A 72,089-nucleotide genomic window follows, 5' to 3' on the forward strand; every position below is an offset into this window, starting at 1 on the left:
CGTTCAGCGTGTCCGCGAGTGTTTATAGGTGTGTCTGCAGCGTGTATATGTGTGTGCGAGTGTTTATAGGTGTGTGTGCGCGAGTGTTTATAGCTGTGTCTGCGTTCAGCGTGTGTGCGCGAGTGTTTATAGGTGTGTCTGCGTTCAGCGTGTGTGCGCGAGTGTTTATAGGTGTGTCTGCAGCGTGTATATGTGTGTGCGAGTGTTTATAGGTGTGTCTGCAGCGTGTATATGTGTGCGCGAGTGTTTATAGGTGTGTCTGTAGCGTGTATATGTGTTTATAGGTGTGTCTGCAGCGTGTATATGTGTGTGCGAATGTTTATAGGTGTGTCTGCCTGCAGCGTGTGTGCGCGAGTGTTTATAGGTGTGTCTGCGTTCAGCGTGTGTGCGCGAGTGTTTATAGGTGTGTCTGCGTTCAGCGTGTGTGCGCGAGTGTTTATAGGTGTGTCTGCAGCGTGTATATGTGTGCGCGAGTGTTTATAGGTGTCTGCGTGCAGCGTGTGTGCGCGAGTGTTTATAGGTGTGTCTGCGTTCAGCGTGTGTGTGCGAGTGTTTATAGGTGTGTCTGCGTTCAGCGTGTGTGTGCGAGTGTTTATAGGTGTGTCTGCGTTCAGCGTGTGTGTGCGAGTGTTTTTAGGTGTGTCTGCAGCGTGTATATGTGTGTGCGAGTGTTTATAGGTGTGTCTGCAGCGTGTATATGTGTGTGCGAGTGTTTATAGGTGTGTCTGCAGCGTGTGTATGTGTGTGTGAGTGTTTATAGGTGTGTCTGCAGCGTGTATATGTGTGCGCGAGTGTTTATAGGTGTGTCCGCAGCGTGTATGTGTGTGCGAGTGTTTATAGGTGTGTCTGCGTGCAGCGTGTATGTGCGAGTGTTTATAGGTGTGTCTGCAGCATGTGTATGTGTGTGCGAGTGTTTATAGGTGTGTCTGTAGCGTGTATGTGTGCGCGAGTGTTTATAGGTGTGTCTGCAGCGTGTATATGTGTGTGCGAGTGTTTATAGGTGTGTCTGCGTGCAGCGTGTATGTGTGTGCGAGTGTTTATAGGTGTGTCTGCAGCGTGTATATGTGTGTGTGAGTGTTTATAGGTGTGTCTGCGTGCAGCGTGTGTGCGCGAGTGTTTATAGGTGTGTCTGCGTTCAGCGTGTGTGCACGAGTGTTTATAGGTGTGTCTGCGTTCAGCGTGTGTGCGCGAGTGTTTATAGGTGTGTCTGCAGCGTGTACGTGTGCGCGAGTGTTTATAGGTGTGTCTGCAGCGTGTACGTGTGCGCGAGTGTTTATAGGTGTGTCTGCGTTCAGCGTGTGTGCGCGAGTGTTTATAGGTGTGTCTGCGTTCAGCGTGTGTGTGCGCGAGTGTTTATAGATGTGTCTGCGTTCAGCGTGTGTGCGCGAGTGTTTATAGGTGTGTCTGCACTCAGCGTGTGTGCGCAAGTGTTTATAGGTGTGTCTGCAGCGTGTATATGTGTGTGCGAGTATTTATAGGTGTGTCTGCGTGCAGCGTGTGTGCGCGAGTGTTTATAGGTGTGTCTGCTTCAGCGTGTGTGCGCGAGTGTTTATAGGTGTGTCTGCGTTCAGCGTGTGTGCGAGTGTTTATAGGTGTGTCTGCAGCGTGTATATGTGTGTGCGAGTGTTTATAGGTGTGTCTGCAGCGTGTATATGTGTGCGCGAGTGTTTATAGGTGTGTCTGCAGCGTGTATATGTGTGTGCGAGTGTTTATAGGTGTGTCTGCGTGCAGCGTGTATGTGCGAGTGTTTATAGGTGTGTCTGCGTTCAGCGTGTGTGTGCGAGTGTTTTTAGGTGTGTCTGCAGCGTGTATATGTGTGTGCGAGTGTTTATAGGTGTGTCTGCAGCGTGTATATGTGTGTGCGAGTGTTTATAGGTGTGTCTGCAGGCAGCGTGTGTGTGCGAGTGTTTATAGGTGTGTCTGCAGCGTGTATATGTGTGCGCGGGTGTTTATAGGTGTGTCTGCGTGCAGCTTGTATGTGCGAGTGTTTATAGGCGTGTCTGCGTTCAGCGTGTGTGTGCGAGTGTTTTTAGGTGTGTCTGCAGCGTGTATATGTGTGTGCGAGTTTTTATAGGTGTGTCTGCAGCGTGTATATGTGTGTGCGAGTGTTTATAGGTGTGTCTGCGTGCAGCGTGTGTGTGCGAGTGTTTATAGGTGTGTCTGCAGCGTGTATATGTGTGCGCGAGTGTTTATAGGTGTGTCTGCAGCGTGTATATGTGTGCGCGAGTGTTTATAGGTGTGTCTGCAGCGTGTATATGTGTGTGCGAGTGTTTATAGGTGTGTCTGCGTGCAGCGTGTGTGCGCGAGTGTTTATAGGTGTGTCTGCGTTCAGCGTGTGTGCGCGAGTGTTTATAGGTGTGTCTGCAGCGTGTATATGTGTGCGCGAGTGTTTATAGGTGTGTCTGCAGCGTGTATATGTGTGTGCGAGTGTTTATAGGTGTGTCTGCAGCGTGTATATGTGTGTGCGAGTGTTTATATGTGTGTCTGCAGCGTGTATATGTGTGTGCGAGTGTTTATAGGTGTGTCTGCAGCGTGTATATGTGTGTGCGAGTGTTTATAGGTGTGTCTGCGTTCAGCGTGTGTGCGAGTGTTTATAGGTGTGTCTGCAGCGTGTATATGTGTGTGCGAGTGTTTATAGGTGTGTCTGCGTGCAGCGTGTGTGCGCGAGTGTTTATAGGTGTATCTGGGTTCAGCGTGTGTGCGCGAGTGTTTATAGGTGTGTCTGCGTTCAGCGTGTGTGCGCGAGTGTTTACAGGTGTGTCTGCGTTCAGCGTGTGTGCGCGAGTGTTTATAGGTGTGTCTGCAGCGTGTATATGTGTGCGCGAGTGTTTATAGGTGTGTCTGCGTGCAGCGTGTGTGTGCGAGTGTTTATAAGTGTGTCTGCGTTCAGCGTGTGTGCGCGAGTGTTTATAGGTGTGTCTGCAGCGTGTATATGTGTGCGCGAGTGTTTATAGGTGTGTCTGCAGCGTGTATATGTGTGCGCGTGTGTTTATAGGTGTGTCTGCAGCGTGTGTATATGTGTGTGCGAGTGTTTATAGGTGTGTCTGCGTGTGCGCGAGTGTTTATAGGTGTGTCTGCGTTCAGCGTGTGTGCGCGAGTGTTTATAGGTGTGTCTGCGTTCAGCGTGTGTGCGCGAGTGTTTATAGGTGTGTCTGCAGAGTGTTTATGTGTGTGCGAGTGTTTATAGGTGTGTGTGCGCGAGTGTTTATAGCTGTGTCTGCGTTCAGCGTGTGTGCGCGAGTGTTTATAGGTGTGTCTGCACTCAGCGTGTGTGCGCGAGTGTTTATAGGTGTGTCTGCAGCGTGTATATGTGTGCGCGAGTGTTTATAGGTGTGTCTGCAGTGTGTCTGTAGCGTGTATATGTGTGTGCGAATGTTTATAGGTGTGTCTGCAGCGTGTATATGTGTGTGCGAATGTTTATAGGTGTGTCTGCGTGCAGCGTGTGTGCGCGAGTGTTTATAGGTGTGTCTGCGTTCAGCGTGTGTGCGCGAGTGTTTATAGGTGTGTCTGCGTTCAGCGTGTGTGCGCGAGTGTTTATAGGTGTGTCTGCGTTCAGCATGTGTGCGCGAGTGTTTATAGGTGTGTCTGCAGCGTGTATATGTGTGCGCGAGTGTTTATAGGTGTGTCTGCAGCGTGTATATGTGTGCGCGAGTGTTTATAGGTGTGTCTGCAGTGTGTCTGTAGCGTGTATATGTGTGTGCGAATGTTTATAGGTGTGTCTGCAGCGTGTATATGTGTGTGCGAATGTTTATAGGTGTGTCTGCGTGCAGCGTGTGTGCGCGAGTGTTTATAGGTGTGTCTGCGTTCAGCGTGTGTGCGCGAGTGTTTATAGGTGTGTCTGCGTTCAGCGTGTGTGTGCGAGTGTTTATAGGTGTGTCTGCAGCGTGTATATGTGTGCGCGAGTGTTTATAGGTGTGTCTGCGTTCAGCGTGTGTGCGCGAGTGTTTATAGGTGTGTCTGCAGTGTGTCTGTAGCGTGTATATGTGTGTGCGAATGTTTATAGGTGTGTCTGCAGCGTGTATATGTGTGTGCGAATGTTTATAGGTGTGTCTGCGTGCAGCGTGTGTGCGCGAGTGTTTATAGGTGTGTCTGCGTTCAGCGTGTGTGCGCGAGTGTTTATAGGTGTGTCTGCGTTCAGCGTGTGTGTGCGAGTGTTTATAGGTGTGACTGCAGCGTGTATATGTGTGTGCAAGTGTTTATAGGTGTGTCTGCAGCGTGTATATGTGTGTGCGAGTGTTTATAGGTGTGACTGCAGCGTGTATATGTGTGTGCGAGTGTTTATAGGTGTGTCTGCGTTCAGCGTGTGTGTGCGAGTGTTTATAGGTGTGTCTGCGTTCAGCGTGTGTGTGCGAGTGTTTTTAGGTGTGTCTGCAGCGTGTATATGTGTGTGCGAGTGTTTATAGGTGTGTCTGCAGCGTGTATATGTGTGCGCGAGTGTTTATAGGTGTGTCTGCAGCGTGTATATGTGTGTGCGAGTGTTTATAGGTGTGTCTGCGTGCAGCGTGTATGTGCGAGTGTTTATAGGTGTGTCTGCGTTCAGCGTGTGTGTGCGAGTGTTTTTAGGTGTGTCTGCAGCGTGTATATGTGTGTGCGAGTTTTTATAGGTGTGTCTGCAGCGTGTGTATGTGTGTGCGAGTGTCTGTAGCGTGTATATGTGTGCGCGAGTGTTTATAGGTGTGTCTGCAGCGTGTATATGTGTGTGCGAGTGTTTATAGGTGTGTCTGCGTGCAGCGTGTATGTGTGTGCGAGTGTTTATAGGTGTGTCTGCAGCGTGTATGTGTGCGCGAGTGTTTATAGGTGTGTCTGCGTCCAGCGTGTGTGCGCGAGTGTTTATAGGTGTGTCTGCGTTCAGCGTGTGTGAGCCAGTGTTTATAGGTGTGTCTGCAGCGTGTATGTGTGCACGAGTGTTTATAGGTGTGTCTGCGTTCAGCGTGTGTGCGCGAGTGTTTATAGGTGTGTCTGCGTTCAGCGTGTGTGCGCGAGTGTTTATAGGTGTGTTTGCAGCGTGTATATGTGTGCGCGAGTGTTTATAGGTGTGTCTGCGTTCAGCGTGTGTGTGCGCGAGTGTTTATAGGTGTGTCTGCGTTCAGCGTGTGTGCGCGAGTGTTTATAGGTGTGTCTGCATTCAGCGTGTGTGCGCAAGTGTTTATAGGTGTGTCTGCAGCGTGTATATGTGTGTGCGAGTGTTTATAGGTGTGTCTGCGTGCAGCGTGTGTGCGCGAGTGTTTATAGGTGTGTCTGCGTTCAGCGTGTGTGCGCGAGTGTTTATAGGTGTGTCTGCGTTCAGCGTGTGTGTGCGAGTGTTTATAGGTGTGTCTGCAGCGTGTATATGTGTGTGCGAGTGTTTATAGGTGTGTCTGCAGCGTGTATATGTGTGCGCGAGTGTTTATAGGTGTGTCTGCAGCGTGTATATGTGTGTGCGAGTGTTTATAGGTGTGTCTGCGTGCAGCGTGTATGTGCGAGTGTTTATAGGTGTGTCTGCGTTCAGCGTGTGTGTGCGAGTGTTTATAGGTGTGTCTGCAGCGTGTATATGTGTGCGCGAGTGTTTATAGGTGTGTCTGCGTGCAGCTTGTATGTGCGAGTGTTTATAGGTGTGTCTGCAGTGTGTATATGTGTGTGCGAGTTTTTATAGGTGTGTCTGCAGCGTGTATATGTGTGCGCGAGTGTTTATAGGTGTGTCTGCAGGTGTATATGTGTGCGCGAGTGTTTATAGGTGTGTCTGCAGCGTGTATATGTGTGTGCGAGTGTTTATAGGTGTGTCTGCGTTCAGCGTGTGTGTGCGAGTGTTTATAAGTGTGTCTGCGTTCAGCGTGTGTGCGCGAGTGTTTATAGGTGTGTCTGCAGCGTGTATGTGTGCGCGAGTGTTTATAGGTGTGTCTGCAGGTGTATATGTGTGTGCGAGTGTTTATAGGTGTGTCTGCAGCGTGTATATCCCAGCCAACATTCTATCACGGGTCCCGTGTGGGCCCCATATGGGCTGTAAATATGGGCCCTACATGGGTTTGTCCATGGGTTCCATGTGGGCCCCATCTGAAGTAGCCCATATGAATCTCATATGGGGCCTGACTGGGACTAACGTGGGGCCCAACTGGGCAACACATATAAGACCCATATTGGTCCCACTTATGACCCAGCTAACAATCCAAGGTGGGGCCAATATGGGGCCTAGATGGGTTTGTCCGCAGGTTCCACTTGGGCCCTTTATGAATTAGCCCACATAAATCTCATATAGAACCTGAATGGGGCCCAACTGGGCAACATAAGTTTTGAAACCCATATGGCATACACCCAGTATATGTGCCTGTTCTTATGAGGTTTTTTGACGCATCAAGCCTGAACAGTATTTATAATTATCAATTCTAATTTACCTGTGATATAAGAAAAATAAAAAATAAATGAATAATTGATAAAAGCAAAATCTGTATTTTAGTTAGGTAAATGTCATTTTTTTTGCTTGAATATTCCACTGTTATTAATCTACAAAATCTCAACACATGAAAGGTGTAATTAAAAAAATAAATAAATCAGAAATTAAAATGTAAAAATACAGTATATCAAATACTTTATTATAATTCAGACATTTTCAATAAAACTTGAAGTTTTTGTTGTGTTAAGTGTTAAAAGTGTTAAACACCAACATTACCAGTTTAATTTAAAACAGGGTGATACTATCCCAACAGTTGATTTCACATAACCAAACTTATTTAACAATTCAAAAAAAATAAAAAAAATCAGTCAAGAAAACAAAACTAGTGTTACTCCAAACCCATAAGAAATTATTTCATTTTTTAATTCAAGTGGTCTGAAAAGTCATGAATAGACTTTCAATGGAGAGACAGAAATGTCTTAATTTCATAAAAAAAATAAAAAATAAAAATTGCGTTTGGTCTCATACTGTATCGTGTATCTTATCAGTGTCTGCACTTGCTTGGCCATTTTTTGTGATTAATAGGAAAGTGGGTTCAAGCGCCAGCAGAAGGCAGTGTAATGAAATAGTCTTTAAGAGATGCAGTCTATCAGCGGAAGTTCAAATCAGCTCGTAAGTGTATTTAATTGTCTCAGTGTTTAGCCGTTGCTAGGAAACGCTTATTTTTTTTAATTTGTTGAGAGTTGCTGAAATCGCGTACTGTAGCGGTGACTCTCTGAGCGGCAGGTCCTGTAGCGGCAGGTCCTGTAGCGGTGACTCTCTGAGCGGCAGGTCCTGTAGCGGTGACTCTCTGAGCGGCAGGTCCTGTAGCGGTGACTCTCTGAGCGGCAGGTCCTGTAGCGGCAGGTCCTGTAGCGGTGACTCTCTGAGCGGCAGGTCCTGTAGCGGTGACTCTCTGAGCGGCAGGTCCTGTAGCGGTGACTCTCTGAGCGGCAGGTCCTGTAGCGGTGACTCTCTGAGCGGCAGGTCCTGCAGCGGTGACTCTCTGAGCGGCAGGTCCTGCAGCGGTGACTCTCTGAGCGGCAGGTCCTGCAGCGGTGACTCTCTGAGCGGCAGGTCCTGCAGCGGTGACTCTCTGAGCGGCAGGTCCTGTAGCGGTGACTCTCTGAGCGGCAGGTCCTGCAGCGGTGACTCTCTGAGCGGCAGGTCCTGCAGCGGTGACTCTCTGAGCGGCAGGTCCTGCAGCGGTGACTCTCTGAGCGGCAGGTCCTGCAGCGGTGACTCTCTGAGCGGCAGGTCCTGCAGCGGTGACTCTCTGAGCGGCAGGTCCTGTAGCGGTGACTCTCTGAGCTGCAGGTCCTGTAGCGGTGACTCTCTGAGCGGCAGGTCCTGCAGCGGTGACTCTCTGAGCGGCAGGTCCTGTAGCGGTGACTCTCTGAGCGGCAGGTCCTGTAGCGGTGACTCTCTGAGCGGCAGGTCCTGCAGCGGTGACTCTCTGATCGGCAGGTCCTGTAGCGGTGACTCTCTGAGCGGCAGGTCCTGTAGCGGTGACTCTCTGAGCGGCAGGTCCTGCAGCGGTGACTCTCTGAGCGGCAGGTCCTGCAGCGGTGACTCTCTGAGCTGCAGGTCCTGTAGCGGTGACTCTCTGAGCGGCAGGTCCTGCAGCGGTGACTCTCTGAGCGGCAGGTCCTGTAGCGGTGACTCTCTGAGCGGCAGGTCCTGCAGCGGTGACTCTCTGATCGGCAGGTCCTGTAGCGGTGACTCTCTGAGCGGCAGGTCCTGTAGCGGTGACTCTCTGAGCGGCAGGTCCTGCAGCGGTGACTCTCTGAGCGGCAGGTCCTGCAGCGGTGACTCTCTGAGCTGCAGGTCCTGTAGCGGTGACTCTCTGAGCGGCAGGTCCTGCAGCGGTGACTCTCTGAGCGGCAGGTCCTGTAGCGGTGACTCTCTGAGCGGCAGGTCCTGTAGCGGTGACTCTCTGAGCGGCAGGTCCTGTAATAATCGATGTATAAAATCATGTATAAATGTGGCTGACATCAATGTATAAATTCATTTATAATCCTTTATAAATTGCTTAAGAGCACTATCAAACTTCTAACTGCAGTACATACACGAAAACGTATACGTTACTTTTAAAATACTTAAAAAGATTTGTATGTGTGTGTATTACAGTTTAAAGCGTCTGTTAGAGATTGTCATCTTTTGATATAGTTTATTTTGCTGTATTTTCATATACATGCGTAGCACAGTACTACTCAAAGAAACATGCATGAATGAGAAAGTGAAGTGTTGATGTTAATTAGGCTAGTCATTTAGCCCCAATATGCTGAAAAATAGCTGTGGGCTCATTGAGGTGTTCACGCATGCGCGAGGCGCGCGCACAGAAAGTCCTAAAGAGAACGGTGGTCTCAAAACTGTTTGAAATCCACCCTACCTGGCGTTCGAAAGCAGCATTTGTCCGCTTTTAGGAGCAAGTTATGTCAGATACTTTAAAAACTCAGTATTTTGCCATTCAAACACGGTTATTATAATAAATTGTGTGGAAATTCCGTTTTCCCTCAGATGAAAAAATGGCGGCTAGACGGCCACAAAATGCATCAGTAAAGCATAAAATAAACAACAATTGAGATTCCTACTTCATTAACATCAGGCAAAAAACAAAACTACACCTTACCGTCAACGAAAAATACATGTTTTAAGATTATGCAGACATTTTAGCGAGTACGCGGCCAGAAAAACAAAAATACAACATCATTATTTTAAAGGCTACATTACTTTAAATGTAATTTATACTGTCAAAACAATGTTTCCAATACTTGCAAACGTGGATAATAAAATCATTTCTTGAAAATATGCATTTTACCTGCTTATTTTCGCTCCGATTGGTCCTCTGTGAACTGATAAAAGTGACTCTGGTCGTGCTGTCGCTCCACTGTGCTTAGAAGAGACTGTATCCTTGCGCCAGAGCGGGAATTTTTTTCTAATATTTAAAATCTTTACAGTTATAAATTTAAATGTACGCTTATTTTCAGTAAAGATCAATGACATATATTATGATATGATACTATGTGAAAAAAAAAATCCAAACTAAAAACTGAATGTAACAGGACTACTTTGTCAAGCGGAAGGGGTTGTCAGAAGATCATTTGAGAGTGTAGGTCCTGTTTGAGACCGATATAAGTCCAGAGTTTGGAATTTGTAAAAACAAATAATAAAAAAAATTCTAGAGTTTGTGTTTGTAATTGTCCCTGCTAAAATGTGCGCAGTAAAAGAAAAGTGCATTTTGATAAATGCACAGGGTACATTGTAATATTGATAATTCACACATTTTCATTTGAAAAAATGAGCTATTTTGATCAGATCCATAAAATATTAAACAGTTATATTTCTTGTTTAAAAAGTGACCATTAACCAAAAGTTTAGAGGTGTAAAGATGTTTTTAAGTGTGAAATCATTTTGCCCACATAGATCCCACGATGGTCCCATATGTTCAAATCTATATGGGTCCCACATTGTGAAAAACATATGGGACCCACATAAATTGCCCATTTTCAGCCCATGCCCACATAGATCCCATGAAGGTCCCATATGTCCAAACCTATATGGGTCCCACATTGTGAAAAACATATGGGACCCACATAAATTGCCCATTTTCAGCCCATGCCCACATGGAACCCATGCTGCCCGGGTATAACCTACATGGGGCCCACATATCAATGTTGGCTGGGATGTGTGCGCGAGTGTTTATAGGTGTGTCTGCAGCGTGTATATGTGTGTGCGAGTGTTTATAGGTGTGTCTGCAGCGTGTATGTGTGTGCGAGTGTTTATAGGTGTGTCTGCAGCGTGTATATGTGTGTGCGAGTGTTTATAGGTGTGTCTGCAGCGTGTATGTGTGTGCGAGTGTTTATAGGTGTGTCTGCAGCGTGTATGTGTGTGCGAGTGTTTATTCACCTTATTTTTCATGTAAACGCGGACGCCGCCATTTTCGAACTATAATGTGTCAGATTTCCGGTAAAGCACTTCCGCTAATATTAGTTGTATTGTGATTACGTAGTTTTGCGTCGACTGTGTAGATTTTACAGGCTAGTTAACTTTTAATATGGACTACAGAAAGACTGGAGTACTTTGCGCAGTTAGGGGGTGTCATAATAGCTGGTTCAAACGTAAAAAAATACCTGCAAGACATTTGTTTTGATCATAATCCACGCACAAGAGCTGAATGTGGATGTGGGGCACCCTATGATTTGCACGCACCTCCGAAGGGTGAAGAAGCTATTTTCGAGATCTTATATTACTTTTTTCTCCCTGTATATGCGCACACACAAACACAAATCATAATGTCAAGATGCAATTTATTTTGATTCCCCCCCCAACATACACTGAAAATGATACAGTTTAGCAGTGCTAGGTAAATAAACACCAATTCGTCACTTTTTCAAAACTCATGGAACAAAAGGAAACACATATTTAAGTTATTTTATAACTTATTTTGGATGCTATTACTCCGACCTAATGCTGCACAGCACAGTAATCAGTTTACGGATAAGGACAGAAAAATTTCATTACTAATTTAAAACTATCAACAAGTGCTTTCACAGATGAAAGAGATAAAACGTGATCATTTACTCACATCATTCCAATACTTTGAATACTTTCCTCAGTGGAACAAAAAAGGAGACATTATTCAGAATGTTAGCCACAGTCACCATTCACTTTCATTGCATATTTCACTGCATATTTTCTCCATGAAATGAATGGTGAATGAAGCTAACATTCTGAATGCACATTTGCGCCACTTTGACTTGCATTCACGTCTGCTTTTAAAAACACGAAATCGCTGTCTATTTCATGTAACTACCAGAACTCGACCGACTTTCCGCTGTGCAGGTAACGTAGCTACTGATATGCCTCCGTGCTTTTATAATTCCGCATCGAAGACCCGTCTACTCCGAGCGACAACACAAAAAAACTTAAAATGTCCTCATAAGTTATGGCAGGCCACTTTTTCATTTCATCCTCCCACTGTGTTATACACCGCGGGTGTGGTAAATATTTACCATCACGGCGTTTAACAGTGTTCTCTGTGTGTTCTCCCCACATCGCTCCTTACCTACAAGGTAGCGAAACGGAAGTCTAACACATTATAAGGAAGTACGTCATCGTATTTACTTCCGCGTTGCAAAATAAGGTGAATATGTGTGTCTGCGTGCAGCGTGTATGTGCGAGTGTTTATAGGTGTGTCTGCGTGCAGCGTGTATATGTATGTGCGAGTGTTTATAGGTGTGTCTGCGTGCAGCGTGTATATGTGTGTGCGAGTGTTTATAGGTGTGTGCGAGTGTATGTGTGCGAGTGTTTATAGGTGTGTCTGCAGCGTGTATATGTGTGTGCGAGTATATATCAAATGAAAATTCATAACGGAGAGAAACCGTACACATGTGATCAATGTGGGAAGAGTTTTAGACAAGCTGGAGCTCTTAAATTACACCAGAAAACACACAGCAGTGTGAAGGATCATATGTGCTTTGATTGTGGGAAGTCTTATGTTACCGTATTGAAACTGCACCAGAGAATTCACACTGGAGAAAAACCTTACAAGTGTTCACACTGTGAAAAGAGATTTAGTCAATCAGGACAACTAAAAACACATGAGAGGATCCACACTGGAGGAAAACCGCACGCATGTGATCGATGTGGGAGGAGTTTTAAACAAGCAACCACACTTAAATTACATCTGCATTCTCATTCAGAAAAAAAGGATTTAACTGTGATCAGTGTGGTAAAAAATTTGCTAGAGCACCATACTTGAAGAAGCACCTGAAAATTCATTCAGAACAGAAGCCTCACCTGTGTACTTTGTGTGGAAAGAGCTTTTTATGGCTAAATGATTTAAAATTACACCAGAAAAGACACAGCGGTGTGAAGAGTCATGTGTGCTTTAAGTGTGAGAAGACCTTTAGTACAGATTATCAACTGAAACAGCACCAGATAATTCACACTGGAGAAAAACTTTAAACTGGTGAACAAACTGTGCTAGTGTTTACACTGTGACACGATTAAATTAGCCGATTAAATTATGCCTAATAAATTATCTTTTACCCCAAACACGACTGAGAATGAATGCGATGTCTGGGTCTGTATTATTGTCTGTCTACATAATTAACTGTCCCTCAAAAACGGGAATTGAACTTCCAGGGTCCCAGAATCCTTTGAAAGTTGCTGATACATTACAGGCCAAGTTGGGTGGTAATTGAACATGCAAAACAGAATGAATGTAAAATGACATCTTAAAGATGTTTATCAGATGTTCCAGATCAAGCGGACTTTAAAAGACAGATGTACTTGTGCTATCTGAGATAATAAACTGATTTTAATGGTACTGTATTTGAAGAAGGAATGTGTAGTCTGTTAAATGCAATCTTCAAACAATGTTTATTAGAGTTTATTAATTTGTTCAGTGTGTTTTGTGTTTTTAAAATCCTCGTTTAGCAAACTCACGTGCCTTTTGGCTAAGACTCACTCCAACGACAGCATTGAAACAATCACAAGATGAAACCAAGGTTATAAGAAGTAAAGCTGAAATTAAGAGATTAATAACAATAACATGGAAATAGAAAAAGGAAAATAATGTGAGATAATGGAATAAAAGAAAGCCATTTATACAAAGTCCAGGGGGTGAGAGGTTTATAGATATGGCAATAGAGACAGAAAATTACATTTGCACAAAACTGAGAATCAAGAAACTGGTAATTGTGACAAATGTGGACACCCAGAAACAGTAAAGCATTCTAAAATGTATTGCTTATGAAAGAGGAAGACTTCAGCCATGTCAACAATTAAGTCATCTGGGGGGAATTATTAGACAATTCTAAGTGATATTAGCAAAACGGATAAAGGCAATCAAGAGTATATAAGGAAATGTTTACATATTTTAAAAAGATAACATACACAGAGCTGGACAAAGTACACAACTCCATTACTTGAGTGAAAGTCAAATATTACTCCATTACAAGAAAAAGTTGTAAAGACTGATTTTTACTTAAGTAAAAGTACAGAAGTACTAAGTACCAAAAGTGAATATCCTTTTTTATGTCAATGCAATGTTTTTTTTATTGTTGTACGTAATACTTGCAATACCTCTGAAGCACCTTACAATACATTACACCTACTGAATACACCGACTAACTTGTAGTATCATTGGAATAAAGAGCTTTTAGAATGGAGAGAAAAACAAAACAAAACAAAAAATGATTTAGCACCCCTTCCCACCCCCACAAAAGCAGACATCAAAACAATTTTTTTTTTTTTGATGTCACACACAGAACGGTCTGCAGTGCTGCTTCAGGTCCAACACCTGTATTGTGTTTTATTAAGAGATGCTCAACAGTTCTTCTGTGGCTTTACAGGTAATATTTTCACTTACACACACGATTTAGCAAAATCAGACAATATTGTGTCTTATACATACCACAATATTAACTTATTATTATTATTATATTATTACATATATTGTTGTAAATAAATATATAATTTGCAACTTCTCAGTGTTAAAAAAATGCTGGGAAATCACTTCATGTAGCCCTACAAGAGTGATTACTGATAAACTGTCTGAAAAAAGGAAAGTGACGTTTTAGAGAAGAAAAAAAAAAAAATCACCCACTGACTTTCAAAGCTGCTAGATAACGACTTTCTACTTCGAGGACCTTGATAGAAATGTATAGTGGAGATGACCTTTACAGCTCTGAACGTCAGCGGAGGCCAGGACACCTATGAGCCTCAGAGACAGATTCCCAGTGAAGACCTTCGGGACAAGACCACGGGAACCAGATCCTCATTTTTTCTGTTTGTTTGTTTCTACAGATAGACACAGAGACTTCAAAAGTTAGGTTCACCCAAAAATGAAAATTCTGTCATTTACGCACCCTCATGTTGTTCCAAACCTGTAAGACTTTGGTTCATCTTTGAGATATAAATTAAGGTATTTTAATGAAACCTGAGAGATTTCTGTCCATCCATTGAAAGTTCAGGTAACCAAAACTTAAAATGTCCTAGAAGGTCGTAAAGGTGTTTTAATATTCCATAGAAATGTTTCTTCTTGTGACTTATAACTGAGACTCATCACAGCACTTACATATTTTGGCTCTTTTGTTGGTTTTAATTGCTTCTATTGCCCTCATTTGTAAGTCGCTTTGAATAAAGGCATCAGCTAAATGCCTAAATGTAATGTTAAATTGTAACAAAGCCAAAAAAATGTATTATATTGACCTACATTAAGTAAAGTTTTGTCTTGATTCATGACAAAAAAAAAATCAATTGATTAAGGTATTATTAAAAATACAGTTTGTACTGTATCAGAAATTTGACTTGAGTAAATTGAATAAAATTGCTTGTAACAAAATTACAGCATTTTATTTAGTTTAGTCCAAAGTAAAAAAATATATATACTCGGATGTTATAGAAAATGTAGGTTTTTCCAAAATAAAAATGTAAGTTGTACCAAAGTAAAAAAAAAAAAAGATTCCAGGGCCCTCATTTATCAACAGTGCGTAGAAAAGGTTCTATATTTTGTCCAACGAATGAAATTTAGAATGTGCCTAAGTACAAGAAAATCCGCATTTATCAAACGTGCGCACGCAGTTCTTACGCACATGAGTAAGCAATCATTGTTGATAAATACCACATGTGCGTAAGTACCATGCTCGTTCACATTCATGGTCATTAGCATTCGGAAACGCCTCCAATTAACCATATATGGTGACAACACTTCCCTTTAAAAATTACGTGATTGTGTTTTTTCCTCACTGCAATAATGGCAAAGAGAGCAAAGAAGAGGAACTTCACAAACACAGAATTAGAGATACTTGTAAATGAAGTTGAATCCAAACAACAGATATTGTTTAGTTCATTCACTGCAGGAGGAATTACAAATAAAAGAAAAAAGGCTGCATGGGAGAATGTCACCAATGCAGTTAATTCCGTTGGGTCTGAGGAGAGAACTGTCCCAGAAATAAAAAAAAAATGGTTTGACATTAAAGTATTGGCTAAAAAACGTGTCACAGCACACAGACGAGAAATGTCCGCAACTGGAGGAGGACAGACAACAACGGAACTTTCCCCATTGGACAACCGCATAGCCTGCATCATCGGAGACACGGCTCTGTCCGGGATTACTAAGGACGGTGACACTGATGCTCTTGCGACAGAACAAACAGGGCCATCTAACACCCAAAGTGAAGGTAAAATAAACCAACTGGAATAGGATATTGTGTTTGCATACATTTTATTTCAATTTGTAAACTGTTAATGAAATCGTTCATAGGATAAACTCAATTAAATTAATGTGAACATGTGTTTCCTTAATAGCGACACCCGTTGTGCCTGAGGAGCTTGAGGAGCTGGGCCCATCCATTGCCCCTTCCATGCGCCGTGCGCCAAGAGTGCTGAGTGAGGCGGTGCTACAAAATCCATTAATGACCTAAAGGATCAACTGAGCAACATAACGAATGTATTGATTCAAATCAACGAGTCTCTGAAACAGATTGCCTCTTGCGCAAATACAATTGCTAATAAACCATAAACCGCTGACTAATGTGATTTCAGTTATTTGTTTCCACGAAGCTGCAAAACACAAAATGAAATCGCTGTAATGTTTCTGCACTCGACCAATGGCCAGACTTACCTAAAATGTCTATGATCCTCTGTCTTGTCTGAATGCCAGCGGCATTAGGAGGTGGCAGGGGCACTGCATCGGGCATAGGGCCGTCTGGTCTTGGGGGTTCCTGCAGAGGGATGCCCTGTCTGATGGCCAAGTTATGTAGCACACTGCAAGCAATGATGATTTTGCATGCTTTTTCTGGCTGATACTGCAGTGTCCCTCCCGTGCTTGACAGACACAGCCATCGTCCTTTCAGCAGGCCTATTGCGCGCTCAACTGTGCTCCTTGAGCGCGCATGGGCACGGTTGTACGCCTGTTCCTGCTCGGTCCTCGGGTTGGTTAGGGGGGTCATTAGCCATGGCTTTAGCGGGTAACCTTGATTACCTAATGATGAAATAGTTTTAAGTAATTGTACATAGCCCTACAACAGCATTTTAAACATGTTGTAGCCTTAAATTCACCAATGAGCCAGCCATCCTCAACAGCGCCTTCTTGGAGACGCACACCCACAGAGCTATTCTGCAGAACGAACGAGTCGTGTGTTCCTCCAGGCCACCGCGCAACGACGTTTAATAACAACAAATTTGCATCACAAATTATTTGCACGTTAACAGAATGAAACCCTTTTCTATTTACATAATTAAAATCGTTGGTTGATGGTGCTTTTATGGCGATGTGGGTGCAGTCTATAGCTCCAATTATGTTTGGGAATCTAGAAATGGCATGAAAGTCCCGTTTTATTGCGGCTTGTTGAGGAATTCGATAAGGGAACTGGATGTAGGTTGGGGCCAAGGAAATAATTGCATCCAACACTGCCGGCATGATCCTACTCACTGATGGCTGGGATATACCACATATGTCTCCAACCTCACGCTGAAATGTGCCAGTAGCTAAAAATCCAAGGGTGGACAGGAGTTGGATGTGCACGGGAATGGCTTTCGTGCGATTTGTTTCTCTCTCCAACACTGGTCCTAAATCACGACACAAATCCAGCAGTACATTTTTGGGAAAGCGGTACCTACTTAGAAGCCACTCTGTGCTCTCGCCAAGCAGATCAGCGCGATCTTGGAAAACGCGCTCTCTGCGGAGCGCATTGTTTGCCAAGTCTTCCAATAACGCAAGATAAGCCATTGCACTGAGATATATTCACATCTAAATATATTTCACATCTGTCTTTTATAGGGTTTGACACCAATTAAGCATCGTGTTTAAAACTAGACAAATTATAAATTGAGTGTTTTAAAGGAAACACAGGACATATGTGGATTGCTTAATGCTTACTGTGACACTCTTAAATGCTTTTTATGTGTAGTGTCGCTATTCTACCACTAGATTATCTGCGTAAGCATGCTCAGAGGTGTGCTTATATTTACACACATTTCTACGTATAAGTACAACTTGGTGAATCCCACACTTTGCGTGAAATTGTTCTTACGCACTCACTACGCACAAATCTGTCCGTACGCACCATTGATAAATGAGGGCCCTGGTCTCTATTAAAAAATATATATATATTTACATATTTTAACATTGTGTGAATGTAATTCCTTTTTCTTAGGCAGAAGAATTATTTTGATTGATATCAAATAAATTTTTTAAAGTTTCAACCAAATCAAAAGTTTAGTTTGAGGAAAACTAATACATTTAGTAATTTTTTTTAGGTTGGTCCATAGTATCTTTTTTTTCCAGTGTATTTTTTTTTTTTTTATTACTAAACTAATCTATACCGGGAAGCCTATTGTTAAGGTTAAATGTAACAACTGATTTGTATACAAGTTGATATTTAGGACTTGGTCTTGTCTGAGCTGCCCGGAGGCGTTGAATATATGGCGGCCGAGTGAACGGACTTTCTTTGAAAGGGACTCTGCCTGCGTCCCAATGTGCATACTATCCATCCTAAATACTATGTGATAGTAGTAATTTTCAATACTATTTAGGGCATAGGGTGGATAGTATGTTCATTGGGACGCAGGGTCTACCCGATTGCGCTGGCTACCTGGGCAGATGCGTCATTAACACAATCTCTCCCTCATTCTAAACTTGAATGGAATCCACTGCAGAACTGACTTGAGTCAAGTTTACACATTGTTTGTGTTTGTTTGTGCCTGATTTTATTTTATTTATGTATGTATTTTTTGTCACTTTGAGCTCTATTGACCAGTTGTTTTGACCTGATTCCTTTACACCAGTGATCCTCAACTCTGGCTTTCCTGCAGAGTTTAGCTCCAACCCTGATCAAACTCACCTACCTGTGATTTTCTAATGATCCCGAAGACATTGATTAGCATGTTCAGGTGTGTTTGATTAGGGTTAGAGCTAAACTCTGCAGGAAAGTGGATCTTGCGAGCCAGATTTGAGGATCCCTGCTTTACACATTCAAGTTAAATCAAAACTGAACACTGTATGGAGGAATCAAGATAATCGTAACTAAACAAGACACAGAACCTAATAAGTCACCAAGAGAACAGATAAGAAAAAATAAACTAATGCAAAGCAACAGACTGTAATGTATAGAGGAATCAAAATATGGAATGATTTGCCATCGGACATTAAATTTTTTAATAAGTAAAATGAGGTTTAAACATTTTTTTAAAGGAATATTTAGTGCCACAGTATACAGTAAATTGTAGTTTTTTATGTCCGTTTGTTTTATTGAATTGATTTTTCTTGTTGTGGATTAATGTAGTTTTGTATTTTATTTTGTATTTTTTTATTTTTTTACTTGTTGGACCCCAGGAAGAATAGCCACTGGTTTAGTGGCTAATGGGGATCCGAATAAATAAATAAATAAAAATATGCTAGAAAACAGGGCAACAAAAAAATGAATAATTAAAAAAAAAAAAAACTAAATAAAGGAAATGAGAAGACAGATACAACAGATTGATGAATGCAATCAACACTTTGTTGATTTAAAATTAGTTAATTAAAAAGTATATAGCTAAACGACTTAAATATCTAAGACACCGAATCAAAGTTATGGCATTATTGTGTTTTTAATGCTAACATTATATTAGATAATTGTGTAGTTAATGAAGCATTTCATATTTCTCACTTCAGAAATATCTGATTTTTTGTGATTGTTTTAAAAGTAACAATTGTAAGATCAATGTACTCAGTTCATGGAAAGTACCAAATTGTTTTTAAAAATCATCTAAATTTGTAATGCAAAATGTCCTTTCCCTTCACATTTCTGTCTTTGACTTTTTTCCTTTAATTTTAGACCTGATGGAAGAGAATGAGGAGAGTGAAGAACTGAATGAAGAAACATGTCAAAACTGAAGAAAAGTCTCTCACAGAATGAAAGTACATTTTTATCAAGAAGAAGAGCCAACACAAATTACACTTGCCCTCTGTGAAAAATATTCCCATACAAAATAAGTCTTAAAAATGAATTAATACTGGAGAGAAGCTGCACACCGAATCCCTGAAGCACCACCTGGACGTTCATTCAGAAGAGAAGCCTCACGTGTTCTCTGTGTGGAAAGAATTTTGACGGCGGAATGTTTTAAAATTACACAAAAAAATGCAATTGTGTGAAGAATCGTGTGCTTTGAGTGTGAGAAGACCTTTAGATGCTGAACTGAAACACCACCAGAGGAACTGAATTTCTATAGGATCCCCAAGTCCTTTGAAACTATACAATAATACATTGAAGGCTAAGTTGGGTGATAACTGAACATGCAAAACTGTTAAGTGTTGGAAGTCTGTTAGTATTTTGCAGAGATGACAATCAATGTGACATGGCTTTATGATTAAAATTGATGATGGGGAAAACAGTTAAGTGTCAGTGGTGGGGTAAGAGGAGGGGAGGAGTTGGGGGTTCTGTGCTCAAGGGTCTCACCTCAGTCGGGGGTTTGAGGTGGAAGAGAGTGCTGTACATTCACTCCCTCCACGTACAATCCCTGCCAGGAACCCGCGATCTTTGGGTTACAAGTCTGACTCTCTAACCATTAAGCCACGACCACCCCAATAAAGATGTAAAAAGACGTTTAAAAGATGTCTTGCAGATGTATGTGTGCTAGCTGGGATAATAAACTCAGAAAAGAGACACTTGAAAATGTAGGAGATTCTAATGATAAGATTCTTTTTTTGACTGATTTTAATGGTACCATATTTGAGGAAGTAATGTGTAGTCTGTTAAACGCAATCTTCAAACCGTCAAATACAATTATATGAGAAGTTTTGTATAATTTATATTAGTTTCTTAATTTGTACAGTGTTTTGCATTTTTAAAAGCCTCATTTATCAAAATCACGTGCCGTTTGGCTGAGACTCACTCATCACTGAAACAATCACAAGATGAAATCAAGGTTTCAATAAGTAAAGCTGGAATTAAGAGATTAATAAGAATAGAAATAAAAAGGAATGGAATAAAAGAAAAAACATTTATACCAAGTCCAGAACTTTTGGGGGTGAGAGAATTAAATCAAATTAAATGAAAATGAAAGGGCAATACAAACTATATTAAATGATTTATTATAATGTTTTATTAATTCAGAACAAGAGGAATTACATATCATGATCAAATTAACATTAGCTACCAGAGAAAAAGAAGAAGAGAAAAAAGAAAGGAAGAAAATTACATAAATTTCAACGCTCTCAGAGCATTACATGTTTTCATGTTTTTTTGTTTTTTGTTTGTTCCAAGAGATTTACATATAATTTAAAGTAATTTATAAAATGTGAAAAATTTGGTCAACATTTAGCCCACTTCTTCTCGTGAATATGGTATTTCCTTATAAAATAAACAAATATATAATATGTTGTTCTTTACAATTCAAATTTTCATTTTCTGTATAAAAAGCTCATACAGATTTCTATCATACACTACATTTTTCTGTTAAAATATCATTCCAGTAATCTTGAGTAAATACAAAAAGATGGGAAAAAGATGCAAAATAGTTTATTTTTCTTGACCACAAATTTCACAGGTATATGAAATATTAAACTTATCTTTCCAAAAAATGCTTAGCAGGATAAATTCTATGAAGTACTTTGTAAGACACTTTCTTAATTTTGTTATTGATACAAAACGTATTTGGCAGTTTCCATGCTTTAACCCAAGAAATATTACAAAATAAAGAAGAACAAAAAAAAAAAAAAACATGCTGCAGGTAACGACACAGAACAAAGAGCATTTCTTATAATCTTATTTCCTACACTGTTGTTTTAAAACATCAACATTTTTAACCATGCTGATTTCTTCTGAGTTACAGTTTTTTTTTTTTTAAGTAACATCCCACTCTTTGGAACTGCGTCAAAAACTATAGCAAATTCTCTTGGTTTAACTGGTAATTGGAATTTCTGAAGAAATTCGGTAGGTTATACGACAACAAGTAGGCCTACCCATGGGAATTAACTAACTGTCTTACTAAAAGATACCTTCCTTGAACCAAGTATGATAAAGATTTGTTTTTAAATAATATGTCCTTGTTATTCCATAAATAGTTGTGGGGTGAAGAATTGTGCTTATACATGAAATCTGGTCAATTTAACAGTAATTTTTTCAACAGAAAAATTACATTTCAACAAAAAATCTATGCCTCCAAGGTCCGTTTTCATAGACAAGGCTTAGCCTAAGCCAGGATTAGGCCATAGTTCAATTAGGACATTTAAGTAATTTTTATAAACATGCCTTAGAAAAAAGCATTACTGGTGTGCATCTTAAGACAAAACAAAGTTACATGTTTTAAGATCAGTCAGTGCACGTTTCTTTCAGTTGAAACAGCTCAGATTTACATTTTAGTCTAGGACTAGGCTTAAGCCTTGTCTATGAAACTGGTGGCAAGAGTATTAAATACATCAGTCGAAATTTGGCACAACACCTGTGTCCAATCCAAAAAAACCATAATCAAGCACACCTGAGCAGTGCTAATTGGGGTCTTCAATATTAGGCTAAAAACCTGCAGACATGTGAGTTTTGAGGTTGCAGTTGCTTCAGACGTTTTTGGGTCTCTGAACCACCAATTCAGCGCTTTTTCCACTGTGAGATAATAACAGGCGGAGAGGATGACCGCTCGGGTGTGCTGCTCGTTGACTGCTGTTTTGTTGTGTCTCTCTGTATACTTGAGCACAATAGACGCCAAAGGAGGTAAGGTCTTTTAACTTCATTACTCCAAGTAGGGAAGAAATATGTAAATAAGTACACCAAGTAGGCACATGTCAGAACATATTTCCAGAATCTGTATTTAAATTACACCAACATACAAAGTTTAACTTCAACTGGATTGTTGTACGACATACAACAGATGTCTAGTTGAAGTTAAACTTTGTATGTTGGTGTACTTTAAGTGGACTAATAAAGTTTAGTTGTCTAAGTCAAGTTCTTATGCGTGTATATTTTTCTATTGTAGGAAGTCACAATGATGAATGTGGGCTTTATCTATTTCTTTATTTACAGTAAAAGGAACCGTTCGTTTGGATAAAGAGTTGTACCCAGGTATGTATATCTGCCACTTACTGTTGATCTCTTTTTCTTACGTGTTTTGAAATAATTTGTACTTTACCTGTATAACTCTAGCATTATAACTTGGGCTAATGAAGTACTACGTAACGAGCCACTTGTTCAAGCCAGACATGGGGTTTAACTGCTGTAACTGTGCTTGTGATGTTACACTTTAAACAAAAGTGGTTCTTTGGCTTGTAGTGCTACTTGCACTTATCTTTTAAATGTGCTATACGCCACCTATCTATACCTAATTATTTAACTACATAACAGCAGTGTATATGAACATTGGGCCTTATTCATGAAACCCAAGCGTGTATATAATTTTAAGTGTGTGTGAACAGTTGTTAAGACTTTGATGTTCACTTTCAATGTTAGTTGGTATGGTGTGTAAAATGTTCTATGTTAATATTTCAGTAGTTTTTTGTTTTTTAACGCTTTCCTCAACTAAACTAAGAGGGAGTTTGAGCACCCGTGAGAAACATTTTATAGGGGCTTAATGATGTTTTGGGGTGGTTAAGGTGCTACGGTGTGTATTTAAAAAAAAAAAAAAAAGCATAGCACCACTGCCAGACAAGGAACTCCTGATGAATCTCAATGGCTTAATCACTTTATGCTGTAGCGGTGCGGGGCTGTGTGTGTTTACTCCCTACTATCAATGAATTTCAATTAATAGTGGATGTTGGAGGTCTTCCAAAAGAAACGCTGCTTTTCATTCAAAAAGTGCTATTAACTTTTACAAGTAATTGCAAAGAAACTGCAAGCAGAACATTTAATCTTATGCTTGACATTTTTAGGTAGTTTTTTTTTTTTTCTTGGCGGTTATGGTTTGTTACGTTTTGTATAGCAGAAAAGCCAGGAGTCTGTCCAAGCAAAAACCTTGGAGTAGGACTGTGTGTGGAGAGGTGTTCCCATGATGATGACTGTCCGAATGATGAGAAATGCTGCAGCAATGGATGTGGACATCAGTGTATGGCTCCAAATGGAGGTATTTATAATAAGGCGAGAGACTGCAGCCAAAAACCCTTTCAGTGCACCTGTCATTTGAGGTTTTTGGCTTTCAAGAAGCCTTTTAGTATTTCTTTTATAGCACTACGTATATGTCTGTAGATTTGTTACAATGCGTGTCTTTTAAAGGGGCCATATAATGCCCAAATTAGTGCATTTAATTATTCTTGGTGTGGGGTGGTGATGGTGCAGTGGATAAGACATGCCTTTGGTGTGCGAGACCCGGGTTCGAATCCACTGTGAGACACCAATGTGTCCCTGAGCAAGACACTTAACCCCTAGTTGCTCCAGAGGCGTGCGACCTCTGACATGTATAGCAATTGTAAGTCCCTTTGGATAAAAGCGTCAGCTAAATGAATAAATGTAAATGTAAATTTAATTAGATTTGCATGTTTCAACAGCATTTCAAAACATTTAATACAAAATGTTGTTAATGTAATCAACTAAGTTTGGATTTTGTTTTGTTTTTACCCACCTGGGGTGACTCGCCTAAATGTGTGGGTCTATTTATCCAATTTATTTTCCTAGTGCAGTGAGGTGTTTATTTGAAGTTTGTCACATTTGTATAGCAGAAAAGCCAGGCGTGTGTCCAAGCGAAAACCTCATAATAGGAGTGTGTGCGGAGTTGTGTTCCCATGATAGCAACTGTCCGAACGATGAGAAATGCTGCAGCAATGGATGTGGACATCAGTGTATGGATCTATATAAAGGTATGTTACTGCATACTAATGCACTGGTCCTATTTTTCCCCATTATAGGGAGTCATTCAGTGATCTGGTTTCCCTGTTGTGTTTGTCTAACAGAAAAGCCAGGCGTGTGTCCAAGCCAAAACCTCATAATTGGAGTGTGTGCTGAGTTGTGTTCCCATGATGGTAACTGTCCGAACGATGAGAAATGCTGCAGCAATGGATGTGGACATCAGTGTACGGCTCCAAATGGAGGTATTGATATGGCAATGTGTGGGTCTATTTATTTACTTTTTCAAATGCAGTGAGGCATTTAGTGATGAGGTTTGTCTAACAGAAAAGCCAGGCGTGTGTCCAAGCGAAAACCTCATAATTGGAGTGTGTGCTGAGATGTGTTCCCATGATGGTAACTGTCCGAACAATGAGAAATGCTGCAGCAATGGATGTGGACATCAGTGTGTGGATCTATATAAAGGTATGTTACTGCATACTAATGCACTGGTCCTAATTTTCCCCATTATAGGGAGTCATTCAGTGATCTGGTTTCCCTGTTTGTATTTGTATACATCAGAAAAGCCAGGGGTGTGTCCGAGGAGATTCTATGGAATAGAATGGTGTGCCGAGTTGTGTGCCAATGACATTGACTGTCCGAATGATGAGAAATGCTGCAGGACTATATGTGGACATGAATGTACAACTCCATTTAATGGTATGTTACGTTAATGCTTGGATCCCCAACAGATGCGTTGATTATCATTTTCAATGACTAAGTACATGAATTTGGCCCGTACCACCATTTCAAGCACATGGCTTTTCAAAATGAGTATTAATACTTGGAATACAACTTTTTTGAAAAGTTAAACTTGTGGTTCGTGTTTTGTAATGTTTGAATGCCTCTAAATGAATGGACTAATTCTCCATGCAGTGAGGCCTGGTCTATGACTCAAACCAAATGTGTGCTGAGAACTCTTCCCATGGTGCTCAGTATCCTGCCAGACAGAAGTGTTGCCCAACCACCTGTGGACATGCATGCAGCTAACCATGCTTTAACCATTGGGAAAAGTCCTCTTATTTTTATTTTTCCCCTCCATGCTGTACTTGGTCGTTTGTTCAAATAAATCTGGTTAGTGCAAACTTCTGTGCGTGGTGTTTTTGCTTTTTTTATTTATTTTTTTTTTTTTTTCAATAAATGTGAAATTGCCTATAGAAAGTAGGGAAAAAAACTTTGTACAAAAACAGAATCCCCAAAAATGTTATGTATATTTAAAGGGCCAGCTGTTTTTAGGGCTTTTATCTCCGCAACAAAAGCTGAATTAGACTGGCATCAGAGATTGCTGCATGGAATCCCTTTAAAATGTCTTCAAAGTATGACTAAGTCTTTGTATTTGGAAGTTACTTATATTTTGGGGGACAGTGAGATTTGTGACCCCACTAAGTGTTTAGAAGAGACTTTGGGAAAGGGGACATTTAAATTTCAAGAAAGCAATATTGGACCTTGGTCATTAAATGTTTTCATAGAATAGGGAAACTGGAAATTGTGACAAATGTGGACAAATGGAGCACGTACTTGAAATGTGATTTCATATGAAAAAGCAATGTCACTTCAGGTTTGGTTAAGAGAAGGCCTGAAGTAATCAAGAATATTATGAATTTATTACAAGGCCACCAGAATCTGGGACTTTTTTTTTTTTTTTTTTTTTTTTTTTTTTTATCTTGGCCTACTTACCCTGTTTCCAAATATGCGCTCCACATTCATGTCGAGTAGGTGGTGTGGATGCGCCGTTTAAGTTTGTCTACCAATAAACACCAGACGAAACCGAAGCCAAGCGCTCAAGGCTGCAGTTTTTGAAGCAGCACAAATCCGTTATTTAAAGCAATCACTATTTAAAAGTGCAAGACATGCATTCAGACCATCAGGAAGAACATGAATCGGTAAAGGAAGAGTTTATTGAAGTTTATAGTGAGGTCAAGGGTGATCCAGAACCCTTCAGAGTATGTTAAAGCCTGAAGAACCAAGAGGTTGGTGTTTATTCTTGATCCTGTGGAAATGAAATGAAAATTCTGTCATTAATTACTCATCCTCACGTCGTTCCAAACCCGTAAGACCTCAGTTTAGCTTCGGAACACGAATTAAGATACTTTTGTTGGAATCTGAGAGCTCTCAGACCCTCCCATAGACAGCAAGGGTCCTTACACGATCAAGGTCCAGAAAAGTATCAAGATGATCGACAAAGTAGTCCATGTGACATCAGTCTGTCAACTGCAATTTTACGAAGCCACGAGAATGCTTTTTGTGCAAAGAAAAATTTTATTCCACATGTTCTTCTTGAAATTTATTGGCGGTTGACAAACAACAAAATGGTGTATTTCCGCCACCAACTGGTATAGAGTGTGGATCAAAATGATTTACTACCTTCCCCTTTTTTTTTTTTTTTTTTTATCTCTCCCACAAATTTATTTTAAGGTACTGAAATTAAATTTGAGCATTAATTTCTCAAGTTATTTCTAATATAGCTCTGTTTAAATTGCATTTTTAGTTTTTCAAAATTTTGCATTAGAATCTTTCAGTTTCGTATTTCTGACAGTACAAAAAAGCATGTTCCATTGATTCCTCTTGCCCACAAAATTCACACCATCCCGTATCGTGTTTACCCATTTTATAAAGTGTACTATTTAATTTGTCCAAATCTCATCCTTGATATTACTATTTCATATCTCCTGTTTTCCCCTGCACTTCTCATCTCTCCCACTTTCCTTTGAATTCTGTAAAACCATAGACCTTTTTTTTCTCCTCATCCCATTGTTTTTCAGAATCAGAATGATCTTTATTGGCTCATTATCATATTATCATAAAAGTATGTTTACACATACAATGAATTTGTTGAATTTAGGAAGAAATACAGCAAAAACATGGAAGAGAGGAGAAAAAAATAACCCCCAGACTATGCTCCTGCGGGAGTACAGTGTGAGGACAGGAAAAACACCTCAGCAACAGAAAGCAGATAATCCGTAATCCAGTTCCGACAAGCAGCCATCCGGTCCTGCAGCCATTCTCGGCGCCGGTCAGACCCGCCTATCAGAATGGCGGTACAAAGCGGCGAAGGCGTTGGATGGGGGTTTGGGAGGTGAGTGCATATCTGTATGTGTGTGTGTATGTATGTGTGGCCTGGGGAGTTGGCACGCTGGCATTCAGGTCAAATTGCCTCAGTCCGCAGATTGTGATAGCGACACAGCAGGTTGCCATGGAGATAGCCTTGATCAGCACCCAGACAGAGTCAACAACAGCAGGTGTCTGGAAGGGGGGAGGAATGCAAGAGAGCGTTTCACTGCAGTGCTCTTCCGGGGTTGTTTACACCAGCAGTGACCTTGCCGAGCCAGCTGGTTGAGGGGAGCCGAAAGAAGATAAGATTGTTTGGTCTTGGAGCGAGTAGCCGCATTCCAATTTGACGGCTACTCTCTTTGTCCATTCTGGTCACCAAATCCATCAATTTTCCTTTGCAAAGCCGCAAGCTTCTCCGTGATGGTATCCATATTGCGGTTAATAGTTTCAGTCTCATTGCTGACCGCTCTGCCCACTGCTTCAATCATGACGGGCATCCTTGTGAGGCTTTGGACAGCTGTTCCCGTTTCCTGAATTCTTCGATAACCCAGGGCTAAACCTAATCCAATCAGCAAAAAAAATCCAATCAAACCTCTACAAATGATTCAGAATGCAGCGGCACGACTGATCTTCAAGGAGCCCAAAAGAGCGCATGTTACACCTCTCTTCATCTCCTTGCACTGGCTACCAGTGGCAGCTCGCATCCAGTTCAAGACACTGATGCTTGCGTACAGAACTACCACAGGCTCAGCACCCTCCTACTTCCACTCACTATTACGAACCTACATCCCCTCCAGAAATTTGAGATCTGCTAGTGAGCGACGCCTTGTGGTACCATCACAGAGAAGCTCAAAATCACTCTCCAGAACATTCTCGTTCACCATTCCTGGCTGGTGGAATAATCTTCCCATCCCTATCCGGAACGCCGGATCCCTGGCAATATTCAAGCAACAACTGAAAACTCATCTCTTTCGGCAGTACTTGACTTCATCCTAAACTCAAAAAAAACAAAAAAACCCTTTCCCTCTATCTTTCTCTCCGCTTACTAGCTTGTACTTATTTGAACAATGACTGAGACTTGGTGTTAAGAGCACTTCCTCTGTCTGATTGCCTCTTCAAGATTAATCGCTTTTTGTATTCCCCAATTGTAAGTCGCTTTGGAGAAAAGCGTCTGCCAAATGACTAAATGTCATGTAAACGTAAAAAACCCGTTACCGTGGTTCCGAATAGGTAGATATCTTCAATGTCCTCCACGGAAAGAGCCGCCAGACACACGACCCGCCATCGCTCCCATGCATCCATCGTGTAGCCAGCTGCGAATGTTCCGTCCGGACAATTTGGTTCCCCCGATCCCAGGCTTCTCATCAAGAAGATGGTGTCAATTGCGTTGAGAGACCAGTTGATCAAATCCATATTTTTCAGTTTGGAGTGCAGTGCAGAAAGAGTCTCTCAAGTAGACGAGACGAAGAGGCAAGCAGGGAAGGATAGGGGAGGGAGGGAGAAATGCGACCGCCTTTGCTGAGAGCCAAACGAGAATGCTTGGCACCTTTCCTTCAGTCTTTTCTTAATAATAATATTGATTTCACTCTTGCTTAGATTAACAATTACGTTAATGTTGTTGTCTTTTGCTTTATCTGCAGTTTCATTTCCTTGGATACCAATATGTGCAGGCACCCATGAAAATACCACCGTAATACCCATCATTTGAATACTGTATAACGTTTGCATTATTTAACTTTAAATTTTCAGTTTCACTTTCAACTTTAAATTTTCCTCCTCTCTTTTTCCCAACAGGGCTTAAAAGTTATTCCACATTTTCATCTCTACTGTTTCTCTTGTGGACGTGCCTTTGCGACAGTACATGACGCAAGCGCTGATCCAGATCCAGCGTGATGACGTTGAACACAAGGCATGTGAACTATCCCTTTAACGATGCTGTGAAATATTCAACTTAAAGGGGTCCTATTATGCTCTTTTACAAAGTCTTTATTTTGTTTTGGGGATGTACTAGAACATGCTCTCATGCTTGGTGGTTCGAAAATCGCATTATTTTTCACATAATTTACATTATTACAATACCTCTCTCCCCAGCCTGACACAAACGGGATGCACTTTTTTCCAGGGGTTTCAGAACAGCGTAATCGAAAATGCGTTATCAGGTAGGCATTTATCCCATCCTAAGTGCACACACACACACAGCAGTGAACACACCCGGAGCAGTGGGCAGCCATTTATGCTGCGGCGCCCGGGGAGCAGTTGGGGGTTCAGTGCCTTGCTCAAGGGCACATCAGTCCTGGTATTGAGGGTGGAGAGAGTGCTGGTTATTCACTCCCCCACCAACAATTCCAGACCTGAGACTCAAACTCGTGACCTTTGGGATAGGAGTCCGACTCTCTAACCATTAGGCCATGACTTAACATCAATCATTTCTGCAGACTCTGTTGATCCTATCCTTGATTCTTTTAACTGAAACGTTAAGAATATTATTGATGATATTGCTCCTGAAAAAGTCAGTAAGAAGACTGGCAGACAGAAAACACCTTGAAAAAATCAACAGCAGTTCAGAGTATGAAAAGACAATGCAGAAAAGCTGAGCGGATATGGTGGAAGACGAAACTCAAAATTCACTATAGAATCAATAGGGCCTTTCGCACCGCAGGAACCTTTTAATAGTACCCAAACAAATTGTGGAACTACTCACTTTTTGGCGTGTTCGCACCTATACAAATGTTACTACTTACCTGACACTCAATAAGTAAATTTTTAGACCCATCTATTAACATATTAAAATTAACTGACACACATATATATATATATATATGTATATATATAAGTCAGAGGGTGCAGGGTTAGCTATTACCTTTTTAGTCAGTAGCCATTTGCTTGCCAGTACAAAAAATAAAATAAACTAAAAAATGTCAGATACAGGGTCACAAATAAACAGTTTTATAAAATGATAAATTCTACATTTCAGTCTTTAAACCTTATTTAAGAAAAGGGATGAGTCAAAAGTATCAGTTGTTATACACGAGTCATCGGGACTAGATTCAAAAAACAGTCACCAAATCGGGAGTCTTTAGAGACATAGCAACTGACTCAAATACTAAAAGTTTTTCAAAACTATATTAAACCAAGATTTACACAAATAATATATTTTTCTCGCATTAATGTTAACATAGTTATTTTGTTATATAGCCATTAATGTTAAGAACAAGTGGATTAAGAACTACCTGAAATATAAAGGCATCATCCCTGAGTTAATTTTTGACAGGTTGGGGGGGTTCAGATTTATTTATCTTTTTTTAGAAGGTGTAACTTTGATATTAACAAGGTTCCGATAAAGTTTTCTTCTTTTCATAAACAGGTTTGTTTATTATGGATGCTCATCTTTAAGCATAACTTTTCTCCACATAAATCAGTGAATAGCTGATATTTAAATTTATAAAATTAAAGATTTGAATCTCTGGTAAATATATATTTTTGTTGTATAAGAATAAGAATTTGAATTTGGAGCAAAATTGTTATTAATTTAATACGTATGTATGGGGAATAGCTACCATATACACAAACAAAAATGGTCTAACAATAAACCTAACATTACATTATTTAAAATTGAACTAAAGCATTGCATTGAAGATTTAAAAGATCTAAGAAAAAAAAAGGATATATAGAATTACTGAATCCTTTTCCAATGGAAATGTTTTGTAAGTTATCCCCTGTAGTAGTTTTTTTTTCATTTGCTGTTATGAATGTAAGTGATAATAGTTGAAAACAATGTGATCATCTATATTTGTATGTTGTGTTACTGTTCGTGTTATGCAATAAAAAAGTTACTGTTGTAAAATGTTAAGAGATTCAAACAAAAAAATAATCAATACACAGAATAAAATAAAAATAAAAAAGACTGCAAGTGACATCACTTGCGGAAGTGCAAGTACTGAGAGCACAAGTGTCTGAGAATGCAAGTGCAAGTCTGCAGCCAGACCCTTCATTACTTATCTCCTTATCAAACTGTGCGCTTCGCACTCCTGACCAGTAGGTGGCGTAAATGCACCGTTTAAATTTGTTTCCTAGACCGCCAAAAAACACCAGAAGAAGAAAGAAGAGGCGAGCTCAGAACTGCTGTTTCAAAACAAAAGATTTTCAAAATATTTGAAGCATTGCAAATCTGTTTTTTTAGAGTATTTTTTAAAAAGTGACATTGTAATTTAGTTTTTTTCTTGTCTTCACCACCTAGCTACTGTTGTAAAATGTTAAGAGATTCAAACAAAAAAATAATCAATACACAGAACAATATAAAAAATAAAAAGACTGCAAGTGACGTCACTTGCGGAAGCGCAAGTGTCTGAGAGCGCAAGTACTGAGAGTGCAAGAGCGCAAGTGTCTGAGAGCGCAAGAGCGCAAGTGTCTGAGAGCGCAAGAGCGCAAGTGTCTGAGAGCGCAAGTACTGAGAGCGCAAGTGTCTGAGAGCACAAGTGTCTGAGAGTGCAAGTGCAAGTCTGCAGCCAGACCCTTCATTACTTATCTCCTTATTAAACTGTGCGCTTCGCACTCCTGACCAGTGGGTGGCGTAAATGCACCGTTTACATTTGTTTCCCAGACCACCAAAAAACACCAGAAGAAGAAAGAAGAGGCGAGCTCAGAACTGCTGTTTCAAACCAAGAGATTTTCAAAATATTTGAAGCATTACAAATCTGTTTTTTTTAGAGTAATCAGTATTTACATGCGCTAGTCATGCATTCCGATCATCAGGAAGAACATAAATCTGTAAAGACAGAGTTTATTGAAGATTACAGTGAGATCAAAAGTGATCCAGACCCTTTCAGAGTGAAGCATGAAGATACTGAAGAACCAATAGATTGGTGTTTATTCCCGATTCTTCAGTAATGATGCTGTGAAATATTAGAGTTATAAAACTTAAAACAATTCTTCATATTTAATGGTACAGTACAGTAGCCTGTACATTTGGCTTACTTAAGTACATCCAGTGGTTCAATTGTAAAAATAAACACATAAATAAAGGGGGGATGGTGTGGCATTTCTTTGGTGGAGTGTTTGGTCCTGTAGCTAACTTTAAACAAAATTTGTCTAATTTTAAAAAACATTTTTATTTAATTAAAATATATTCATTTTAATAAATGAACGATGATTTAATAGCCCGTTTTGCGTCTGGGGCCTCAAACAAATAAGATATTTTTGGAAAACTCCTTTTTTTCCTCCATACAATGAAACTTATATAATAAACTTATTAACTTACATAATAAAAGTGCTGCACACTGGTGATTGTGGTTGAGGAGATTCTCCCCTTGTATGTAAAGCGCTTTGAGTGCCTAGAAAAGCGCTATATAAATGTAACAAATTATTTGTATTATAATAAAAGTGAGCTTACTTAAAGATTAAAAACATAAGCATTGATGTTTTACCATTGTTTTACAGTGCTACACTGATCATGTCAGGAATGCACATTAATTATGCAGAAATAAAGTGATATTTACACTTTCATACAAAAAAAAGGATACAGATATTTATGCAGACATGCATGTTTCTGTTTATTTATAATACAGTACTGTACAAAACAACACAAGCTTTAGTCCACAAGCATGCACATAAATATATATATATATAAAATATTAATAAATTCTGTTTACATCACATTTAAATAAACATCTGTATCATTACTTTTTGGGGGGTTTTCAGCCTTTTAATGCCTAATAAATGATATTTTACCCCAAACATGACTGAGAATGAATGCGATGTCTGGGTCTGTATTATTGTCTGTCTACATAATTAACTGTCCCTCAAAAACGGGAATTGAACTTCCAGGGTCCCAGAATCCTTTGAAAGTTGCTGATACATTAAAGGCCAAGTTGAGTGGTAATTGAACATGCAAAACAGAATGAATGTAAAATGACATCTTAAAGATGTTTATCAGATGTTCCATATCAAGCAGACTTTAAAAGACAGATGTACTTGTGCTATCTGAGATAATAAACTCAGAAAAGAGACTTGAAAATGTAGGCGATTCTAATGATAAGGTGCTTTATAGGGCAGTCTGGGCCTAATGGATAGAGCGTCGAACTTGTAACCCGAAAGTTGTGGGTTTGAGTCTCAGGTCCGGCAGGGATTGTAGGAGGGGGAGTGAATAACCGACACTCTCTCTACCCTCAATACCACAACTGAGGTGAGACCCTTGAGCAAGACACCGGACCCCCAACTGCTCCCCGGGCGCCCAGCATTGGCTGCCCACTGCTCCGGGTGTATGTTCACTACTGTGTGTACACTTGGATGGGTTAAATGCAGAGCACAAATTCTGAGTATGGGTCACCATACTTGGCCACACACCACTTTCCCCTTTATTGACTGATTTTGATGGAACTGTATTTGAAGAAGTAATGTGTAGTCTGTTAAATGCAATCTTCAAACAATGTTTATTGGAGTTTATTAATTTGTTCAGTGTGTTTTGTGTTTTTAAAATCCTCGTTTAGCAAACTCACGTGCCTTTTGGCTAAGACTCACTCCAACGACAGCATTGAAACAATCACAAGATAAAACCAAGGTTATAAGAAGTAAAACTGAAATTAAGAGATTAATAACAATAACATGGAAATAAAAAAAGGAAAATAATGTGAGATAATGGAATAAAAGAATTTACAATGTATACAAATTTACCATTTATACAAAGTCTAGGACAATTGGGGGTGAGAGGTTTATAGATATGGCAATAGAGACAGAAAAATACATTTGCACAAAATTGAGAAACAAGAAACGGGTAATTGTGACAAATGTGGACACCCAGAAACAGTAAAGCATTTTAAAATGTATTGCATATGAAAGAGGAAGACTTCAGCAATTAGGTCATCTGAGGAGAATTATATCATTCAAGGTGATATTAGCAAAACGGATAAAGACAATCAAGAGTATATAAGGAAATGTTTACATATTTTAAAAACATAACAAAGAATATAGAAGAATTAATAATTTTTTTCTTTTACTCCCCTGGACTTTTCTCTCATTACGTTATCCCCTGGAGCTCCCGACCAGTAGGTGGCGCAAATGCACCTTTTACATTTGTTTCCCAGACCGCCAGAAACACGAGAAGAAGAAAGAAGAGGCGAGCTCAGAACGGCTGTTTCTAAACAAAAGATTTGCTAAGTTTTTGAAGCATTACAAATCTGTTTTTTTTTAAACAAATCAGTATTTACATGCGCTAGTCATGCATTCAGAGGACCAGAAAGAACATAAATCTGTAAAGACAGAGTTTATTGAAGATTACAGTGAGATCAAAAGTGATCCAGACCCCTTCAGAGTGAAGCATGAAGATACTGAAGAACCAATAGGTTGGTGTTTATTCCTGATTCTTCAGTAATGATGCTGTGAAATATTATAAAACAATTCTTCAGATTTGGTTGGAGCCAGACAGTATAAAGTAGCCTGTACGTTTGGCTTAACTACATGCAGTGGCTAAATTGTAAAAATAAATACATAAATAAAGGGGGGATGGTGTGGTATTTCTTTGGTGGAGTGTTTGGTCCTGTAGCTATCTTTAAACAAAATTTGTCTCATTTTTAAGCACATTTTTATTTAATTAACATATAATTATTTTAATAAATGAACAATGATTTAATAGCCCGTTTTGCGTCTGGGGCCTCAAACAAATAAGATATTTTTGGAAAACTTATTTTTTTCCTCCATACAATGAAACATATTAACTTACATAATAAAAGTGCTGCACACTGGTGATTGTGGTTGAGAAGATTCTCCCCTTGTATGTAAAGCGCTTTGAGTGCCTAGAAAAGCGCTATATAAATGTAAGAAATTATTTTTATTATAATAAAATTGAGTTTAAAAAGTTGAGATTAAAAACATAAGCATTGATGTTTTACCATTGTTTTACAGTGCTACACTGATCATGTCAGGAATGCACATTAATTATGCAGAAATAAGTGAAGTGAAGTGACATTCAGCCAAGTATGGTGACCCATACTCGGAATTCGTGCTCTGCATTTAACCCATCCAACGTGCACTCACACACACACACACCGTGAACATACACCCGGAGCAGTGGGCAGCCATTTATGCTGCGGCGCCCGGGGAGCAGTTGGGGGTTCGGTGCCTTGCTCAAGGGCACCTCAGTCGTGGTATTGAGGGTGGAGAGAGCGCTGGACATTCACTCCCCCCACCTACAATTCCTGCCGGCCGGAGACTCGAACCCGCAACCTTTGGATTACAAGTCCGACTCTCTAACCATTAGGCCACGACTTCCACAAAATAAAGTGATATTTACGCTATTTCATACAAAAAAAAAAGAGGATACAGATACTTATTCAATCATGTAGGTTTCTGTTTATTTATAATACAGTACTGTACAAAACAACACAACACAAGCTTTAGTTCACAAGCATGCACATAAAATATATATATATATATATATATGATATTGATAAATTCTGTTTACATCACATTTAAATAAACAATGATGATTTCCATAATTTTTCCAACAAATTCTGTAATCTGGAGCTATGAGCGCTCTCTCTCCTGTTCCAATATAGAGTTATCATTTTAGTCAGAGAGACAGTGGAAGCTCCAGAACGAAAATCCTGAGTTAGGAGTTAAATATGGATATCAGGTTGTCTGGTATAAAGAACACATTGACATATAACATATGTGACAAAATAAATGTGCTGTTTGATTTGATTTGGTAATGGTTAGTGTGCATAGCCTTGTGCATCGCATATAAATAATATAATTCTGCCTTATACAGTGATGAGAATCCACATTAGATCACAAACAGAAGTTATTTCAAACACTCATTGATGTCTGAAAGAGAATTTAGCTAAGTGACTTTAAATGTCTAATGCGGAAATAAAATACAAGATAATGGCAGCTATTGTGCGTTGCTCTCCAGTGTTTGTACTGTTTTTGTTTGTTTGTCCTGTTTTTTGTTTTTCAAATACGGTAAGTTTTACCAGGGATGACCTGCTGAACATTCGGCAGAACACACCACAAAATCTTTTTCCGGATTTAGATTTTTCGGACGTTTTGCTGGACATTGTAGTTGGCGGAGCCCAGTGTTAATTTCGTTGACGAAGACGACGACGAAAAATATTCGTCAACGAACCTTTTTTCTGTGACTAAGACGAGACGTTGACGAGCTAAAACTAATATCTGATGATAAAAACTATGACGAATTTATGCGCGTCTTCGTTAACAAGACGAGACGGGACTAAAATGTTATTTGAGGACTACCGGACATTCAAAATACATCCTATAGGCTAAGTTAACTCTCTTGTCTTTCAAAATGTGCTTCTCTGTCATTGGATAAGGTGCGTTTGCATATCTAGTCTCAGTATGGCAGCCGCAGTGGACAGATAGGCTACCAAAACGCGAACTAGCGACATGAAACAATGACCTCAGCAACCGAAGAGTTAGGGAGTGGGTGACCAGACGTCCCGTTTTTCCCGGGAGTCACAATTCATTGTCGATTAACTTAAAGCTAGTGAAGGTGCGATAGGCGGAAACGCGCTGATAGAAGTGCTCTCTCTCGCGCACGCTCCACTTCTTCAGTTCTCATACAGCGCGCGATCAATTCTCAGTGCTCAAATACACACACAGCAGTCCAAATGTCTCTCATGTAGACAGAACATCTCACGGAAATACAGTCCGTTATGGTTTAAGTGAGCTTAAACACGTGGGTGAAAACTGAATGTATGTCAGTAGGCTATTACATGCATACCTTCCGTCTTAAATGGACAGCATTCCTAATTATCTGTCATAAATGTTAACCAACAAAAGATGTTAAATAAATGTATACTTGTTAAGTAAACCTACTGTATCTGAAAAATTTGTTTAATTTATATTTCTACCAAAAAAAGGTAGTTTTTCCAAATTCAATCCTTGATTCAAATTTCTCATAACTAAGCTTAATTGTTTTGGTCTAAAGAGAGAAGTATTGATGACTATTTTTGTTTGAATACTACATATAAAATAGCTACCAAAATAAATGTTGGTAACTGCAGTTTGACTAAAAGTAATGACTAAAAGTTGACAAAAATGCAATGACTTTTCGTCGACTAAAACTAGACTAAAACTATGAAAGTGACATTATATTATTTTATGACTAAAATGTGATTTTTCAAACTCTGCTGCTCTGTGTTTCACGGAAACCTGGCTAAATGGCGACATACCGGACAGCATACTACATCTGCCTAATTACCAGCTGATCAGAGCAGATCGCGACGCAGAATCAACGGGGAAATCGCGCGGCGGCGGAACGTGCTTTTACATCAATGAGAGGTGGTGTACAGATGTTCTATTCGCCACAGGAGTTCTCCTCGTTCATTCTCGTGAGTGTCTACATTCCAGCGCAAGCGCACGTGAGCACTGCTTTACAGAAACTCGCTGATATAATCACAGAGAGTGAGCAACAACACCCGGACTCTGTTTTAATCATTCTCGGGGACTTTAATAAAGCAAATCTCTCCCGTGAACTGCCAAAATACAGACAGCACATCACATGTCCCACCAGAGACAGTAATCGATCACTGTTACACAACAATAAAGGACGCATATCACTCGGTTCCACGAGCAGCTTTAGGACTCTCTGATCACTGTTTGGTTCATCTTATTCCGACCTACAGGCAGAAACTTAAATCTGCAAAGCCTGTATTAAGAACTGTTAAAAAATGGACTAATGAAACAGAGTGGGATTTACAAGCCTGTTTCTCTCTCACTGATTGGACTGTTTTTGAAGCCGCTGCCATCGGTCTGGATGAGCTCACAGAGACCATAGCATCATATATCAGTTTCTGTGAGGATATGTGCATTCCTAACAGGACCCATCTAATCTACAACAACGACAAACCATGGTTCATGAAATGATCAGCAGCGTTGACCCTCTCTAGACGGAGAAACTCTACCTTTGTTCATAAGCACAACTCAAGCCTAAGTTGGTATTCGATAGGCCAAAACACTGGCTGTTGGCCCAAAGAAAGCCCTGGCACGTACTAGCATACCCACTTTTGGCCTAAAACGTGGCTAATCATCATTTTGTGTAGCAAATGTCCTTTCCATTCATATAGCTATTATGTTTATATTATTTGCTTGAAATGACAATTAACTTTGAATATTCATTTTAATTTTAGACTTGATGGAAGAGAATGAGGAGAGCGAAGAACTGAATGAAGCAGAGGAGAAACATCATGTCAAAACTGAAGATGTATCTTTGAGTTGCTCACTGCAAACAAGAGGCAAAACATCTTTCAGCTGCCCTCGGTGTGAAAAGAGTTTCTTATCCAAACAAGGTGCTATGCATCACATGAAAATTCATACTGGAGAGAAACCGTACACATGTGATCAATGTGGGAAGAGTTTTAGACAAGCTGGAGCTCTTAAATTACACCAGAAAACACACAGCAGTGTGAAGGATCATATGTGCTTTGATTGTGGGAAGTCTTATGCTACCGTTACCGTATTGAAACTGCACCAGAGAATTCACACTGGAGAAAAACCTTACAAGTGTTCACACTGTGAAAAGAGATTTAGTCAATCAGGACAACTAAAAACACATGAGAGGATCCACACTGGAGAAAAACCGTACACATGTGATCAATGTGGGAAGAGTTTTAAACAAGCAACAACACTTAAATTACATCTGCATTCTCATTCTGGAGAAAGACCATTTAACTCTATTCCAGATTCCCTAAAGGACCACCTGCACGATTATTCAAAGGAGAATCCTCACATTTGTACATTGTGTGGAAAGAGCTTTTTATGTCTGGATAGTTTTAGAATGCACCAGAGAAGACACAGCGGTGTGAAAAATCATATATGCTTTGATTGTGGGAAGACCTTTATTAGAGATGCTGAGCTGAAACAGCACCAGAGAAGTCACACTGGAGAAAAACCTTACAAGTGCTCACACTGTGACAAGAGATTCAAATGGCCAATTCAACAGAAGAAACATGAGAGGATCCACACTGTAGAGAACACATGTGATCAATGTTTCAAGAGTTTTGCGGATGCAGAAACGCTTAAATCACATTTGCATTCCCATTTCAGAACTATGATCTCTGATCAGTGCAGCAACGATACAAAGGAGATGCCTCAAATATGTTTTCTATGTGGAAAGAGTTTTACTCAGCAGGGTACTTCAGAAATACACCAGAAAAGTGACAGTGGTGTGAAGAATCAAATGTGTTTCGATTGTGGGAATACATTTATTACAGCTTACACATTGGCTGACTTTACATTGGCACAAAAAATCCCATTTTTTACTTATATCTGAGACGGATTGGAATTAGTTGCACGAGATTCTATTTTTATTATTTTTTTGTGCTTCATCTGAGACACAAATGTGGATTTAACATTTTTACATATTCGATATGTGGACATCCAACCTTCATCTAAACACTTATATTTCAATGCCACCACAATGTGAGGGATGACACGTTTACCCACATTGATATAATTTTAACATAATTTCCCGTAATTTGCACGTGGGACATGCCCCCACCATTTTTTGCTGGGGTCAATATTGACCCACCATTTTTTTACTAATGAAATGTCAGTCTCCAGTTGACTACCAGAGATGATAAAAAGGATTGTAATGCCCATAATACCCTGTGGGGGAGTGCTTTCACTGATTTTAATGGTACCATAACTGAGGATGTAATGGATGAACTGGGATTAGTTTGTCTTGATGGTAGCAGTACAAGATTGGATGTGGTGAATAATTTTAACTGATGTATTTTTCTTTTTGCTTGGTTTTTATTTTGTGTTTATGTAACTCTTGTATTACTGCAACTCAGTTTTTGCCATGAAGATTGAATTAGATGCTAACATGGCAGTAAAATAAATAACTACTACTGGATGAAATGGTCAGAAAACATCTGTTTTCTGCTTATTCTCAGTATATGTATTTTTAGATATATGCTATATGTAGGTATATCTATTTTAAGGGTGCCCAAACTCGGTCCTGGAGGGCCGTGTCCTGAAGAGTTTAGCTCCAACTTGCCTCAACACACCTAATTTCATAATTAGTATTAGTATTTAATTTTCGTTGTACTCCCAGTTTGACTAAATTGAATGTCACGTAACACTTTTTGATTAACTTAACTTGGAAGTGTTAGCACACACTGAATGACAAAACGTGAATTCAGATACACATAGTGCTTAGTTTATAAAGTTCTGAGTCTGTGGTTCTTGTGTTTATGATGGTAAGGGATCGAGTCGATCCAGCTGTAATTTTCCTATGAATCTCCCATCAGTACCATTAAATAATGAGCTTTGACTGGCCTTTATGAGAGCTATGGGAGTACCTTGATTTCCAAACATCCATAATTTGCCAGGTAACAGAAAAACAGAAACAAAATATACCAAATATGCAATTTACAAAAACGCATCTTCCATATGAAAAATTTTATTACCAATTTTCTTGACCATACAAGCTAAACAAAGATGTACAGGACAGAACAAACATTATTTTCAAACATTTAACACTTAAAATTACATTTTTTTTGTAATTAACTCTTTGTATAAAAAGGAAAAGTCAACACTTTAATGTCCATTAAAAAAAAAAAAAAATCACGCACATAAAATCTCATCAAACTGACAAAAGCAGTTGGTGCATCATCAAGATTTCTTCTTTTTTTTTTTTTACCAGGATACCATCACTGCAGTTCGATTGGATACAATAATTACAATTCCAGCCACAACATGCCAAGAAAAAAGAAAGAGACTGTTTATTCTTGTTTTATAATCCCAGGTACATTACTGTTTTCCTCTCAGTTCAATTCTTCTGGATCTGGGGTCCGTTCTTCATACATCGCTAACTCAGTTAGCTGGATTTGACTGTTGCCGATTTCACTTGATCTTGGATCATTTGGTTCTTGGATGCTCATCCTAGACTTGCTGTCATAGCAACAGGTCCGTAAATTTAAACCTGCTCGGGAGCAGGCTTATTTCATGTAAACAGGATTAGATCGCATCTTTTTAAGCAGAAACGATACTTAAAATCTGTCCCAGCCACCGCTATTTTATAACAAGAGTATCCTACAGGTCCAGGGACAATAATTTAAAATAATAATAATTCAAAAATTAATTTGAAAATAATACAACAATGTTGTGTAGTCAGTCTATAATATTACAGACACAGCCAGTTTTATTTATTGAAATATTTATTAGTGATGAAATAATAGAGTATATAATAATAGAGTATATCTAATAATAATAGAGAGAGTCTTACATACAGTTAATCTGAGCCGTGCATTAATTTGAGTGGTGACAGATATTATTAGAGAGGCTTGATGGAGCTCAGGAAATGCAGATAACTTGATCTCTAAGAAACTTTAATTAATGCTGTCACTTAAGAAATCTGCTTCAAAGATAAAATTAAATGGATTGCTAATTACAACATTGAAATAAAAATGTAAAGCTTACACAAATGCTAGAAATTAAAATAGAAAATAAATTAATAATAATAAATTAAAAACAGTGCACATTTCATTTATCTATTATAACATTTATGTAGTTTTATTCGCTTGGCTGTGTCCTTATAAAAGTCCAGAAATTTGTAAACTTTTTCGTCAGGTGTCTTTTTTAATGATATGATGTCATTACGTTGCTGTCTTGCCGCCAGCCAATCGCTGCATTGCTGATCGTGGTTTTGAGTATTGATACATCTGTGCTTTTTGGGGAACACGAGAACGCGCAGTAATCTTAGACAACTTAATCCAGATATTTTAATCTAATACGCAAATTCGTTTTGAAGAACCAAATTAGCCAGAGATCAGTTATCAAATCATCTCAGATGTATTAAGCGAGGTACGAAGAACGGACTCCTGATGTGATAAACCAGTACACAGCAACAGCAGCCACGCCCACCACAGCAGAGATGACCAATTGGATCACAGCTCCTTTTGACTCCAGTTGTCAGAGTCTGTAAAAAGAAGTAGGCTCTAAATTAAAAACTGCATTATAGACTTTGACATGTCTACTTATACTGGTTTAAGGTATCAAGTACTGGTATTTAAGGCATTAAGGTACTGTGAAGAAACACTGATATCACCAATGTTCTACCTGCACATGTCTGACAAAGTTGATCGATGTCCAAATGTGTGGTCTGGGTGCTGACAGGATTGTTCACCACACAGCTGTAGCTGTTTTTATCCTGATATTCCACCTCCAGAGGTAGAGAGAGACTGATGCTGAGATCAGACACACTGATGCTGGAAAATAAACTGTTTCCTTTGTACCAGGAGAGAGTCACATGACCCACATTCAACACTGAACACAGCAACACACTTTTGAACCCTGATGATGATGATGATAATGATGAACATTGAGGAGAGTATCTGGTGATGACCGGAACAGGCACAGGAGCTGGAGAGTAAATAAACCAAAAATTCAAGAATAATTAGCCTACAGCTCACAGTATAGGTAAGAGGGGCGTTACGTAAATATAAAATTAAGTAGGCTGCTGTTTACATGTGTAATATGCTACTCACCATAAACAGTGACAATTAATTTTTTTTGCAACTCTGTCTGTTCGAGATCGATACTCAGTTCATAAACTCCAGAGTGTTCATTAGTGATGTTTGTGATGGTGAGATCTCCAGTCTGTCTTTCGATCTGCACTCTGTCTCTAAATATCGTGATATCGTCTGTAAAAATGTCTCCCGCTACTGTTTTGATAATACGAGTTCTGCTCGATCCAAAGCGCCACTCGATCTCATGATCGCCCTGCATTTCAGTGAATCCAGTTCGGAGAGTGAAAGCACCTCCCTCCATCGCGGACACGAGCTCATCTGTCTCCGCGCCTACAGATCAAAGTTAAATATAGGCTAAATCTAATCGTCAACTTAAATAATTTAAAACCTTAATACTTAAACGTTTTAAATAATATTATCCTATAGCTAATCTGTATTAACACCGAGGCCATAAATAGGCCTACATTTATTACTCACCAATCAGAGGAAAAAAACTTAAAAAGAACAAAACTAGCCCGTGAATCATTTTCTTCAACAGTGTCAGATCCGTGCAATGGCTGAAAAAAGAGGTCGATTTCAAGAAACACGACAGAATCGCGTTCAACAACGTTTAATTGTCATACACACTGTGTGGAGATAACTTGCGGTGAGTCAAGCAGATAAAACCTCTTCAAAAACCCAACTCTTTCAGTCTGCGCGCTTCCGTGCGCGTGATTGTGTAGCCTACATGAACGCGCCAGTAAGAGCAACAGTTCAGTTTCGCATCTCGCATTATATCCCTTTATCTTTATTTGTGTAGAGTGGAAATTTGTCTTGATGGAAAATAATCTATTACCTATAAATCAACTACACACATGCAGCAGTAAACAGGAAGGAGATGTTTGTCCGCTCAAGAGAAACCTCATACATTTGGGTCATTCTGTCACTAAACTGAGGTTTGACTCAGATTAGGAGCTGCTCAAAAGCATCAAACTGAATTTACTATTTTTATTCCAAAATAAAGTTGTTTTGAGGGGATGAGATTCATATAAGAAGGCCTTCATACACAATAAAGCTCAGACAAAGAGTTTTTCTTGGTTGTATGTGATGACATGCAAAAAAAAATGTAATGCTATTAATTTAGCTTCTTATTTAGCCTATTTATTTATTTTCGTTTTGAATTCAGAAAACTATATATATATATATATATATATATATATATATATATATATATATATATATATATAAACTTTGAAATATCTCTCAAAAGTTACAGTTTCGTCGGGTTTTGTTTTCATAGTAATCAGGCGTGGTATACTTTTTCATTACTTAAAGCAACGTTTTTAAAACCTTTTTATTTTGGTCACATTATTATTATTGTTAATTTATTCATGAATTAATACATTTTATAATTACACTGAATGTCTGTACTGGATTACTGTGACACGTTTAATGCAAGGAATAATACATTTTTTGCAATGAAAATGGATTACCATAATCATTTTCTCTAATTCATCACAAATTTTCACTTTTTTTAAAGTTCAATTTCAACAAAATTTTCAACATTTATTTTACTGACTGACTATACAGAAGAACAAAAACAAGCGTTTAATGGTTTTGATCAAGCCAAGGTCGACTTTGGAACGTTTCGAAATAGTAGGTCTATGACGCAACACCCCCGCGTTCTAAAGAAACCACGTGACTTGGAAGGTTTGATACAAGTCCATCATCAGTGCTCTTGAGTCAATGCTGTTGTAGTTAGACGCGGTCTGAAGCGACATCAGTATGAGGAGTAATACCTTCCTTTTTTGGATTTTATTACTCGTGAACGGTGAGTAACACTTACTTTTTTTTAATTAATTTAACATAGGCTATTCGTTTTCATTATAAATCGGAAACAGAACAGTAAAGGTATTTTGAGGGTAAGTTGTTTGTGTACGTGTGTGTTTAGTAGTGAACGGTAGAGGGCGCTGAGTCGCTGACAGCCTGTAATACTCTGAGCGTTACTATTTTGCACGAATGCATGCCCTACTGTTTTAACGGAACAAAAAAAATATATATATATATATGTGTGTGTGTGTGTGTATATATATAAAAAACAACAACATAGTAATCCCAAAACTTTTGAATGGTAATGTCATAAGTCAAATGCCAGAATCAAGTTTAGAAATATGTTGTTGTTGTTTTACCTCTCTTATATGATCTTAGAATAGCTTTATCATGTGTCATATTTTTATACAGCAAATTCAACAAGGATATTTACATCACACTCTCTTTTCTCCTATGTAGTCTTGTTGTTGTACATAAATCTTTTTAGTTTGTAACAAGAATTCAATAGTGATTCATACTCAAAATTTATATTAATCACATCCTCCATGACTACATGCTCCTGGATTTTCAGTGTGAATCATTATTGAATTAATTTTTAAAAAAACAAAATGTCACTGCCTCACATAATATCAAACATCCACACCAAAACACATTATAACATCAAAAGCTAGTCAAGGCCACAATCCAATCTTTATCCCACTTTATTTATTTTTTTATTTATTTATATATAATTATAAATTATATTTTATTAATTATATATGTTTATGGAACTTTATGACTTATAATGTTGAATGAGTGTTTGTTGTGCATCAAAATAGATCATGCATTTGTATAAATGATCATCATTGTGTATCATCCAGGTACAGTACATTACATGGTCAAAGAATAGATGACAGAGAATAACATGTTGCAAAATTTTTCTTAGGCCAAGTATATGGTGGTGAACTTTACTTCATTCATTGCCAGAGGATGACCGTTTTAAAACATAAAAGGTAACAGAAGAGTATAACAATAAATAATTGAAATGGTTGTTGGTTCACGTAGTGTATATCTGCACTACTATTGGAAATCAGTGTAGACATTATCATGCAGGTGTTCTGGGATTTCACTGTGCAAGGGAAACCTTAAACCTTTACTTGTGATCATCTTACATTTACTTTTGTTTGTATAAATGTTTAAATATTATATAGTAGAAACATGAAAAAAACAATGACAATTTCAGCAACTTCTTTTTTTTTCTTTTTTTTTCTAGCAGTGTATGATAGTTTATAACTAAACAACACGTAGAATGTTGAACGGAGTAAGTTAAGACATGGATCATCACACCCTATACAAAAAAATGTGTCCACAGATACATTCAGATAGGTTTATTTCATTTGTAGCTTGCAGTAATGTATTCAACAAATGATAACAATTAATAAGACACAGTTTTAAAGATTTGAGAGCAACAAATGAACAGCACAACAAACTGAAATCAATGTATACAATAGCTTAGGTTTGCTGTGCTTTATCCTAACATTACACAAAGAATGCCTGCAATCATTCAGTCAGAGACGACTGCGCAAAAGTGTAAGGATCAAAAATCATAAAGGGACATTAATTTGCAAGGCAGAATCAGAAACTTGTGTAATTTGTGCACAAGAGTTTTATTAATTAAATACTAACGCAAACTAGTCTAACAAACAAACATACAATCTGCTGAGATCCGAGGATCTTTGGTTGAATGGAAAGTGAAAAAACTTAAGGGGTCCAGAAGAGTTCTAGCTCACATCCTCATCTTCTCAGAATCTAAAAGATTCACAGACTGGCAGGCGGGTCACTGATGTGAGAGATTTATCTGATATAGAGGTCACACCTCTGGGGAGTCAAAGAGCCAATGGTGTCTTGAACTTTTGGAGGGAAAGTTTATGACTCTTTGTCTCTGAATATGGTAATTTGCATAAGTAATTCACCTGGGGTTAATGCACAAACTACTAAAGATTCTTAGGACGAATTGATAGAGACGAAGATCCGAAGACGAATTGATAGAGACCAAACATGGTATAAGTGAGGTGATATTAACTAGTGATCTATCATAAGCATGCATAAAACAGTATACAATACACAAGAACATATACAAGAACAGTAATAATGACCCGAAGATATGTGTGTTCATTCAAAGAAAGGTTTTTCTATGAATTAGAGAAGAGTCCATTTTTATGGCATAATGTCTCTTTATGGGGAAATTAAGTGAGTGTTGCTCTGCCCGCATTCTTTTGAGCAATAAAACTAGTTATCAGATTGGTTGCCATGGAACCGGGGGCCTGGAGTCATTTACAGACATATGGGCACCCAGTATGCGTATTGGGTGAGGGGGTCTGTGATTATCTAATAGGATGATCTAATAACTAATTGATTTGTTAAATCAAATGAAAAATTGTGTGTCTGATTGGTCCAAATGCTACACTCCGCCCAAAAACCCTACTGTAAAAAACCCTACTGATTTTCCCTACCTAAACCGAAAATCTCTCGGTTGAGTTACTGTTGCTCACATTCAAGGTGCGGCTTCCAACTGCCATCGAGCTCGTAATTAGATGCCTGATGTTGTTACAACCTGCCCTTCTAAAATTAGGCCTACCTTGGGTGGGTTTTTACTTGTTTTTGCAAGTTGTACTTGTTCAGAATAGGTATGTCACTCCAAACCCCCAATGTTTATTCAAAAAATAAAAGTTTAATAAAGGAGGAAATATTTTACATTAAAGCGGCAAACAAAATGTAAGCTATGCATTGTACCATTTGTTCAGTCTTTGTGTGTCAATTTGAAACATCCATGCTTGTGTGCTGAGTTTTGTTGAGTCATTTAATAATATCCAATAACATAAATCCAAAGAATCAGAATAGACATAATTTGCATGCATTGTAGAAATTACAAGACATTTAATTTTCAAGAGACACAATGCAACAAATCTGTTTACTTGCATTACCGACATTATGAAAAACTAAAATACTTACAAAGCTACTGCATTTTGTAAATATACTAGACTGCTGCCAAAATTGGTATATTAAGACACTAAGAGACTGGTTTTATGGTAAATAGGTATTTGCAAAGAGTATTTGTAAACTATGACACAACATTTAATTTAGCATTGCAAGAACATGCACACTGTAAAAAAAAATTCAAGCAGTTTCAACTAATTATTATTTAGTAACTAGTTCCACAGAAATTTTACGTTCAGTCAATTTCTGACTTCAAAGTGTTTTCTGAATTGTTATTTTTTTAGTTGGCTCAAGCTTTAGTGAACTAGTTTAATATTCCATACAAATACAAATTTTTAATTGTTCAAACATTTAGAAGACTTCAGCAAGTAATGTCAATTAAAATTGAACGGTTTGCTCCATGTGTTTTATATGTTACCTCAACTGAGATTTATTATTTGGGCACCATAAGAAACTGCTGGGGAACTACATAAACATATTTTTTTATAGTTTAAAAAAATTATTACAAATTATTAACTGGTGTTTATCAATCACTAAAAACACACACTTTACAACACATAATATCCTTTATTTAATAACAATCTCCATTTCTAACATTTTAACATACAAACTAAACATGCAGGAATGAAGAAAAAAAGTCACCTCTTGGATGACCTGATGGTCAGCAAATTAACAGCAAAATGTTTAATGTCGTATTTTTACTTAATGGTACAATTTCATAAGTTTACACACACAAAACCCCATTCAAAACGCCCATGTTAACTTCAAATGAGCGCATTACTGTGGTTTACATTAAGTTAGATTTCAGTTATGGCTTATAAAAAGAGAAAGACCACGCAATTTCTTCATATCTTTTCACGTCACGGAAACACAAAAATGTCATACAACATTCCAAAATTAGCTAAAATTAATTCCCTTCACTTAACTTGATCTCAGACATATCATACAACGCGTATTCAATGTTTTTGTATATATTGTATGTTTGTGTATAAATATATACGTTTTAAATAAAACATTTACACCTTTTAAATAAAAGTTTTGATAAATTCAGTCTAACGTTAATTACAAATATTTATTCAGTGTAATGTACTGACTGGATTTGAAAATAACCATTCATTTAATGTTTTTAATATATATTTGTGTAGACGTGATATAATATGTCTACTCAACTAAGCCCAAACAATAAAATTAGATCAACTTAAATATTTTTGCCCTTCCAACATTTTGTTAATTGGATTTTTTTACAGTGTAGCATGCAGGGAGAATAAAGTAAGTTCAGTGACTAACTTTAAATGAGCTCATTATCATATCCCATCTTTACTGTACAGTGTGAATGAAAAAGGTCACTTTAGAGAACTGCTCAAACTTGTGAAACTATATTGTCAAATATAATATTGTCATTTTCCAATACCAATACAGGAATATAACTGTACACAAACAATAGGCTATTTTGCCTGAAAAATTGCTTTCATTAATATGCTGTAATTACAGCACAAATATTACAGTAATATACAAGTTTACAATACTAAAATGTTATTTAATAAAACTGTTTCTGTTTGTTCTTCAGGTGTGTTTGGTGTTGATGCAGATGAAGTGTCAGTATCAGTGATGGTGGGAGATTCTGTCACTCTACATACTGATATTACTGAAGTACCGAAGGATACTAAGGTAATATGGAAGTTTGGTGATGTAATCATAGCTAGAATAAATGAAGCAGATGGAAATCCCTCTACAAATGATGGTCCCGGTGCGATATTCAAAGACAGACTGAAGCTGGACAAACAGACTGGATCTCTGACCATCACAAACATCAGAACTGAACACATTGGACATTATAGTGTAGACATCAAGAGCGTAACAGATGCAAAATTGAAGACATTCCAAGTTACTGTCCATGGTGAGTAATTCATGTCAATCACCTGTGGACAGTTTAGATGCTGTGGAATGAAAGGATCACTCCACTATTTTTGAAAATAGGCTCATTTTCCAACTCCCCAAGTGTTATACAATTGAGTTTTACCGTTTTCGAATCCATTCAGCCGATCGCCGGGTCTGGCGGTAGCACTTTTAGCGTAGCTTAGCATAGATCATTGAATCTGATTAGACCGTTAGCATATCGCTCAAAAATGACCAAAGATTTTTGTTATTTTTCTGAGTCAAATTTTAAATAGGAAAAATATTTAAACTCTTTGGACAGGAGTTGGAAAATGAGCCTATTTTCGAAAATAGTGGAGTGTTCCTTTAACATTATGGATTAGGCTATTATTAATATTTTTGTTATTTTTATGTCAACTTTAAAATAACAACAAAAAACAAAGATGTTGATCACCAAATCAGATATCTCAAAATTACACAAAATTAATTTTATGTTGAATTACAGTTTGTTCAATTGTTTAATTTCTTGTTGTAGTTCTTTCATCTTTTTCTTTAACCACATGAGGCTATACTTTTAGGGAGATTTGTTCAAAAGCCTTTTTTTTGTTGCAAATTAACAATCAGATGTGAGGCTATATTGAAACCAATATTTGAAAGGTAGATTGGTGTGTTGGATTTAAGTGTGACACAAGAAATACATTTGAAATAAGATATCTCAGATTTCTTAATACAAATTTATTTCTACATCTTTTACATAACTTCGTTCCAAAGCAGCTTCAGTTGTTTAGAAAACTGAATCTGTATCTGAAGAGCTGAATCTGAAATGCATCTGAATTTGAAATGTATTCTTAAAACAGAAAAAAATAACTTCATCGAGGAAAGTCTAAACTGTTCAGTCTCAGAATTTCGACTCCTCTTTCTAAGTGTGATGTGTGGAAATTACAGCATTGCAAGCTCAGTCTTTGTTTTAAACATCTTCTGTTTGTTCTCCACTTGTTTGTTGTTGAGACAGATGTTGTGGAGTCAGTGTCAGTGATGGAGGGAGATTCTGTCACTCTACACACTGGTGTTAAAGTACAGGGAGATGATCAGATTGTGTGGAAGTTTGGAGATGAAGTCATCCCTATTGCTCACTTAACCTGTTAACAGTCGCCCCCACTAGTTGAGCTCAAACACAAACATGACCTACACAAACTAAAACAGTCACAGTTCATGAACCGTCTGGACTACAAACAGAACTATGGGCTCTTTAGCAAGATGCTTTTTCTCAGTTTCATGTTCAAGGATGAAAATGAAATACCTTACTTTAGAAAAACGGTAAGAGAAGCTTAACTATTTTGTAAAGTATTGCTCTATTCATTTAGAATAAGAGATATTTAGGAATAAATATATTAAATGGTGCCAGAGCAATTTACAAAAGCAGTGACATTAAAGCCACAAGACTGCAGAAGATATAAATCAAATTTGAAGGGGCACCACTAAAAACGAGATTCCTTCTTAATGAATGTAAACCATAAATATGAGGACGAAACACAATACATCACTATTTACAGCTGGACACGATTGTTGAAGCAACAATTTTTTAACACACACAGTGATGGTACACATTTACATCTGTTCATACAGCATTGTGCATCCACCAATATACTTTTCTTTCTTATCTTTGATTGTTTATAAAAGTTATAGTTGAACAGAGGATTTAGGCCTTATATATGTGCATACACATATGATTGCAGAAGAAAACTGAATTCAACATGGGCATATTAGACATGTAGCAGTGTGTTGGTACAGCACAGTACCACATGTAGCTTTCTCTGCTATATGGTGAAGATTAGCTATAGGTTGTGCAGGTTTGGGTGACACAACAGTCGGTGGCACTCTTAGAATGTTCTGAACGACTGTCCAATCAGCGCTGCGGCAAGATCATTGGGGGGCAAAGTTATTCTTTAGTGAAGTGAAGTGAAGTGAAGTGACATTCAGCCAAGTATGGTGACCCATACTCGGAATTCGTGCTCTGCATTTAACCCATCCAACATGCACACACACAGCAGTGAACACACACACACACACACACACACAGCAGTGAACACACACACACAGCAGTGAACACACACCCGGAGCAGTGGGCAGCCATTTATGCTGCGGCGCCCGGGGAGCAGTTGGGGGTTCGGTGCCTTGCTCAAGGGCACCTCAGTCGTGGTATTGAGGGTGGAGAGAGCGCTGGACATTCACTCCCCCCACCTACAATCCCTGCCGGCCCGAGACTCGAACCCACAACCTTTGGATTACGAGTCCAACTCTCTAACCATTAGGCCATGACTTTATGTATCATTCTAGAAAGCATTATATGTACTACTGACAAAACTTTAAAGTGCAAAATTTACTAGAAAATGAACAGGGATTATAATTCTGTTTTAAGATGTGTTATGTAAACAAAGCAGAATGTATTGATATTCCTCTTAAATCAGCACTTTTTACTAAAACGTCCTAATTTACTTTATTCTCTGCATTATTACGGTTAAAATTGTGCAGATGTTTGTATAATTTAAATTATCTGTCATCTTTACTGGACTGAGACTTTTCAGAACTCCCCGTTTCAATGTTGCGTGTTTTGTTGAGGACTCTCGCTATGAATTAAAATGATGTCACGTCTATGACATTACGATCCTAAATAACGACGCTCAAGCCTTTAAACTTTAATTTGACGTATTATTTGTAAATATTAATTACAATTTTGATGGTAAAATCATGTAGTAAAAGTAAACTAACAAACATTGGAACCAGCCATGGTCTCAAGCAAGTTAATGGATTAAACAGCCCTGTTGATGCAAGATGGAGAAACATTCATCTGAACGATCAGACCCGAGACCTCGTCATCAGCAACATCCGAAGCGATCAGTCTGGAGTTTATAAAGTGGAGATCAACACCATCAGCATGGTCTTGCACAGAAAATTCCGTATTGCTGTTGGTGGTGAGTAGATTCTATAAATTATATCATATATTGACTCTTTGTGGACTGTAAACAGTTATGCTCAAATTAAGTTTACATTAAATTAAACCGAAATGTAATGTTTAAGATGCAGGATAAGCAAGCAGGATTGATTTAGGCCTTATATGATTAGGCCTAAGACGGATTATAATGTGCAAATCCTTGGAATTTATGTATTAAAATGTTTATTATTTTTTTGTTCAAATGTTTCCAGTAAGAATAAAACCATTCTTATATTGTAATATGGCTCAATGTAAATCGTCTTACACCTGGAAAAATAACTACTTGCACCCGACAGAAAACACATCACCCAAGTGCTATATACGTCAAGTGTTTTCAATACTGATATCTACCATGCCATTATACTGTATAAGCAGTAGAGATGCATCGACGAAAGGTGCATTACACAATTAAAGATGACACACGTAGACTAAAGAGAGCTTCATATGGAAAGCATCTTTTGTTCCAAATGTCAGAGAGATGTTTTAAAAAGTTATTTTACATGCACTCCAACTCATAAACACTGGTAAGACTTTATAATAACTTTCATTAATAAATCATTACCAAACATTATGTAATGCTTAATGGATCATTAATTAATATACACTCTAAAAAAATGGTGCTACATAGCACTAAAAGTGGTTCTTGGCTCGTAATCATAGGGGAACCACTTTTGGTGTTATATAACACCATATTTTTACAGTACCTTTGTCAAATGGTGCTATGTAGAACCATAAGAGGTACCATATTGCATTGTATTTCTTCAACAAAAATGGTGCTAAACAGCACCAACAGTGGTTCTTTGGCTCGTAAAGAACCTTTAAAGGGGCTTAACAGGTTCTTTGTACAGCAGTGGTGCCATATAGCACCTTAATCACCCCAAAGAACCACTGAAGAACTGTACAGGAGCTTAACAGTTTAAGGATATGGTAGCGGTGCATATAGCCCCTCAGTCATGCCAAAGAACCGGTGACGAACCGCTGAAGAACCACTGAAGCACCAAGATTTGGTGCTATACAGCTGGGATTATGAGCCTAAGAACCACTTTTAGTGCTATATAGCACCTTTTTTTTTAGAGTGTATATTCATATATCTCGAAACGTGAAATAATGTGCTTGTTAACGTTTACTAATAAATGTATTAAGCATTACCTAATAATTAACATGTCATGTAAATTAAAATGCTTACAAATGTCATTAAACTTAAAATCCATATGATCATGCACATCTTGAAAATCTACAAATTATTTGAACATGTTATACAATGATTTTGTTAATGCACAACACTTTTGCTGTTATTGAGGTGTGATACGGGTAAGGTTAGGTTCAGGTTTGGTAGTATGGGTAGGTTTATGGGTTGGGTAAGGGATGAGCAGTGTACAGGGGTCAATTTGATTACTATATAAGGCAGCACGATTCAATCTGTTTACATTGCATTGTTTATATATATATATATGACAGTATAGAGTTGACAGGAGGGGAGGGGGGACTGAGATCGGCAAAGGACCACGAGGTGAGATTTGAACTCGGGTGGCCGTGATCACAGTTGAACTGTATGTCGGCACACTTACGAGGCTATTGATGAAAATTATAAATGAAAAATTAAGTATTTTTTTTTCCACCTCCTGTTGCTAGAGTATTAGTAGGCTCTCTGCTTAATATCTTCTAACACTTTGGCCTTTTCTCAAACGCATTTGTAGGCTGCATACGTCATAAAGAAGATCTTATTTTAGAATATTAGCAGTTATAAATTTGACCAGTATTCTTAGTTAAGCGTGAATTGTTGTAATATGCTTATGACTCACGAATATAATGCTCAGTTAACTGAAATAAACCAGGCTTGATGCCTGCAAATACGACCTCCGGAGGATGCAGCCTTCCGTTTGAGAAACGGCCTTTATTTTGATGAGTCCACATACAACATACTGACTAATAGGAACTGTTTAATGATGCACAATAGTATACAAATATAAGTGTTGAGGTAAAACATATTTTGCACCCAAATTACAATGCGTGTTATGTCTTTACCAAGCAATACGCTAAACTTAACTAACCACCCTTTACACAAATGTTGTTACAGTAGATAAAGTCCAGTGCCAATAAAGATACTAAAAAAAAAATTAATTTACAAATGATAGTTTCCACTTTAGATTGGGTACTGCAAAACATTAACAAATAATTAATAAATGATTTATGATGTACAAATAGGAAGTCAACACAACAAACTAAGACCAAATATATGAAAGATTAATTAGATAAGTTAATTAGTTGACATTAACAAGCAGATTATCTCATATTTCTAGATATGTGAATAAATATTAAGTAATGATTAGTTAATTATATAATGTTTGTTAATGATTTATTAATGAAAGTTATTATAACGTGTTACCTTATCTGACAAGAAATGTAGAAACATATTGCAGAAGATGCGGGTGTCCATCGCTGTGGTAACTTATAAGGCTTTCATAAACTTTAGATCATACCCTGTAAGTGGACATTTATAGAGTGTTGTGAGACTGTTGAGCCTGATCTAAACAGGATCTATTTTATTTTGCAACCTAGCTGAATTTAATTTAAATTATGGCATAGAAATTTCAAACAAAATGTGACTAAACTAATTTTGCAAACTTGATCATTTCATCATATTATTTCATCAGGTGTATCAAATAGTCACAGTTCCACTTATTTTGAAATGTTTAAAGTGTTAAAACTATGTGCCACTAGCCATATCAAAGTTTCAGTAGCCAATGACTGTTTGACATAAACGCACTCAGTTTGTTTGGCACTTCTATCACTCATCCTCTTCAGGTTTTGTTTTATGGTATTGTGACCAGTCTTCGACTCAGTGACTGAAAATAAACAGTGTAATAGCAGATCACTTTTTACTGCTTTACTTTCCTCCCCATCTCCTCTACTTCCTCTGTCTGTCTGTCCTCTTCAGCTGCTCTAAACTAAAAGTCACAGAGTAAAATGTAAACAAATTATTTATTTAATTACAATACAACAATATTTGGGGCATGAACTACTTTTAATGAAAATCATGTTCCTCGAAACTGAACTGTTAAAAAATAATTACTCAGATGCTTAATCATATGTTTTTCTTATGTGTTTTTTTTTTTGCTGTGACAGCTGGTGTGAAGACAATATCTGTCAAGGAGGGAGAAATTATCATTCTACACACTGGTGTTACTGAAATAGATGGATTTGACCTGATATTGTGGAAGACTGAAGATGATATTGTGGGTGAAATCAACAAAAAGACCAACAGACACTTCGTAGATGAAGAGAGATTTAAAGGGAGACTGCAGCTGCATCCTCAGACTGGTTCTCTCATCATCAGTAACTCGAGAACCACAGAATCTGGAGTTTATCAGTTACACATGCGCAGCAGTTCATACTGCTTACAGAGGGCTATCAGTGTTACTGTCAGTGGTGAGTAGACCAAATCTTTTTGGATCAATATCATGATCTGTCACAAAAGTAGCTTTCGTGTTGGCATTTATGATTTTTCTCTTAATCGGTTTACTGTTAAATAACAGCGACTGTATATTTGTATTACACTACATTTGTAACCCTGGACCACAAAACCAGTCATAAGGGTCAATTGTTCGAAATTGAGATTTATACATAATCTGAAAGCTGAATAAATAAGCTTTCCATTGATGTATGGCTTGTTATGATAGGACAATATTTGAAAATCCGGAATCTGAGGGTGCAAAAAACTCTAAATACTGAGAAAATCACATTTAAAGTTGTCCAGATTAAGTTCTTAGCAATGCATATTACTAATCAAAAATTAAGTTTTCATATATTTACTAGGGATGCACCGAATCCAGGATTCGGATTCGGATTCGGCCGAATCCTGGGCTTTTTGACGGGGTTCGGTTTCGGCCGAACCTTAGATTTATTTTCCACCGACACCGAACCCTAGACTTGCGCTACGACGTCACACGGCCGTTGATTACGTGAAGGTGTTTACATAGGACCCGTTCGAATGTAGTAGGCTGTAAGAATCTGAAAATGGAACTCGTAAGCAAAAAAAGTTTTGTTTGGCAGTACTTTCAACCAAAAGAAGGCGATTCAAGTCGAGCTTTATGTTCAATTTGCAATGCCAATTTGTCTCGTGGTGGCAAGTAGAGCCCTGCGCGGGACTGTTTTCTTCATCCCGCTCCCGCCCGCGCCCGCCGAATTTCTGACCATTACCGCCCGCTCCCGCAACGTGTGTGTTACACTCCCGCCCGCAAAACTCTGAGAATTTATTCCCGCACGATAATAGAGATGCATTGATTTTGTGTCTTCTCCCGTCCCGCAGGAAAAAAAACGTATTGTATTGCTATTATTAAAGAGATTCATGTTTGTTCCTTTCCCTGACCTGCATGTATTCTGACGCACTGGTAGGGAAGATGAATATAGCCTGGGCTATCGGGGACATCTAAAACGCTTAGGCTACCGCGCGTTTCTTTAGACTTCAAGTACTTTGATTTTGTTGACAATGACATCATGTCGCTAGGTTACCTCCCGATCCCGCAGTGATTTTTTTAGCCGCCCATTCCCGCCCGCAGCAAAGTTCATACCGCCCGCTCCCGCGAGATTTGCGTTGGGTCCCAATCCCAATGCAGCCCTCTAGTGGCAAGGACCCTAAGCAGTACACAACATCGCCGATGTTAAAACTAAGGATGCGAGTAGGATTCGGTATTCGGTTTCGGATTCGGCCGAATCTTAAACAGTGGATTCGGTATTCGGCCGAACCCCAAAAATCTGGATTCGGTGCATCCCTAATATTTACAGTAGAAACTTTACAAAATATCTTCATGGAACATGATCTTAATGTCCTAATGATTTTTGGCATAAAAGAAAAATCAATAATTTTGACCCATACAATGCATTTTTGGCTATTGCTACAAATATACCCCAGCGACTTATCTACCAACTGGATCTACCAACATGGCCTGCTTCCGAGACTTATGTGGCTTCTCACTGTGTATGAGGTGCAGTCACTGCTGACCCGCCAACTGGAGGGTGTTGTGGTTAAGGGTCGAAACACCCAGAGAAGTTTGGGGACCACCTGACGACCTCTCTTCCAGGCCAAGGCTTCATCCATTAGAAATGGGTGTATGTTAGCATCGCAGATGTATTATACAACTACCAACAACAGAAATTAGTTTAGTTAAAATAGAAAAATATGTCAGCATTGCTACTGCAAAAGGTAGCATTTAAAATGCAATGTTGGTTGTTCACACCTCAGATTTGAAAAAGACACAAGGGAGTGTAAAGTAAATATAGCATCTTATCATTTGAGACCACTAACAACATGAACAAAATAAATAGGTTTTGATACTTGGACTTACAAACCATATGTCTCAACAACAACGAGGGTTAAAAAGATGACAGAGGTAAATCATAATGTCTAAAACATTTGAATTACATGCTGTAATAAATACTTTCCAAGGCATAATTGTCACGAGTCTGTTCTGTTTTAGTTATGTTTTCCATGCCTTCTGTTGACCCAGTTTCCCTGATCAGTTAATTAGCTCCTCACCTGTTTCTGTTCTCCCTTAATTATGACCTGCCTTTCTAAGCCTGTGTTCTCCCCTGCTCCCTTGTCCGCTATTATTTATGTTACACGCTGAAAGTTCCTTGTGATTAAACCTCTCATTTTTTGATACTCCTGTCTCCGCAAGTGTTTGCTCTGCCTGCCTGGAGGCACACACGTGACAATAATACAGTGCACTGATTGGACGTAAAGAGTTTTCTCACGAATAATACTGAGAAATATGGAAGCCCGTTTCCACCACTGAATAAAATAAAATTGTGTATAGTCCGTATATAGTCCTGACGTTTCTAGTGTTTGTTATAGATCAGACACACATTCACACCAATGTCTTTCTTTATCATTACAGAACCGCCTCAGTCAGGTGCTGCATCAGGGATATGTGGTGCTGGTGTTGGTCTGGTGGTTTGGGCTGTAACTGCTTTTTTTGCTGCAAGATATGTAGGCAGCCAAGGCAAAGGTGTAAGTATTGCATTCAAACAGTAAGAGCTAAAAATGAAATGATTCAGTCTTTAAAGGAAAATAAAAAGTTGCGATTTTGGCTTGTTTGTTTGTTTCTACACACTGTAATTGAGAAAGTATGATTACTGTTGAAAGGACAACAGAAGATTGATTTCCCTATTGTACGTGTAGTGGAGGAGAACATAAGTGCAGGGGAACTGAGAGCTTATAACTAATAGCTATAGCTAATATTATCATTATTGCTATTAAAACTATTATTTATCCAATATTTTCATTTTTAACTTGTTTTTACTGTGATTCCTTCTGTGTCTTTATAACAGGTTTCAGTGAATATAAAGTGAATCACTCTCAGGATCAGCATGAAACATGAAGAAAAACAACAGTTCATAATCACGGTTGCAATATAAACTTATAGGCTTTGCATGACATACTAATCAATTTTTCAAATCAGTGTCTATATTTTTTACATAAATCACGCTAACGTACTTTTTGTCTCATGCTTGACTAGAATAAAAGGGGAAATTGTAAACACCATAGTCTGAAATGTTCAAGTTACAGAACTATTCATGGCTTTTTTAAGTTAAATATAAAATAAATCAACATATGCCAGAATCTTTCACTTGTAAACCAGCAGGGTTTGGCTGCTTGAAATTGGTGTTTTAGTGTAATCTTAAGGGTTTTTGGGATGCCATTCATGTGAAAGTTTATGTTCATGCGGTGCTTATACAAATACACAATAAAGCAAAATCAAACTTGATAAAACTGAGACTGTTTTATGGTGCCAGAGTGAACAGTGTGGATGGATTGTTAGTCACCGAAATTGCCCAAGGCATAAAGAAAAATCAGGCAAGATGTTAACTTGTCTCATCAATGGGAGTGGCTCATTTGCAAAAAATCACAACAAAAAAAATCACAACAAAAACAACACCGAAAATAAAAGCAGATGATAAGTAAAGAAGATAAAGGTGCAATTGAACTGCATGATTAATTGATGCCAGAATGCATGCTGGGAGTTTATTACTTTATTATGCTGGCCTGGCAAGCATGAATTGTAGCTAGACGTGCTGGTAGTTTGTTATTACGATATATCACGATAAAGAACATGCACCATTATATTGTTATTGTGGGCACTTCAAAATGCAGTGAATAATTATTTATTACAAATTATTCAGGTTATTTGAATGCATTTTAAGAATACTTTTCCCACACAACACTGCTGTATGCTGCCTCAAAGGCACATGCGTACTCTGATGTAGGCCTAAACAAGCCCAACACAGAGGGATGATGATCCAGCATACGGTGTTGAACCATGTAAAGGACCTTCTCTGGTTACTGCTTTTTTGTTAGTACTGCCGATTCTCCGTTTTCAGTTTAGTTCGATTTCTTTGCACAATATAAAACCGTGAAATGCGTATCTTGCCGCAGACTGTCTTACCTGACTACTCGCTTACCGGAGATAAACTCTGCCTTTCACCTTGACCACACCTCAAGACCCAGTTGGCCCGCTTTAGCCAAAGGTATTCGCCGGGCCAAAAAACCCTAGCTGTTGGACCAAAGGAAGCCCCGGAAGTGACAATGGAAATGCTACTGGCTCTGGCGCGCACTAGCACGTTCACTTTTGGCCTGACAAAACTCCTCTGAGAAGCGCATGGCAGAATGAGTGAAGGAAACTAATTTAATGAAAGTGCACATTCACTCTCTGACAGCAGATGGCGCTAAAGGAACAGCATAAATGCAGCCGTTACTCTGTATACCCGTAAACAAAACAACTGCTACTTTTTATTTGCATGTTTTAAACAACCATTCAGATTTTTGCAGCACTGTATACCTAAACACTATAGAGACTTAGGCTATTTATTTTCATTTTTTTTTTTATTATAATCTAACTTCAGCATGACATAGATATTGTTTTGATTCTTTATTGTTCGGTTTACATTAAGACTCCATTAGTTAGTATTAGTTAATTCATTAGTTAACGTAAACTGCCAATGAAAAATTCTTCCAAAGCATTTAATAATCTTATAGTTATTTTTAACATTTAATTACACATTATTAAAATCAAAGTTTAACTGTATTATTTAATGGACCCGAGCTAAGGTTAACTAATATGAGACCTTATTATAAAGTTTTAATCTGTTTGTTTACTTTATACATTTTTTTGTATTGTTTTATTGTATTTAAATGTTCAGTTCTTTTTGTTGTAAGAAAAAAGTTATTAAACCTGTTGTATTATGACAACACTTTTTGGAACTTATTTCAATATCGTGATAAACCCGTATACTGTGACATAAGCTTAAAAAATTATTTCAACAAATGTTTACCCACTCCAGTCCTCGTATTTGAATGTGGCTCAATATAATTCATATTTCCGAGCCACCAAGAGGGCTCTGGAGGAAGAACACGGTGCCAAAGTACCAAACACTTCATGATGTGATCAGTGGCTTTGAATGCTTGTAACACTCAATTATTAGAATTGCACTCCACTGATAAAACTCAAAATATTATTATATCTTTATCACAAAGCTTATCTTATTTTTTGAGAATATTCTTTTGGTATTTTTTTTTTTTAGAGAATCATCACAGAGTCCACTCACCCTGGCCATAACCTCTTGGATCTAGAATATTTAGGAACAGGAGCAGCTTCTTCCCGCAGGCCATCTTCCTCTTGAACAGCTTAAGGCCTCTTTTAGTCCAATACTCTCACTGTTTAGAGCATTATCTTTGTAAATTCAGTCCTGTTTATTCATATTATTAATAATACTGTACACTCTCAGAAAAAAAACAAATGATACAAAAGCTGTCACTGGGGTTTTACTTTTTCAAAAGGTATTAATATATACCATTTAGGGGTAAATAAGGTACAAAAGTGTACCTTTTCAAAGGCTACCGCCTCAGTGACAGCTTTTGTAATCTTTTTTTCAGAGACTGTAAATATGTTCATAATCTGTAAATATGTTTATTCTGACGCAACCTGTGTCTTTAGTTTTATTTGTATGTGTGCACTGGAAGCTCTATTACTAAGAAACATTCCTTGGCAATGAATTTCTCTTTGATTCTGATTCTGATTAACATAACATTATCCTTAACTGTTCCTGTTTGTTTTTCAGATGTTTTTAGTTTTCATGGGGTGAAGAAAATGGAGAGATCCTGTCACAGATTCGCATTACTGATATATCTGGAGATGAGGTGATCGAGTGGACCTCAAAACACTTCCATAGTAAGAGAAATTGATTCTGTTATATAAAGAAGATGATGTGAGATTTACAAACAGACTGCATCTCAATATTCAAACTGGAGATCTCACCATCAGCAAGACTGAAGTCTCAAGACTTTATCAGATAAAGACATTACAGAGGAGCTTCTGTGTTACTCTCTATGGTGAGTAATTCATTATTATTTTTATGTTCAGGGTCAATTTCTGCAGTGTAGAACATTTCTCCAGGAGATGGCGACCAATGACTGTGTTTTGCAGTGTTTTTTCTGCGTACGGTTAAGGCTAGAAGGGATACAGCTACAGTATAAAACACAATCTAATAGGTATTTGACTAGTAGCTTACTAAGCTAACTTAAATAAAGTGAACAGTTATTACTTACCAAGCAGATGCCACAAACTCAATAAAAGTAAAAGTTGAACTATTTTCTGCTAAACAGTTTACAGAATCTTTTGAAATGAGTCTCAAAAGACTACAAGTGGAAGTGGTCGGAGACTAAATATGCTAATATCTAAATAAAAGGTATCTGAAAGTTGAAAGTTGTGGTTTTTATGTGATGACGAGAGAGAGAGAGAGAGAGAGAGAGATGTAATGTGTGATTATCTGACTTTGTATGATTTTGTGAGACTTGACTAGTGTCTTATTTTATGTATTCTCTTTATTTAAATATTTAACTTGAATGTTGATTATTAAATCAGTGTTTTTATATTCACATTTGCTTTAATAAAGGATCTTCTCCACTGACGTCATCCTTAATTCTTGTTTGGATTAAAGTCATTTTTAAAGAACTACCAAATGTAAGAATTTATTGTTCTGTCCACACACACACACACACACACACACACACACACACAAATAGGATAAAAAAAATCTAAATAATAATTTAGGGCACTCTATCCTAAAAAAAGTAAAAAAAAAAAAAAACAATTAAATTTACAAAAACACATCTTCCAAATAAAACACTTTATTTGCCAGTTTTCTTGACCATACAAGCTTTACAAATGTACAGGACAGAAAAACATTTTCAAACATTTAATATTTAAAATGCATTTTTTTTTTTTTTTTTTTTTTTGTAATTAACTCTTTGTAATGAAAAGGAAAAGGTTAACACTTAAATGTTTATGAAAAAAAAAATCAAGGACATGAAATCTCGTCAAACTGACAATAGCAGTTGGTAAATCATCAAGATTTCTTATAAAACGGATCGTTCCTGTCCTTGATTCTGATTGGTTGAGCCACGTTCGAAGCCATTGTAAATTACACTACAAACCTACATCTTTGTTCACTTTGTGTGTTGCTTGGCAACCACTTTGTTCCAACCACAACTGTTTCTGAGGAACTACATTGTTTGGTGGAAGAATACTGTTTTTATTGATATCATTACACTTATTTGCTCTGTTTTATTTTGTGAAACCTTACTAAGTATATGGAATAACCACACTGTTAACGATTTTCTTGTATTTTTACAGTACAGTACTGGCAGCCAGGTTGCCAGCAAGTTACTGTATTTTGATTTATAGTAACTGTACTGTAATTTACTTTACAGTACACAGGATCAGTACTGTAAACTACAAAACAGTACTTTACTGTATTGTTACTGTATTTTTTGTAATGTTTCTGCTTCTGCTGTAATTAATTATACAGTACTGTACTGTAATATCTATATTGATACATTATTACTAAATATTATAATTTTCAAATGACTAATAATGATAATATTATATAATATGTAGTTATTACAGTATATACATTTACAGGTAATATTATAATGCAACTTCAAAATAACTGCAATCAATCAATCCAAACAATGTTATTGTCCAAAAAATGTTTTATTAATCAATTACACTATTGTGTATTTATGAAAAAACATTTCATTTAGGAACATTGCATGTCCAGTACACCAGCACTTTACAGGTAAACAGTTTTTAAAGGGATAGTTAAAGGAACACGCTGACTTTTTGGGACTTTAGCTTATTCACCGTATCCCCCAGAGTTAGATAAGTCCACACACACCCTTCTCGTCTCCGTGCGTGCCGTAACTCTGTCTGACGCACCCACCGCAAGCCTAGCTTAGCACAAAGACTGGAGGTAAATGGCTCCAGCTAGCCTACTGCTCCCAATAAGTGACAAAATAACACCAACATTTTCCTATTTACATGTTGTGATTTGTATAGTCACAGCGTGTACAAATAACAAGGTCACATGAGACACAGCCATCTTCTAACCGTATACAAACTGGGAACTATATTCTCAGAAGGCGAAGCACTGCTACTTCTGCGGAGTGATTTCCTCGCAGCACCTGAGAAGCCCCGTGGTGAGGAGCAGAGTTCGCTCAGAGTGTTGCACTAATAGTCACTGTAGTCACTTGGACTATTTTAAACATTGTCTTTTCTAACTTTCTGGGCTGGCAAGTTTCAATTCCATAGAAGCCTATGGAGTGAGACAGCTCTCAGATTTAATCAAAAATATCTTAATTTGTGTAACGAAGATGAATGAAAGTCTTACGGGGTTGGAACAACATGAAGGAGAGTAATTACTGACAGAATTTTCATTTTTGGGTGAACTAACCCTTTAATATGTATGGGTATGTGTGAGAGTGTGTGTGTGTGTGTGTGTGTCTACATAAATAATAAATTGAAGGGGAAAACCACATACTTACCAAGCATAATGAGCCTGGGTGTGTCTGGTATCACCTGCTGTGCCTCAATGTCTGCCTGGGTTGCAGTGACCTAAACATATTAAAACAACACGAAGCAAAGTACAGAATATGAAGCAACTACATAAAACATGAGTATAACTCGTCAAATATTGTAATCTGCTTTTAGTCGGCACCAGTCTTGCCTTGCCATGGTGTCGATACATATGTGACTTAAAAGATTGAGAATTCTTAAAAGTGCAAGGGCACTCAGGTACCCCACATGCAAAGAGGTACTTAGCCACATTTCGGTGAACTTTTGCATGTATGGTGAACGCATTTAAAAGGGAGGTTGAGAAACTGCATGACTTGCAGCTGTAGCTGGACATACTTTAAAATTTGGCTGGAACTTTGCTGAGGTGGTACTGGAACCTGGGTGTGACCAAAACTGAAAAAGACATGACAAACAAAAACACGTATGACAAAACCTGTTATCCACAGCACCAATAAATATGAGCAGACTGTGTAAGAGAGAAACTGTAAAAGAAAATTCTTTAGAAATAAAAAAAAAACCAGCCAATTAAAAAAATAAAAATAAAAATGTAACCTTTAGATTATTTTTTTTTTTAACTCAGTCTGTACGAGATCGATAGTCAGTTCATAAACTCCAGAGTGTTCATTAGTGATGTTTGTGATGGTGAGATCTCCAGTCTGTCTTTCGATCTGCACTCTGTCTCTAAATATCGGGATATCGTCTGTAAAAATGTCTCCCGCCTCTATTTTGATAATACGAGTTCTGCTCGATCCAAAGAGCCTCCGCCACTCGACCATATGATTGCTCTGTATTTCAGTGCGACCAGTACAGAGAGTGAATGAACCTCCCTCCATCGCTGACATGGTTATATTTTCGGTCTCAGCGTCTAGAGATCAAAATTAAATGTATATGTAAATATAAATGCAAACTTATATATTTAGATAGCCTAATTTAAATAACTGAATGATTTAAACAATTTTGGCTTATGTACTAACACTAATGAATGAATAACCATGAATAGCCTACATTTATTACTCACCAATCAGAGGAAAAAAACATAAATAGAACAAAACCAGCCCGTGAATCATTTTCTTCAACAGTTTGAGATCCGTTCAGTGGAAAAAACTGAAGTCGATTTTATGACACACGACAGAATCGCGTGTTTAACATTGTTTCATTATCGTACATGGGCTTCTGTGTGGAGATAACTTGCGGTGAGACAAGCAGATTAAAAAAAAAATCTTCAGCCAATCAGAAAAAAACTCATTCAGTCTGCGCGCTTCCGTGAAGTTTGGCTTTTTACCTCTTAACCTTTTATAACACCATGTTTATTAATAAAAGTTTGCAAATGGATCCGCACGTCTCACGTCTCGTTCACCCCGTTACAATAGCTAGCTTGTTGACATACTCTATTATAGCTAGCTATAATGTTAGCTAGGGCAACAAAAAAGTTTAATTATTTAATAATTATACACAAGTATACATTGTCGCTGTCAGGCGAAAAACCTGTATCTCCGTAGTTCCTCATTTTAATTTTTTGTCATATATCAATGCTATTGGTCACCCTTTATGTCTGTCAGTGTTCCTGAAAAGTAACAGTTTTGCACATACAAGGTTTCTGTCTGACAGTGACAATATATTATAAGTATTTAAGTGGTGTGACCCTCGGCATCCTGGCCAAATATGCCAAGTATATACTTGAGCAACTTTTTTGATGTGCATTTGAAAATATTCTTGTGCTTTTGATTTTGTTTATCCATAGTTTTAGTATGGGTGTTCTAAATCATTCTCCATTAATGGCTGGAAAAGTTGTAGAGATGCCACAAAAGGATAAGGAAGATCAGGCAATTCTTAGTCCTGATTCAGAGTCTGAAATATTTGATGCTGATGACCTAGACTATGTGCAACAGGGTCAGTCTGGAGTTGTGGGTGTGAATCCAGCTCCCCCAGATGAGACTCTGTGACGAAATTGAAGACTTGTCTGAGGAGTCCTCTAAGAGGAAACTCAGACCCAGTCCAATAGATTGAGTAAAAATGGTTTGCATCTAATCATTTAAGCAGAGAACATACAGAACATACAGAAGCCCATGGTTCTGTGGTGCAGTGTGCTGGATGTTACCACCCTCGATGCCTACACCAGGGGTGGCCAACGTTGGTCCTGGAGAGCTACAGTCCTGCAGAGTTCAGCTCCAACCCTAATCAAACACACCTGAACAAACTAAACAAGTTCTAAGGATTACTAGAAAGTTACAGGCGGGTGAGTTTTTATCAATGTTGAAGCAAAACTGTGGCTCTCCAGGACCGAAGCTGACCATCCTTGGCCTACAACTTCACTTATTTCTATTATTCAGTCACATTCACTACAGTTGCACTACAGACAGTTCAATATCAGTACTATTGGTTGTCAGTGATATGTTTATGTTATGTGTGACAAAGTGGCAGATAAACATATTTCAATTGTTAAATGTGTTGGTCTAAATAACCGCTAAAATAATAATTAAAAAAAAATAATAATTTATTTTTTGTCTTTATTCTTTTGTTTTTTCACGCTTGCTTAGATGGGTCATTTTTAACCCATGTGTCTAAACTTGATGTAGTAACACAAAACCTAGCAAAAAAATTAAATTAAATATTAATTTGTGGTCATTGAAAAATATGTTTTGAGTATTAATGGATAATGGAATTCATAAATTATGTAATATTAAAAGCTGAAATAAACTGATTGCAAAAGATATAAAAAAAAAAAAACAACATAAAAAAAAATATTATTATTATTTCTTTTTTTTAAAAAGCCCAGCGAAATATGAAATAAGATAGGAAATGAATACGGGTCATTTTAGACCCATGGTGTGCATTAGAAGGGGTTTTCATAGCGTGTGCATCAAAGGGTTAAATGCCTTATTTCATGCAGTTTGTTATTTTAACACCTAAATAAAACATCTCTCAAAAGTTGCAGTTTGGTCTGGTTTTGTTTTCACAGTAATCACACGTGATCAGGGCCGGTCCAAGCCTTTATGGGGCCCTAAGCAGAATTTGATTTGGGGGCCCCTCGGTGCCGCCAATATGACTGTTTATTGTCAAAGCTTGATTATTCACACACTATAAATCTAACACACCCATTATCAGTTTTGTTTGTTGTAGCTGTGTTGCTTACATCATACAATTGTCTGCCTGCATGTTTTTACCTTTCTGTGGTTTTTAATTGTAACAGTTGCAAACTTACAACAGTGGTCAGGTGTTAATTTTCACTTTAACATTCAAAGTCTTAGGCTCGGTTTCACAGGCAGGTCTTAGACTAAGCCAGGATTAAGCCATAGTTCAATTAGGATATTTAAGTGATTTTTATAAACATGCCTTAGAAAAAAAGCATTACAGGTGTTCATCATAAGACAAAACAAAAGCACTGACATGTTTTAAGATCAGTCAGTGCAATTTTCTTTCAGAGGAAATAGCTCACATTTACATTTTAGTCTAGGACTAGGCTTAAGCCTTGTCTGTGAAACAAGAAACCGGGGGTTAAAGTATGGCATACTTAATGTGCTGAAAAGTAGCTAAATAAACCAGCAGACAATGCATTTACAGAACAGAATGTTATTTTAACAACATAAATATTAATCGAATTTGTACTTTTATTACAAGGCATACTTTTTATAATAAATATTAAACACAGCAGAGAGCATCTATATAAAACAACAACTCTTAATTTATATCTAGCTAATTGAGGCATACTGATATTGGAATATAATAGCAAAGACGCAAAATGTAGGCTGAGGAGAAGCTTATTTTTATTACAAAAATATATACCCAGGAAAGTTATGGCAATTTTTACTGATCTGACCAGGGCTGCATTTCCCAAAAGCAACTATGGTCGCAAGTTCTGTCGTTACAAATAGAGTTCAATGGAAATAACGACCATAGTTAGCTAACAATGGTTTTGAGAAACGCACCTCCGATTTGTGCCACAATTGTTCAATTTGTCCCCCTCCACCCGCAAAACACCATTGATTTTAACCCTTTGAGCCAGAGAAAGACGAGCTCAGAAAAAAATTAAAAGAAAGACGCGCTGTGTGCTTTTCATATTTCATAACTGCTCAGTGTTTTCGACTAAATACAGTTTATTTGAGGTTTCAGACATTTAAATACACTTCAAGCATATACTACTCAGTGAATAATTATGGATGTTATTACGCCCCGCCTCTAGGGAAGATATAAAACACTGAAGAGGCGTAATAAATAATTGGTTGGGTTGTGGAAATGGAATCCCAGCACGCATCCCTCCGGTCGAAAACCAAAAAAACAAATGCACAAAATTGAAGCAAAAAGTAATTAATTTATTAAAGAATAACAAGTGAAATAAAGAGTAAATCTTCAGGGTGTCCAAAAGGCCAAAATAACAAACAAAACGAATATAAAAAGAAAAGAGGGGAAAATTAATAACCTAATTAAATACCAAAAGAAAATACATTTATCTTACCTAACTCCCTGCCCAAAAACAGAGATCAAACAATTTCAAAATAAACAAGGCAGGACACCCCTACGCTCCACATTGTTAAAATGGTTTAGACATAGGAGAACGGGTCAGAAGTTTACACAAGATGCACATTTACTAAAACGAAAAACAAAATCTCTAAAACACAATTTGATCATCGGCCGGAGGAGGGATTCCGGAGCTCTCAACCCACGTGCGACCGAACCAAGAATGAGCTCTTCGATGAGTGTCAGCAGCGTCCTTTTAAAGACCCCGCCCCGACTAGGCAACCAATGGCTGCTTACATCCCATGATTGGAGAACCTGTTTTGGATTAGAGAAATCAAGAAAAGAAAAAGAACGCAAGCAATAGAAAACAAACTAACACAGGTCGTAACAGATGTAAATTGTTTATCTTTATTGTATATGTCCATTATTGTCTTATTTTTGTAAAAAAAAATTTGTAGTAGTGCAATTTCAACAAAACTTTCCACATTTACCATCTACTGACTAATAAATATGCAGAAGATCACAAACATCGAATAAACAAGCATTTCATAATTTCGATGTAGTCAAGGTTCTCTTTGGAACATGTCGAAATAGGCTTATTACGTGACACACCCGCTTTCTCAAGAAACCACGTGACTTGGAAGGTGATACAAGTCTCATCGGTGCCCTGAAGCAAAGCTGTTGAGGTTTAGACTCGGTCAGAAGTGAAATCAGTATGAGGAACAATACCTTCCTTTTTTGGGTTTTATTACTCGCGAACGGTGAGTAACACTTATTTTATGTTAATTTAACATTTTAAATATAAATCGGAAACAAATTTTTTTATAGACAGTTATAAAAATAAAATAAAAACTCAAACGTAACTTACCTATAAGTTTTTCATAAATATATGGCAATTCAAACACAAGCACTGTAAGGGTATTTTTGGAGTAAGTCGTTTGTGCATGTGTGTGTTTAGTAGTGAATAGTAGAGGGCTCAGACAGCCTGTAATATTCTGAGCGTTATTATTTTACATAAAAACTTGCTGCAACATGAACACGTGTAGCCTACTGTTTAAACGAAACAGAATAGAAAAACAGAAATAAGTTACTCTCTCAATCAGTAAGTTTCTTGAACTTTAGTCCGATTAGTCTGTCGCTCTCATTCAGCGTGCGGCTATACGTCTAATAAAAGTAGGCATAGGCCTATATGCCATAAACTACCATCAAGCTTGTCTTTTGCCGTCTTTGTTATGGTGATTAGTGTTGCTTTTGATTAACTGAGACACAAAATATAATTTAGCATTGCACAAAAACATGTAGCGTTGTGCGAGAATATTGTAAGTTGAGGGACTGACCTTAAATGAGCTCATAATATCCCATCTGAACTATACATCATTGTGAAAGAAAAGGGTCACTTCAGAGAACTGCTCAAAATCATGAAACTATATTGTCACATATAGTGTAACGTTGTCATTTCGCAGTACCAATACAGGAATAGAGCTGAAAACAAACAATATATTGCCTGAAAATTTGCTGTCATTAATATACTGTATTTAGAGCACAAATATTACAATATTGTATATGTTTACAATATTAAATATAAACTGTTTCTGTTTGTTCTTCAGGTGTGTTTGGTGTTGATGCAGATGAAGTGTCAGTATCAGTGATGGAGGGAGATTCTGTCACTCTACATACTGACGTACCAAAGGATACTAAGGTAATATGGAAGTTTGGTGATGTAATCATAGCTAGAATGAATGAAGCAGATGGAAATCCCTCTACAAATGATGGTCCCGGTGCGATATTCAAAGACAGACTGAAGCTGGACAAACAGACTGGATCTCTGACCATCACAAACATCAGAACTGAACACATTGGACATTATAGTGTAGACATCAAGAGCATAGATGCAAAATTGAAGACATTCCAAGTTACTGTCCATGGTGAGTAATTCATGTCAATCACCTGTGGACAGTTTAGATGCTGTGGAATGATTATTGTTATTTATTTATTAAAGAGATAAAAACAACAGCAGCAACTGGCTAAAATGAGTGTAGTGTGCTAATGCTAATTCAGAGCAAAATGTAAGTAATTTCTTTAAAGTATAAGTAAGTCTTCGCATTATACAGTGAGATTTGTTATTTTTGTCAACTTTAAAAAGAGAGAGAAAAAACATAGACTGTCTACATAGAAACATAGATGTTTCCATGTGTTAAAAAATACATTTTGTACTGAATTAATTGATCTTTTTTTATGTATTTATGTTGCCTTTTTAACCACATTAATGTTAGGGACATTCTAACTCTAAGAAATTAAAAGCTTTTTTAAAAAAAACAAAAACAGTAATTATAAGAAAGTTTCAGTAAGTGTGTTTGAACCCTTTCTGGTATTTTGTATTTTTCAAGCAATAAAAAAGCTGTAGTTGTACCATCATCAGTCCTCTGCACATGTATATTTCAAGTGTTATGTGAAAATTACTTTTAGCATTATAAGTGGTTTTAAACTGCGTCTTTTTGTTCTCCTCATGTGTTTGTTGTTGAGACAGATGTTGTGGAGTCAGTGTCAGTGATGGAGGGAGATTCTGTCACTTTACACACTGGTGTTACTAAATTACAGAAAGATGATCAGACACTGTGGAAGTTTGAAGATCAAGTCATCCCTATTGCTCACTTAACCTGTTAACAGTCGCCCCCACTAGTTGAGCTCAAACTCAAACCTGACATACACAAACTAAAATGGTTACAGTTTATCAACCGTTTGGATTACAGTCATAACTAGAGTCTTCTTAGAAAGACGTTAGTTATCAGTTTGCTGTGCAGTGGTCAGAATTCTTTACATTAATACAGAAAAAGAGTAAGAGAAGACTAAATATTCTAGAACATAATCATCCATTAATCTTACATACAAGATTTTTAGGAATAGATATATGAAACAGTCCTAGAGCAACTTAAAAAGCAATCACAATAAAGCCACAAGTATGAACAAAATAAAATGCAAATTTATGAAGTGAAGTGACATTCAGCCAAGTATGGTGACCCATACTCGGAATTCGTGCTCTGCATTTAACCCATCCAACGTGCACACACACACAGCAGTGAACACACAGCAGTGAACACACACCCGGAGCAGTGGGCAGCCATTTATGCTGCGGCGCCCGGGGAGCAGTTGGGGGTTCAGTGTCTTGCTCAAGGGCACCTCAGTCGTGGTATTGAGGGTGGAGAGAGCGCTGGACATTCACTCCCCCCACCTACAATCCCTGCCGGCCCGAGACTCGAACCCGCAACCTTTGGATTACGAATCCGACTCTCTAACCATTAGGCCATGAGATCTTCCCTTTAAAGAGGCACC

The 72,089-nt window shown here is 38.0% G+C and overlaps 5 protein-coding genes across 5 annotated transcripts in view; 3 read left to right on the forward strand and 2 right to left on the reverse strand.

Moving 5' to 3' along the window:
• Positions 1–6,534: 6,534 nt before the first annotated feature.
• On the reverse strand, positions 6,535–16,368 carry LOC306867201 (uncharacterized protein; the record flags this gene model as incomplete). Its single annotated transcript, XM_079412794.1, has 4 exons — positions 6,535–8,176; positions 9,228–9,296; positions 11,422–11,474; positions 16,041–16,368. 4 exons carry the CDS (start codon positions 16,366–16,368, stop codon positions 7,076–7,078), a joined length of 1,551 nt encoding a protein of 516 aa, XP_079268920.1. The 3' UTR covers positions 6,535–7,075.
• A 17,969-nt stretch (positions 16,369–34,337) lies between these two features.
• On the forward strand, positions 34,338–40,821 carry LOC306867851 (uncharacterized protein). The gene is made up of 2 exons (XM_079413770.1): positions 34,338–34,592; positions 38,397–40,821. Exons 1-2 carry the CDS (start codon positions 34,469–34,471, stop codon positions 39,536–39,538), a joined length of 1,266 nt encoding a protein of 421 aa, XP_079269896.1. The 5' UTR covers positions 34,338–34,468; the 3' UTR covers positions 39,539–40,821.
• On the reverse strand, positions 40,644–43,452 carry LOC306867879 (CD48 antigen-like). The gene is made up of 4 exons (XM_079413814.1): positions 43,218–43,452; positions 42,759–43,070; positions 42,331–42,633; positions 40,644–42,190 (listed from the first exon to the last, which is right to left on the reverse strand). Exons 1-4 carry the CDS (start codon positions 43,264–43,266, stop codon positions 42,159–42,161), a joined length of 696 nt encoding a protein of 231 aa, XP_079269940.1. The 5' UTR covers positions 43,267–43,452; the 3' UTR covers positions 40,644–42,158.
• Positions 43,453–44,415: 963 nt separating this feature from the next.
• On the forward strand, positions 44,416–59,158 carry LOC306867856 (uncharacterized protein). The gene is made up of 7 exons (XM_079413778.1): positions 44,416–44,550; positions 49,093–49,422; positions 50,413–50,534; positions 52,210–52,372; positions 55,519–55,821; positions 58,290–58,402; positions 58,723–59,158. The coding sequence occupies exons 1-7, from the start codon at positions 44,505–44,507 to the stop codon at positions 58,741–58,743; spliced, it is 1,098 nt and encodes a 365-aa protein (XP_079269904.1). The 5' UTR covers positions 44,416–44,504; the 3' UTR covers positions 58,744–59,158.
• Positions 59,159–69,411: 10,253 nt separating this feature from the next.
• LOC306867882 (uncharacterized protein) overlaps positions 69,412–72,089 on the forward strand; it is a 6,939-nt gene continuing 4,261 nt past the window's right edge. Inside the window, exons 1-3 of the mRNA XM_079413817.1 lie at positions 69,412–69,520; positions 70,367–70,684; positions 71,287–71,418. The gene's annotated coding sequence lies outside the window, so the exon portion shown is untranslated. The remainder of the gene's footprint in view (positions 69,521–70,366; positions 70,685–71,286; positions 71,419–72,089) is intronic.

This window comes from Barbus barbus (genome assembly GCF_936440315.1).
Source record: "Barbus barbus genome assembly, chromosome: 49".
Classification (NCBI taxonomy): Eukaryota; Metazoa; Chordata; class Actinopteri; order Cypriniformes; family Cyprinidae; genus Barbus; species Barbus barbus.

Coding starts and splice junctions, on each gene's coding strand:
- LOC306867879 (XM_079413814.1), bottom strand. CDS start 43,266: ATGATTCACGGGCTAGTTTTGTTCTTTTTAAGTTTTTTTCCTCTGATT. Junction 43,071..43,217: donor AAGTTTTTTTCCTCTGATTG/GTGAGTAATAAA, acceptor TTTGATCTGTAG/GCGCGGAGACAGATGAGCTC. Junction 42,191..42,330: donor ACTTTGTCAGACATGTGCAG/GTAGAACATTGG, acceptor TTCTTTTTACAG/ACTCTGACAACTGGAGTCAA.
- LOC306867851 (XM_079413770.1), top strand. CDS start 34,469: ATGCATTCAGAGGACCAGAAAGAACATAAATCTGTAAAGACAGAGTTT. Junction 34,593..38,396: donor AGATACTGAAGAACCAATAG/GTTGGTGTTTAT, acceptor TTTTAATTTTAG/ACTTGATGGAAGAGAATGAG.
- LOC306867856 (XM_079413778.1), top strand. CDS start 44,505: ATGAGGAGTAATACCTTCCTTTTTTGGATTTTATTACTCGTGAACG. Junction 50,535..52,209: donor AAGTCATCCCTATTGCTCAC/TTAACCTGTTAA, acceptor CAAGTTAATGGA/TTAAACAGCCCTGTTGATGC. Junction 52,373..55,518: donor ATTCCGTATTGCTGTTGGTG/GTGAGTAGATTC, acceptor TTGCTGTGACAG/CTGGTGTGAAGACAATATCT.